General features: G+C 33.5%; 1 protein-coding gene and 1 long non-coding RNA gene across 3 annotated transcripts; one reads left to right on the forward strand and one right to left on the reverse strand.

The window, feature by feature from the left end:
- Nucleotides 1–31,079: 31,079 nt before the first annotated feature.
- LOC149564765 (uncharacterized) lies at nucleotides 31,080–39,323 on the reverse strand. The gene is made up of 2 exons (XR_016361931.1): nucleotides 39,212–39,323; nucleotides 31,080–31,295 (listed from the first exon to the last, which is right to left on the reverse strand). It is a non-coding gene; the product is annotated as an uncharacterized LOC149564765 (long non-coding RNA).
- On the forward strand, nucleotides 32,522–41,257 carry LOC149564766 ((R)-mandelonitrile lyase-like). 2 transcript variants are annotated; one of them, XM_089818356.1, is made up of 4 exons: nucleotides 32,522–32,678; nucleotides 32,899–33,552; nucleotides 40,217–41,027; nucleotides 41,116–41,257. In XM_089818356.1, exons 1-4 carry the CDS (start codon nucleotides 32,597–32,599, stop codon nucleotides 41,165–41,167), a joined length of 1,599 nt encoding a protein of 532 aa, XP_089674482.1. In that variant the 5' UTR covers nucleotides 32,522–32,596; the 3' UTR covers nucleotides 41,168–41,257. The 2 variants fall into 2 exon arrangements, with proteins under 2 accessions (XP_089674482.1, XP_089674483.1); XM_089818357.1 differs by having other exon boundaries at nucleotides 32,902–33,552.
- Nucleotides 41,258–72,089: the final 30,832 nt, after the last annotated feature.

Below are 72,089 nucleotides of genomic sequence, written 5' to 3' on the forward strand. Positions count from 1 at the left end.
CCTACAACAAGCTGAAAATGAAGAAATTTGGCCCCTGCAAAATTTTGAAGAAACATAACTCAGGAAATGCATATGAGGTGGAGCTGCCAGATGGTATTCACATTTCTCCCATTTTCAACATTGCAGATTTGACAGAGTATCATGATGATGGTGCAGATGAGGAGCTGGTTTTAGAGCCGTGTCCAATTCCTACTTCTAAGAAGGAGGAGATAGAAGACATTCTAGATCATCGTGTGGGTAGGAGTACCAGAAATAGGCAGTATGAAGAGTATTTGGTCAAATGGAAAGGATGGCCAATTGAGGACTCGACTTGGATTTCAGCAGCTGAGGTTTCCCATTTGGGATTTCCTCTACCATCCATAAAGTGACAGGGTCACTTTTCAATCTACCCTGGGTGTCTGATGCAGGAGCATCCAGAGGTATAAGGGCAATCCTGTGTCACCCAAAAAAAATGTACTTAGACTTAGTTTCTATTTTATGTCTTTACATTTTTGGATACCCATGTGGCTCAAATAAAGGTTCCAACTCTCATAGTTCAACTATCAGTGCATTTGAAAATCCCAAAAAAATAGGAGCATGCAATTTGACCATCATTTTGGTGACCTAGAAGGTGTGACTTGGCCAGATGAATGTAATTGAGATTTAGAGCATTCCAGAAAAAGAATCAGGTCAAAAGGCCCCACGGTTTGAAAGTTATTGCAGTTTTTCGGGTTTTGGAGACCTCCTAAGAATGCTTTGAAGTCAGGTTTGGGGCATTAAATGACCTCAAAAAGGGTCAAAAAATGGGGGACGAGAAAAGCTTGTCCATAGGGCTATAGAGCGCTTCGAGAGCTTTCCGAAAATGTAAACAGTTCATCAATCGGAGCTACGGTTCAAAAGTTATGCCTCCCGAAAGTTCGGCTACCGTTTCTGGATTCTTCTAGATTTGCACCAACTTCTAACGCGGCTTCTGGAACCTTCTGTTTTGTCGGTGGATGCCTACTAGCACTTTCTAGAATGTACTCCTAGTCCTTAACACTCCGGGGTCTATTTAAGGAGATTTTTGGCATTGTAAAAGGCAATTTGGATTGGAGCTTGAGAGGAGGTGCTAAAAGGAGAAATATTCTCCAGAGTTATGCTATTGTAAGCCCGTAGGGCATGTTTTGAAGTTTATTTTCTCTGCACTTTTTGTACTAGCTTATTTTCTCAATGAATATAATTCCCCTTTTCTATTGTGTCCATTCTATTGTTGGGTTGTGTCACCATCAGTCATCCTTGGCCCAACAAGGTTGACCTTGACCCACAAAGGTCGACCATGACCTAGTAAGGTTGACCTTGACCTAGTAAGGTCGACCTTGACCTAGTAAGGTTGATCTTGACCCATGAAGGTTGACCTTGACCTAAACAAGTTTAGTTTACAAATTTGATGATACAGAAGATTGATATTCTATCTATTTGTGCTTGTAGGACATGGTTCATCTCTGAGAGCATCCCTTTGGATAGTTTCTTATTACCATCAGAGAGAGATTTTCTAAGATAGATGAGTATGATATACAATTATTGAGGGATGTAGGAATATATTGGGTAGTAGTCCTACCACATATCAGACTACATCAAGCCATATTATCGATTCTTATAGAGAGGTGGGATGAGGATACATGATCATTTCATCTTCCCTTAGGAGAGATCACAATTACATTAGAGGATGTCTAAAAGATCTTGTGACTTCCAATTTGAGGTGAGACCATCAAACCTAGAGTACAAGTAGTATAAGAGGAGATCCTTACAAATAAGAAGTATTTCTTCGGACATGTTCCATAGATGCAGATATGATCAGATTATGTCCTTCTATCATCCATACTATCAAGGCCTACTCCTCTAGTATGGAGAGTGATGCTTGGTATAGTATCCTTAGTTGTGTTGCCCAACTTAGAGGGTACCATATTTTTGGCATTTCTTACCCATTTTATATAGAGAATGGAGAGTGAGAGGATTGTATTCTCATGGGGTCGCAACATGCTAGCCCATCTATATTATGAGCTATGTTAACTAGTGAGATGTCAGAGAGAGAGTCTGTCGATATTCACTCTCTTACACATTTGTCTATTTGAGCATTTTACATGTACATATCTACAAGGTATCCAAGTGATGGTAGATGTGAGCACAATGAGAGTATTTACCTATCCACTAAAGAATGTCTGGTAGTTTGGAGATATCTTGTATTAGAGAGTATCTCTAGACTGCATCCTGAGTGTAGGTGTGATATGGAGACACTACTATCGGATCACAAAGTAACCTGATACATGATTTTAAATGAGATACTCACAACAATGAAATCTACTAGAGTTTCATCTGAATCATATAGTGGTTCCATACTATTATGATCAAGCGATGAGACAATTTGGGCTAGTGTAGTGAGTCCCTAGACTAGTACCTCACTATGTACATCCGATGAGGTATTATTAGGGACCCAGTGCCATATGTTGACCATTGGTAATAGATATAGAAGTTGGTGATACCGATAGTATAGAGGATATAGAGGTACCATTAGATGTGACCTATTCAGGCATAAGCCATGATTACATCAGGTACTAGAGTCTGCAGGGGTCCTGTCCCATCTTCCCTAAGGATTATCCTACATGCGATCTAGGTGCTTTAGAGAGGAAACACTAGGATGATGGTATAGTAGAGGAGGATGAGGATATCAGAGATGACAAGGAGCACATCTCCAAGGGAGATCTCATGGAGGAGTAGAGAGAGGAGGAAAGAGTAGAGGAGAGAAGAGGAGAGAGCTGAGCAGATGCCCCCAACTAGTGATATTGGTGTAGATGTACACATTTATCACATATCACCACTAAGATCATGATGACCCCCACGCACCCACACAGAGACACCACTAGTAAGACCTAGACTCAGTGAGCAAAGATAGAGCATTCACTCTATGCCCCCACCATCTAGACTTTTTAGTGATGTCCAAGAGGGAGACCTAGATATGAAATAATAAAATGTGATTAAATATGTAATTTGATTTGAAAAAGTATGAAATTAATAAATGTAACTTTTATTCTAGAGCTAACATAGAAAAGTGGAGGAGTTTTATATCCAAGATTCTAAAGGATGCATGCATATCCTACCAACTACCAGTGAGTAAGAGAGAGTCCTCTCTTGTCTACAGAGATCCCAATAGGCATGTTGATATATTTTTTGTTGTCCAATGACAGTTAAGGATGTGCAAGGAAAGGGAGGAGAAACAAATAGTTGAGATACAGAGTGCCTAAGAGTGCTCACTTGGTATGTGCATATCTAAGAGCCATACATAGACATATAGGTCTATCGCTTCCTATTATAGGCTAGAGAGATCCAATAGCCATCGACCATCAGAGCATAGTGATAAGCATAGTGATAGATAGGGTCATTGGCCACATATGTATCAAAACTGAAATAACTTTTTGATGAATGAAAAAGTTTAGTTTCTATATAGTTCTATGTTTAATATAAAACTTAATAGAAAGAAAGAAGGTACATAAATATGTTCAATATGAAATTTTGATAAAACTACATAACCTATAAAATAAATTCTATAAGGAATGTATAAATGCAAAAAGAAAATAAAGAATAAAATAAAGGATAATAACATTTAAGATGCATAATATTAATATGTTCCTTAAAAGAAACACCATCCATATTAGCAAGTTTATAAGCACCTAAACCAAAGTCTTCAATAACAACAAAAGGTCCAAGCCAAATTGGGCTAAACTTTCCTATTTCACTAGGTAAAATATTCACATTTCATTGATTCTCATATAAAAATAAATCACCAACCAAAAATGTTCATTCAATTACCTTGTGATTATATTTCTTTTGTAGAGATTTATGATAAGCTTTTATGTGTTCTAATGCATGTATTCGTTGTTCATCCAACATGTCTAACTCTTGTAAACATTGTTCTCAAAAAGTATCATTGTCAATTATCCCTTGAAATAAAACATGTAAGAAGGTATTTCTAATTCGAAAGGCATAATAGAGTCAATACCATAAACAACATTGTAGGGATAAGTACCTATGGTAGTACGAACACTCATCATATAAACACATAAAGCATATGTTAATTGGGTATGTCAATCTTTTGCATGATTGTTAAATGTTTTTCTTGAAATCTACTCAATGATTTTATTTGATGCTTCATCTTGACCATTAGATTGAGGATAACAAGGAGTTGAAAATTTATGTTGAATTCAATATTTCTCCAGGAATTTCGCGACTTCCTTGTTTTTAAAAGAAGTACCATTATTTGAAACTATCACTAAAGGTATACCAAATCCTATTATGATATTATTAAGGATGAAATCGCAAATAACATCTACAGTTGTTGAATGAAGAGGAATAGCTTCCACCCACTTCGTGAAATGATTTGTAGTAGTTAGAATGTAAGTATGCCCTTGAAAAGAAAGTGGTGAGATTTTTCCAATAAGATAAAAACCCCAAATACTAAAAGGCCATGGAAAAACTTTATTACAAAGCTTACAAGCAGGAGCATGAATCAAATTACTATGTTGTTGACATTGAGGACATTTCTTAACAAACATAAAAGAATTTTGTTCCATCATTTGCCAATAATATCCCATTCTAAGTAATTTATTAACGAAAGATTTTCCACCAAAATGCCCTCCACAAGAACTAGAATGAGCTTCTTCCAAAGCTACCAAAATTTTAGTTATAGTGAGATATCTCAATAACAAGCCTTCATAAGAGTGTTTGTAAAGCGTATCTCCTAAAATGATGTAACACATTGCAAGCTTCCTAATACAATTACATGTGTTTCTTGTTGTTGATTATGGAAAAGTACCATCTTTCAAAAAATGAAAAATGTGGGAATACCATCCATCCAAATGAAAATTAAAACAATCAGAGGTAATCTTTTTAGAATTTGTACGGTTTCTAAGAGTTTGTATAGTAAATTGAAGATTTTCAACATTATTTTCAAAACACACCAAATAAGTTGTTCTTGCTATGTTATCTACATGTTGATTATCTTTTATAGGTAAGATTTGAATCGTATAAGAAGAGAATTGTGAAAGCACATCAAGAGCCAAATCCCTATATTGTGTCATTTTATCATTCTGATTTTGATAGCCTCCTTTAATTTGTTCAACAATCAATTGTGAATCTCCATATATTTGCAAGTGTTTGATGTTAAGGGATGAAACTGCTTATAAACTAGCTAGAAGAGTTTCATACTTTGCCATGTTATTAGTACAAGGAAAAGTTTATTTGTATGATAAAAGAATTGGTTTTTTTGTAGGAGAAATTAAGATAATACCAACACTAGAACCTATTGCACATTTAGATCCATTAAAATACAATTCCCAAATATCATCCTGTTGAATAGTTAGAATAGTATCATCAAGAAATTCCATTGAAGTGGAACATGTTTATGAATAAGGATAAGGAGCTTAAGATAAATAATTTTTTAAAGCTTTTCCCATTGTAGAGTTTTGAGAAATGAAATTAAGATCAAATTTTGCAAGTAACATCACCCACTTTGCCAAATGGCCAGAGAGATCAGGTTGTGAAAAAAGATGTTTCAAAGGATAAAACTTGATAATCACATTGACTTCAACATTTTATAAGATAATGCCTCAATTTTTGACATGCATAAACTATAGAAAGACATTGTCTTTCCAAATATGTGTACCTTGGTTCATAATCAAGTAATGTTCAACCAATGTAATACACAAGTTTTTCCTTACCATCATCATCATTTTGAGCTAACAAAGCACTCACAGCCTTCGAAGTTTCTGAAGTGTACAAATGAAATGGCTTATCAAATTTTGTTGGTTGTAAGATAGGAGGATTTGCAAGGTACTCCTTAAACTGCTCAAAATTTTGTTTACATTCATTATTCCAAGAGAAAGTGGTATCCTTTCTAAGCAAGGAAGTAAAAGGAATTGTTCAATCAACTAACTTAGAGACAAAGTGACAAATAGCTTGTATATTTCCTTATAAACTACGTAGCTAAGAAATATTCTTAGGAGGGGGCATATTAACAAAGCATCAATCTTTTTAGTATCAACTTCTATGCCTCTCTTAGAGATTATAAATCCTACGATTTATGAGAGTCTACTCCAAAAGAAAACTTCTTAGGATTCAATCTCATGTTGTAACTTCTAACTCTTTCAAATATTTGTCATAAAATAGTAACATGATATTCTCTTCATAGACTTTTCTAAGATATCATCCACATAATCATCAAGGATCTTATGGATGTAATCATGAAAAATTAAAGTCATAGTGTGTTGATAAGTTGCTCCTGCATAATTTTTTAATCCAAAAGGCATCATGACCCGACAAAATGATCCCTGAGGTGTTATAAATGTAATTTTAAATTGATCTTTAGGAGGAATAAAGATTTTATTATATCCAAAAAAAAACATCAATAAAAGATAAAAAAGAATGACCCGTCATTGAATCCACAATCATATCAATATTGGGTAATGGGAAATCATCCTTTAAGGAAGCCAAATTTTAATCTGTAAAATCAATACACATCCTTATCTTATTTTCTCCTTTTGAAATAGACACAATGTTTGAAATCTAATCAGAGTAATCAATAGAATGAATAATTCCATAATCCAATAATTTTTCAATATCACTTTTTACTAATAAAGCAATTTGTGAATTCATCTTTCAAATTTTCTGCTTCATAGGTTTCATATTTGGTTTTAAAACAATATTATGAGTAACAATCTTAGAATCAATACCCAGCATATCCAAATATCTCCAAGAAAAAATATCCTTAAATTCAAGTAAAAGGGAACTCAATTTATCACGCTCATCCGGATTCAAACATTTTGCAATCTTTATTATCTTCTCAGAATTATTCTCATCTGTTTGAATATTAGTAGTCTCAGTTATTAACAAATCACTTCGTATCAGAGAATCCATCCATAGAGGAATAATATTATGATTATCATGTTCTCCAAAATGAGCATTTTTATTATAGTAATAAGACTTCTAGCATTTGTGATGGAATTTAGGTAAATCATCATAAATCCCAAAAAAATCCATTAAATTTTCATTTTTAGGAAAAATATCCAAAGTAGGTGCCTGATTCATGTTAATAAGTAATGAGTTATCTAATTTTAAGTGACCACCACATATATGATTAACATTAAGAGGAAAATTTGATGGTTGTTTATACAAATTAAACCTTAATCCATACATATGATCATAAATTTCATTATCTAAAGGTACTTATACACCTTGCTCATATTTACCACAACTTTGCCCACTAAATCTTGATTTCTTAAGAAAATGATAACCAAAACTATTGGAATTATAGATGAAGTAACTGAGAGGGGGGGTGAATCAATTACCTCAAAAACAAATCCAGATCCCTTAGATGTCTTAAATAACTAGGTACTACTGATACTCGGTAAATACTTCACAAAAATGTTGTAACTCAGTAGATTAGCTTGTTACTAATCTTTAAGCATTCATAATTATTAACATGCATGCAAAAGTAAATAACATGAACACAAGAGACACCAGATTTAATGTGGAAACCCAATATGGAAAAAAACACCAAGTAATGAGCTACCAATTTTCACTCTTCTAAAGTTAGCCCTGTTAGGAGCCAACCCTATTAAAAGTTACAAAACACACTGTCAGGTGTGACCCTGTTAGAGGATTTAATCATCTTGTTAAGAGTGGCCTTGCTAGAGGTCTTTAGAAAAATTCAACTAAACTATCACCTTATTAGAGGATTTAAAAAATGGCTGCTAAACCAACTCTGTTAAAAGATTTTGGAATCATTGCTACAATGGTTAGAAAGTAACAATGAATTGACCTAAATAAGATGCAACTAAATTTTTTGATTACAGATCTCTATTCTACACCATTAGATCCTTCTTGATCAATTATAGCTTTGTTGCTCCTCAATGATCTCTGATCATCCTTCAAAATTCACTCTCACAATAATCAAGCATCCTTCACATTCATATCACATCAAATCCATCACACGCTTAGAATTCGCAACTTGAGCTCTTATATATACCATTCAAATTATCAAGTTGGCTCATTCACAAGTTATATTTACCAATAAACCATACATCAGTCGATAACAAATATTATATTAAACAAATAAACTTTATTTCCCAAAAAATAAAATCCTTCAATGGCCAACCCTACTCAGTAAACACTGCTTCAAAAAAAATTTCTTGAGTTAACCATCTCAACTCGATTAACACTACAAATTCTGTGAAATCCTTTTGTTGCTGAGTGAACTCAGTAAGAACTAAATTTCCTTCACTGTCATGAGAGCTCGATAAGAACTATTCTTTACCATATTTTTCTTTGATGACCGAGTAAGCTTGGTAACAACTGAATTTCCTTTGTCAACCTTGGAAGCTCGATAACAATTGTCTGCACAAGGTAAAGTCTAAGAATGCTCGGTAGACACTGTAAACCTTCTTGCAAATATTCTAAGCTCAGTAGACCCTGACTAATAACTGAGATGACATTTGTGTAACATCAAAGACAACACACAATTGAACAATTGTATCCAACAATCTCCCTCTTTGGCATTGATGGCAACACAACATGTCATAGCAGAATAAAATTTGAAAACAAGTATTTTCTAACAAAATGCTTCTCCCTCTTACATTTTATTCCACAAAACTCCCTCTTTCATAGAAATCTCTCCCTCTTGCATAAAATCTCTTTTTCTTGCAAATTTCAGAAAGATATGATAGTAAACTCTCCCTCTTTGACAACACATGCCAAAGACAACACAACTCAAATGAAATTCAATGTACCTTAAGTACTGATTCATATGCAATGTCTTTATTACTTTGCTACATCAACTGATAGATCTTCAATTCTATTCATATTGATGCATCACTAAAACTATATTTTAGTGAGCTTTAGATAGGGGAATGATCCCTAACTTACCTTTTAGATATAAGAATGCATCTTTAGGTAAAGGCTTTGTGAATATGTTAGCAATTTGTTCCTTTGTATGGACATATTCCAATCTGATTTCCTTATCCTGCACCAATTCTCTAACAAAGTGATACTTTATAAAAATATGCTTGGTTTTTTAATGCATCATTAGATTCTTGAATATGTTAATTGCACTTGTATTGTCACAAAACATAACAACAGGTTCTTTGATTTCTTCCTTCATACCTTCCAATAATTGTTTGAACCAAACAATGTTTGAACAATTTAGTGCTACTGCAACATATTCTACCTCTGCTGTAGACTAGGATGTACAATTTTTCTTTTTACTTGTCCAAAAAACCAACCTTTTTCCAAGAAAGAAAACTCCTCCACTTGTACTTTTTTTTGTCATCAACGTTCCTTACCCAATCTACATCAGTAAACACTTTTAAATCCATATTTCCTCCAAGTTTATACCATAGTCCATAATCTTCAATTCCTTTCAAATATCTCATGATCCTTTTGATTTCCATCATGTGATTTTCTTTTGGTTTTGTTGAAAATCTTGCTACAATACCAACTACAAGGGTAATGTCTAGTCTTGTATACACTACATACTGCAACTTTCCAATCATAGATCTATACAATGTTTGATCCACTTCTTTGGATTCATCATCCTTGGTAAGTTTCAATCCAGTACACATAGAAGCCCCAACTAGTTTGCAATTTTGCATACCAAAATTTTTCATTATCTCCTTGATGTATTTAGATTGAGTAATGCAGATGTCATTCTTATTCTGCTGAATTTGAAGACCAACAAAGAATTTGATCTCACCAAACATTGACAGTTCAAATTCCTTGTTCATTTGTTCTAAAAAAATTTTGCACAGATCATTATTTCCTATGAATAAAGTATCATCTACAAATATTTTTGCTAAAACAATCTTATGATCTAGTCCTTCTTGATATACAAGCTACTATTATTATTAGTTCTTTGAAAACCAATTTGAATAAGATAGTTATGCAGTCTTTCATACTATGCTCTAGGGGCTTGCTTCAGACCATATAATGCTTTATGTAACTTGCAAACCATATCCTTCTTGTTTGAATCAACAAAACCTTTAGGTTGTTCAATGTAAACCTCTTCATCCAGTATGTCATTGAGAAATGCTGACTTGACATCCATCTGATAAACTTTGAATCCTTTATATCCAACATATGCAAGTAAGGTTCTGACAACTTTTAATCTTGCAATAGGAGCAAAAGTCTATCCATAGTCTACACCTTCTTGTTGAGAGTATCCTTTGCATACCAATCTAGCTTTGTTCCTTGGCACCTTGCCATCTTCATTTAACTTCTTTCTGAATACCCACTTAGTTCCAATCATATTTTTATCTTTAGGCCTAGGTACAAGAGTCCATGTTTTGTTTTTCTCTATATGCTCTATCTCTTCATTCATAGCTTCAATCCAACTTTCATTTTCTAATGCATCTTTGACATTTCTTGGTTCAAAATCAGCAAGTAAACAAGTGGCTTTCAACTTACTTCTTGTCATTGTTCCTTCAAATTTATCTCCAATGATCTAATATGGTGCATGATGCCTCTTGACATACTTAGCTAATACATATTCCTTGCCTTTTGAATGCTTTTCTTTTCATCCTCTTGCACTTCAGCTTTAGGTTTTGACTATCTTGTCTGTAGCTCAGGTCCTTCAGACTTAGTAGGCATTGGCTCAGTAGTATCAAAATCTGACTCAGGTTCTTATAGCTCAGTTTGAACTTATTGCAACTTGGTTACCGAAGACTCGAGAGTGGAAGATTCTTGATTGACAGGTGTATCTGGCACTATATCAAGTTCAATGTAGACAAATATCCTGTAGTCTTCTAGTTCCCTTTTGCTTTCTTCTTCAATTATTTCTGCAAACTCATCAACTTTCACATGTGCACTTTCTATGACTTTGTGAGTAGACAAATTCAAACATCTATATGCTTTACTTTTGCAAGAATATCTCAAAAATATTCTTTCATCACCTTTCACATCAAATTTACCTTTTCTAGATTCTTTCAAAATGTAACATTTGCTTCCAAATACTTTTAGGTAACTTACATTTGGTTTGTAGCCATACTATAACTCATAGGGAGTTTTGAATGAGTCCTTCTTTAGCTGTACTTGGTTCAAGGTATGAACTACAATGTTGATAGCTTCCTTCCAATATTTGATAGCAATGTTCTTTTCAATCATTAAGGTTCTTGCATAGTCCATGATAGATCTGTTCCTTCTTTCAGCTATTCCATTTTGTTCAGGTGTTCCAGGAGCTGAAACATGTCTCTTTATTCCCCTTTCAATGCAAAAGTTATTGAATTCATGTGAAATGAATTCACCACCTCTGTATGACCTCAAGAATTTAAATCTTTTGCCTATTACCTTCTCTACTCTGGTCAAATAGCATTTGAACTTTTCAAATGCTTCTAATTTCTCTCTTACATACATGACAGTCATCATTCTTGAGTAATCATCAACAAAAAGAATGAAGAACTTTTCACCAGTTTAACTTTCAATTCCAATAGGTCCACACAAATCAGTATGCACAATTTCTAAACCTTTTTCAAACTGATAGTTTTTACTTTTAAAGCAAGTCTTTCCCATCTTGCCAATTTGACAATTCTTGCATAGACCAACTTCAGGTTTCTTTATGTTAGGAATGCCTCTTACTTTCTTGAGTTTGCTTATTTTCACCAAGCTATCAAAGTTCACATGACACAACCTCCTATGCCATAACCAAATTTCTTCAACTTGAGCAATAAAGCATGAACATTCATCAAGTTCAAGATAAAACAAGTTACCTTTTTTTTGAGTGCTTAATCCAATCAGCTTTCCTTTTCCATCTAGTAGTCTTGTTTTTCCATGCATGAATTCCACTTTGAATCCATTATTGAGTAGCTGTGCCACACTCAATAGATTGTGTTTTAGTCCTTCTACCCAATATGCATTATCACATACAAACTCTTTGGTTAATGAGATTCTTCCTTTTCTTTTTATGCAACAAGGTTCATTATTGCCAAACCTCACACTGCCATCATCATAGTCTTCAAAATGTTCAAACTTAGTTTTATAACCAATCATTTGATGAGAACAACCACTATCTACAATCCATGTATCATTTTTTCTCACTTGAGAAATAAGTGTCATTTCCTCATCATTATCAGACTCATCCTTTACAGTAATGTAAACAATTTCATCTTTTTCTTCATCATCAAAATCATTAGAATCTTTAGCTATGAAACATGTTTTCTTACTTTTATCCTTGGCTGATTTCTTGCACTTGTGACCTTGCATCCCATCCTTGTTCTACTTATTTGGACACTTAACAACAATATGTCTAATTTCTTCACAAGAAAAATAGATTAGAGGAACCTTACCTTTGTATTTCCCTTTGCCTCTTGAATATTTCCTTGCTAGCAAAGCTTCAACCACCTCAAGATCACTGTCTAAACTCTATTCTGATTCTTCATCACTATTTGACTAAGAATCCTTTATCTTCTTGCCTTTCTCCTTAAGTAAAAGCTTGGCTTCAAATGTTGATTCAATGATCTTGGCAGCTGGAACATAATTATCATAGTTGTTTAGCTTGAATGCAATCAATCTTCCAACTATGGCCTCTAAATTTATCTTATGATTTGCTTCACATCTTCTTTCTTGAATTGCAGAAACTCTAATTGCATAAATGGGAAATAGTGTTCTAAGAACTTTAGTTATAACTATTTCCTCCTTGATATCTCCTCTAGATGCTTTGATTGCACTAATACATGCTTTAACTCTTTCAACATATTTTGCAATGTTTTCATCTTCTCTCATCCTCATTTGATCAAATTGACCTCTCAAACTTACTACTTTAGTTCTTCTCACATTATCATCACCTCCATAGATCTCTTTCAGCTTGTTCTACATTTCAAAGGTGGTTTTGCAATCCTTTATGTCGTCAAATTCTTCATAACTTAGGGCAGATGCAATATCTATCATCATGTTATTGTGAGTCTTCTTTTCAGTGATATCATTAACAGATAATGTGCCAGTATGTTCTGCATTTTTTCGTCAAGGTACTTTAGCCTTAAATCACCAATAGAAGCTAGATGAAGTCTCATGAATCCCTATCATGCTGAGAATTTTTCCCTATTAATTCTTGAAATTTCCCTCTTGTAAGACATCCTAATCTTTGGATTAGATCCTTGAAATCTTTTCCTGAAAGCACCAAAAGCTATGATACCAATTGTTGGAATTATAGATGAAGTAACTAGGGGGTGGGGGTGAATTAGTTACCTCAAAAACAAATCCAAATCTCTTAGATGTCTTAAATAACTAGTTACTACTAATACTCGATAAATACTTCACAAAAATGTTGTAACTCAGTAGATTAACTTGTTACTAATATTTAAGCATTCATAATTATTAGCATGCATGCAAAAATAAATAACATGAACACAAGAGACACCAGATTTAATGTGGAAACCCAATATGAGAAAAACCACCAAGTAACTAGCTACCAATTTTCACTCTTCTAAAGTGAGCCTTGTCAAGAGCCAACACTATTAAAGGTTACAAAACACACTGTTAGGTGTGATCCTGTTAGAGGATTTAATCACCCTGTTAAGAGTGGCCTTGCTAGAGGTCTTTAGAAAAATTCAATTGAACTATCACCTTGTTAGAGGATTTACAAAATGGTTGCTAAACCAAATCTATTGAGAGATTTTGGAATCATTTCTACAATGGTTAGAAAGTAACAATGAATTGACCTGAATAAGATGCAACTAAATTTGCTGATTACAGATCTCTATTCTGCACCATTAGATCATTCTTGATCAATTATAGCTTTGTTGCTCCTCAATGATCTCTGATCATCCTTAAAAAATTTCTCTCACAATAATTAGCCCTCCTTCACATTCATATCACATCAAATTTGTCACACACTTATAATTTTCAACTTGACCTCTTATATATACCATTGAAATTATCAAGTCGGCCCATTCACAAGTTATATTTACCAATAAACCATACATCAATCGGCTACAAATATTATATTAAACAAATAAACTTTATTTCCCAAAACAATAAAATCCTTCAATGGCCAACCCTACTCGGTAAACACTACTTTAGAAACAATTTCTTGAGTTAACCATCTCAACTCGGTTAACACTACAAATTTTGTGAAATCTTTTGTCTGCTGAGTGAACTCGGTAAGAACTAAATTTTCTTCCCCATCCATGAGAGCTCGGTAAGAATTGTTCTCTGCCATATTTTCCTTTAATGATCGAGTAAGCTTGGTAACAATTAAATTTCCTTTGCCAACCTTGGAAGCTCAGTAACAACATTTTGCACAAGGTAAAGTTTGAGAATGCTCGGTAGACACTGTAAACCTTCTTACAAATCTTCTAAGCTCGGTAGACTCTGACTAATAACTAATATGAAATTTTTGTAACATCAAAGACAACACACAATTGAACAATTGTATCCAAAAAGAACCATACCAATCGACTATTTCAAATGGAGTCTAAAGAGCGACATATGTCACAATGTCAGAATAATTAGGTTTTATCATTTTAATCATTTCATTAATCAAAGTGGCAAAAAAATTACTTTTTAACTCCTTAGAAAGCAAAGAAGGAATAAAAATTTGTTTCTCAAATTCATTTTTTTGCTTCATGAATTCCAAATTAGAGACCTTATATTCTCCAATGAAAGTAGGATTAAAATCCAATTCCCCCCAATCATCCTTAGTCAAAGAAGAAGATGAAGCTTCTAGCTATTGAATCTCGAGTTGCTTTATCTCAAGTTATTTTTCAATCTCTTTACTTGATTAAAGAGACTCATATATTTTAACATATTCCACATTTAGGAAAGGATTTAGTGCATCATCTGCATGTAATATATACATTAAGTTGTTATAAATAAATCAAACCTTGCAATGAAGAGTAGAGGGAACCACATGCATAGTACATAACCAAGGTCTTCCTAAAATAAGATTATAATTGAGAGGTCCCAATATAACATGAATAGGCGTATTCAGGATGACCAGACCTACTTTAATAGGTAGAGTAATAATGCCCAAAGTTTATTTCACAAAATTATTAAATCCACGTATAGGGACATTATCAGGTTGAATAGTAGTAAGATCAACCTTAATCGCTTTAAGCATCTCCATGCTACAAAAATTAAACCCATATCCATTATCAATTAATTTTCTTCAAATGATACTACAATTAATAGAAATAACAAACATAAGAGCATCATGTTAATTCTACACCTCACAAGAAGGTAAATCATTATCAAAAAACACAATAGGAGGTACAGAAGGCATAGCATGCATGCAATCCAAAATAGAATGAATGTTATCTTGATTAGGAGGTGAAGCAGGAAGAGTAGATAAAGCTTTTTGCAATGCCTCATAATATTTTAGAGAAGTTTCAAGTAACTCCCATAAAGATAGCTTAGTAGGAATAGCATGTAATTGACCAACTAAGTTATACTCGTTTAAGGTAGAAGAAAACTTAGGAGCTTGAGGAAGAATTGGTTGAGAAGGTAGTAAAGGAACTAGAACAATAGCTTGAGGGTTATTCCATGTGCAATAAGAATGTGAAATAGAATCAGTGTTATCAAAAAAATCCAAAGGATCTCTAGGTTTACCCTTAATTGTTAGTCGATGACATCCTCTTACGGCCATCAAAGGTGTAGGGTATATCATCTTAGGTTTATCAATGTTGCATATAGTGGAACATGAAGGTAACCATGCATACACCCTATGGTAAAGGTCAATCAAAGAGGTTGTGGAGGAGAGTGAAATTGGAATAAAATTAATGGATATCCTATCCAGACCATTTTCATCCTCACTGGCATGTACCTCATTAGGGAATCTATCCTCTTTTGCATTGAAAGCCTCATCAAAGTATTCCAAACAAGAATCATACATATTGAAATACTAAAAGCATGAAAATATAAATGTTTTTGTATTTTCAAAAAAATTTTGCAAATTTTTTTGTATTTTTGAAACATAGAAATGAAAGAAATCTAATTAACATGCAAGATCTAACACAAGATGCAAATCTAACACCAAAAACAAAGAGTTGTCTATCACAGGTTCACCAAGATGAATAGGGTAAAAATGGATCTTTAACAATGCTTATAACATTCACCACTATTCATTTATTGTTTTAGAGTTGATATGGAATAAGTAATTGAAATGCTTCAAATTAAACAAGATAAGATACATACCTCAAGATAGCACCAATCTGGAAATACTTGCTTTCTGATGTATATACACAGTTTCTAGAAAATTTGTGACATGTTCCAGACTAGAATTATCGAGATGGAGAAAACCCAAAAAACTTTTATGCTTCTGAATTCAAGTCAACCTTGACCCAATTGGTGAGCCACAATCTTACCATGGGGCACAATTGTGCCCCGAAAAGTTGACCTTGACCTGTACTACTCCAATGAAAATTTCATTTACAAATCTTGGAAGTTTGTTGAAAAGGGTATCCAAATTTGTACTCTAATCTTTGAAACAACACCTGCATATATTTGAAAATGTAGTTCTTGGGGTGGCTATATAGAAAACCATTGTTTTGGTGATTTTCAACTCCATGAATAGCTAGATATAATAGAATGTTTGTGTGTGTATTGAATGTGTAATACCAATATCTAGTCTACAAGATTGAAACCCTAGCATGAATATATATGTATGAGAAAGCAATACATAGACTTGAATAAGACAAGAAAGCATACCAAGCCTCCAAGGCTAAAATACTCCTGCCAAACTCATAATTTGTAATTGCTACCCCATGATTATATCTTTGAATGCCTAAATATCAAAAATGGTAGATCAAGGAAGACTTAATCTCTCTTGCTCCAAATAGATGTTTACAATGGTATAAAAATGCTTGATATCCACAATAGCTTGATCTTCTATATCACTCTCTTGCAATATTGCATTTGCATAGCATCATCTCTTGATTCTAGTTATCCTTATAGTTCTCTTGTAGTTGTCTCCTAGTTGTAGATAGATGCAAATGAGAGTCTTTATATAGAGGCTTCAAGGTGAGGCTCCTAGACTAATATGAGGACCCATAGTTCAAATTTCACCTCGAATTATGGTCCAATCACAATAACCAACTAAGGAGGGAAAATAATTAAATGAATCTCAAATTAAACTCCTTTCGCATTCGAATATGAAAGCTTGACATTGATTTCAGGGCCTTCTGGGACCAAAAATGAAAAGGGGGATCAAATCTTGAAGAAGGTCAAGAATGACCTCAACTATGACCTAGGTCAGGGAAAACCTTGACCCTAGCCTAGGTCGGGGTGGACTTGGTTGACCTTTCCCTAGGTCAGGGTTGACCTAGGGATCAATGCCCAACCATAGTAGAAAACATAAAGTCTTGAGGATATCTGGAAATCTAGAAATGATATCAGAATGGGATTGAATGTCAAGAATAGGCACAAAATCCTATAATGAATATGATGAAGGCTAGGAGGACCTATTCCTAATTCCTACTTAGAAAATAGAGCCAAAGAGGAGGGAAATTAAGGAGGATCTTCTGGATCCTAACCCTAATTTCACCTAGAATGAACGAATCAAGTGTAGAATGCATCCTAAATGAAAATACATCATGATAAATGTACTAAAAGAGGGTGCTAAACCTACCAAGATGAAAGTTCTTCTATTTTAAGATGATATAGAGAGAAATCACTAATTGAAAGAAGAAGAGAGAAAAGGGGTTGTGATTAATTCTCCAATTAGAAATGTACATCTCATTATGAATGATAAAAATATAGAAACAAAGAATGTGCTACTCGTGTATGGGACTTAGCATGTTGTTCTTGAATGTGTTACCTATATATTAGATTTAACAAGACTATATACGTTACCCATATATAAGATTAAACATCTATATCTAGATGTGCTACCCATGTATGGGACTTCATGAGCTCATAAGTGTTACCCACATATGAGATTTAGCATATGTATGTGCAAAGGAAAGAGAGATCCAATATCAATGATGCTTACTTCCTAAATTGAACATGTGCATGGAGAATCTATTCTTTAGGATTGTGCATAATCCATAAAGGGATTCACAAGATGTGTTCAAAAAGAAGGGATGAAGTAGCAATGCATATATTTGAGGATAATGTAGGATCCATATGAAGTGTTCAGGGATAATGTACCCTAAGCCATACTAAGAATCCATATTTACTACCCCATGATTGAAAGCAGAGTGAACAAAGAATATGCCCCCACGTGAAAGTCATTGCTAACACTTTAACAAGAGTAATGACTTTAAAGGAGTATACATACATCCATTCAAAGATATTTCCACTATGAAATTACCCCAAGAGAAGACAAATCAAGTGAAATAAGCACATAAAATATATAGAGAGCACAAAGTGATATACTAATGTTAGGATCAATATGATCATATGATAACATGTAAATATTATATCAAGTATGACATATCATCATCCGCAAAGCAAGTAGAACTACAACATAATAGAAGAAAGACATGTAAGAGATATGAAGAAGAGTCTTTTTTGACTACCATCATGGAGACCAAAAAGAATTGGAGCTACCATGTTGCAAATCCAAGAAGAAGACACAATGATACAAGTCCAAACAAGAACACATGTATGGCATAACATGTAACAACACATAAAAGTTGTTGGAATTCTTTAGAATAATTGAGAAGGGGGGATGAATCAGTTATCCAAGGTCTAGATGTACTATAAAAAATTTGCATATCTTAGTAAACTCATAAAACATTTATCATCATGCATGCATCTATAAGATTGTGCAATCATTTAAAACTCACAGGTTACTATCAAATCAATTTGCAAAAATGTAAACATGAAACATAATAGATTCAATAACACACTTGACACAATGATTTATGTGGAAACCCAATTTGGGAAAAATGACCAATAACAAGAAACTCTTTCTCACTTTTTTAAAGTGATGCACTGTGAAGGGCTAACCCTATTAAAGGTTACAAAACACACTATAAAATGTGACCATGTTAAAGGATTTCAATCACCCTATTAGGAGTGAGCCTTGTGAGAGGACTTTAGACCATTCACTTGGAATGTCACCTAGTTAACAAATTTAAAAATAACTATTATGTCAACCTTAATCCAAAGGATTTACCCTAGATTGATACAATTATTAGAGAGTAACAGTAAGGCATGATATGATAACAACCTACAACTTCATTTGCAGATTACAAATCTTTGTTTCAATCCTCCATTATGCTTGGCTTTCACACACTTCAGCTCTGATAGCTTGTTCAACCTTCAAGAATCCATAGACTTAAGCCTTCTTGCTCAACTTGCCAATGCAAACTCTTCACTTAGGTCACTAAATGAAGCAATACCCTAGACTCCTTGTCTTTGTTAGGTTCTCGCACATGATAACCTTTGCTTCTGACCAACCATCTCTATAAATAGAGAATTAAAATATTTTGTCATTCATTCTCCATCGTACAATTTAGGGTTCGGATAGATTAGGTAGGATTCAATAAATCTACCTCTTATTTCATTTCATTCCCTTCTAGAAACTTCTTCAATCCTCTTTGAATTCGCCTAAAAATGGTTTATTATGAATTTTGTGCCACAAGCTCATCAATATTATCTTTCACATGGTTCACATAATCCAAGAAATCAACTTTAACAATTCAGATCCATCGAATTTATAATCTTTCTAATAATGTTGACACTCGACATTAACTAGCTTTTGATGCTTGGCACATACTACGTTACTCGACTTCCATTGAAAAATCACTCAGCATGAAATAAAGTTTATTGGTACTTGGCATCAACTAAACTTTACTTGGCATCAATTGTTTCTCTTAGCTCCAACTGATTTTATGTTCGACTTTCACTAACTTTTCTCGGCAGCTACTGTCCACTTGGTCAATCTTGGCAGACAAACTTTGTTTAACTTGTTCTTTTGAACTTGCTCAGAGTAATCAACCATTGCAACCATAAGTGGATCATCAATGCACTATGATATCACTATCTTAGTTGATTCTTGTACTCCTTTTCCATATCATAACTCAAACCTTTTTCTCTAGGTGTTGTTGTTGTTGCTTAGTGCCATAGTAGGGGTCGATAGTCATATTCTGATCAAATCCTCTTCATCAATCAAATAAATGGTAGTACTTAAATCATATAAGCAGTTGTCTTGCCACCAAATAGAAGGTTTGACATCAATGAGAAAACAATGATTGAAACACATTTATCATACTTGTTTCAATCTATTTTTAACAATCTCAATCTTTGACATTAATGGCAAACCAAACTAATGAATCAAACTGACTAGGTTTAAATAGTAAGACCAAAAAAATACCAAAAAGAAAATAATTCCTTGTATTGAAATCTCTACCTTTGTTAGCAACTTTCATCTTCTGAATAAGTTACAAAATTATGTTCTGTTCTGATCAATAAACAATCAACTCATCCTTATGACTCCCTCTTAATTACTTCTTATATCTCCCTCTACATTATTTTCCTCTTACTAGGTATATATAATCATCATATACACTTTCTCTCTTAGCAGTCAAAATTTCTCCGTCACACTGTGTGTTAGGATTTCTCCCTCTTTGTTCAGTTCCTTTATGTGTTGTTAACAATGTCTATCTCCTTCATAGGATTCTCCTCATTCTTCAATATATTTTCTAATTAGTTTCATATATCTCCCTATTTGGCAACAATGCTAAAGACTTGTCATCTTAATATGCAGATATGAACATTTTCAAGTTCTCCCTCTGTTACCTTGCTTGTGACTAATTTGCAAATCCAACTCATTGATTACTTTAGGTAGCTCCTAAAGTAAGATCCATTGCATCAACTTGTAACATATTTCAATCAACTTGTTTGATGTAGGTCACCCCTCTTATTTCTTTAGATATCCTTTGATAGAGGTATCACCCATAGTTTACCTCTTAGATACTCATGAGCATCCTTGGGTAATGTTTTTGTGAAGATATCAACAATTTTCTCTTTTGTGTTAATATATTTCATCTTCACCTCTTTATCTTGAACTAATTCTCTCAAGTAATAATACTTGATTGCAATGTGCTTAATCTTTGTATGCATCATAGGATTCTTTGATATATTTATAACACTTGTATTATCACAATAAAGTATCATTGGTTCAGTGATCTTTTCTTTCATACCTTTCAGTAGTTGTTTGATCCATACAATGTTTGTATAATTTACTACAATAGAAACATATTTAGCTTCATCAATAGATTAAGAAATGCAATTTTGTTTCCTCCTAGTCCATGTAACCAGCCTCTTGCCTAAGAAAAATGCTCCTCCACTGGTGCTCTTTCTGTCATCAATATTTCTAGCCCAATTAACATCAATATAGGCACTTAATTCAAATTTCTCATTTTTCTTGTAGTATAGACCATATTCCTCCATTCCTTTTAGATATCTCATTATTCTCTTTACAACCATCAAATGATTCTCCCTAGGATTAGTAGAGAATTTTGCAACTATGCCTATAGATAATGCAATATTAGGTCTGTTGTGTACTGCATATTGTAATTTCCCAATCATAGACCTATATAATGTTTGATTCACTTCAACTAAATCATCATTCTTTGACAATTTATGTCCTATCACCATAGGTGTACTTACTAATTCGGTATCTTCCAATCCAAAAAAATTTAGTATCTCCTTAACATACTTTTACTAAGTAATGTATATACCATATTTCATCTAGTATACTTGCAAACCCACAAGGAATTTGATCTCTCCAAACACAGACATCTCAAATTCTTACTTTATTTGATTTGTAAAAGCCTTACATAAAGTATCTTGACCTCCAAATATGATATCATCAACAAAAATTTTATACCTTTGTCTTTCTCTATCTTCAAGTATAGATTGTTGTTATCAGTAGTCCTTTCAAATCCAGTCTTCAAAAGATAATTATGAAGTCTCTCATACCATGTTCTTGGTGCTTGCTTCAAACTACATAAAGCTTTGTGTAATCTACATACCATGTTTTTATTATTAACATCAACAAATCCTTCAGGTTGTTCTATATAATCTTTTTTCTCTAATATACCATTCAAAAATGCAAACTTAACATCCATTTGATAAACTTTGAAACCTTTGTATGCAGAATAAGCAAATAGAGTTCTTACTCCTTTCAATCTAGCAACAAGGGAAAATGTTTCTCCATAGTCAATCCCTTCTACTTGTGCATATCCTTTGCAAACTAATCTTGTCTTGTTCCTTGTGACTTCACCATTTTCATCTAGCTTATTTCTATATACCCACTTGGTACCAATCACATTTTTTTCTTCTTGTCTAGGAACTAGAATCCAAGTTTTATTTTTCTCAATTTGTTTAATATATTTTTTCGTCAGTTTACTCCAGTCCACATCTTCTAAGGTATCTTTCACTATTTTGGTTTCTTTCATGCTTAGAAAACACGTATCATTTCTCAAGTTGTTCCTTATCATTGGTCTAGCATCTTTATCTCCAATGATTTGTACAACAAGATGATAGCCCTTCACATATTTAGACAATCTTGGTTCAACTCTAGTTTCTTCATTAAGTCTCTCAACTTCTAAATCACTATGTACATCTCTATCAAGGAGTTCAACATCTCTTTCATGTACACTGATTTCAAAATCAAAATGTGCCTCAACTTTATTCTATAACTCGACACCTGAATGTAGCTCAGTTCCTGAATGCAACTCGGCATTCATAGTATGTGATTCGATAATTACTGAAATTTGTTATTGGTTTGTAACTTAATTTGCAACATCTTCTTCAATAAGCATACTTTTGTAAAAATATACAAATGATTTGTATTGTTCTACTTCCTTCATAGGTTTAGCCTCATATACTTCTGTATATTCATCAAATTTCACATTTGTACTTTCCACAACTTTGTTAGTGTTAGTATTTAAACACTTATAAGTTTTACTTCTTGTGGAATAACCTAGAAATATACCTTGTTCCCTTTTTGCATCTAGATGATCATTCTTAAAATCTTTAAGAATATAGCATTTGCTTCCAAATACTTTAAAATATTTTACATTAGGTGAGTATCCATACCATAGTTCAAAAGGTGTTGAATGAGTACCTTTCTTGACTTGCACACGATTCAAGGTATAAACAGTTGAACATAAAGCTTCTCTACAGTATTTTAAAGCAACACTTTTCTCTATCATGGGTGTCCTAGCATAGTTCATTATAGACATGTTCCTCTTTTTAGCAATTCCATTTTGTGGAGGGGTTTTAGGAGCAAATGTTTGTTTTTTAATTCCTTTGTCATTATAGAACATCTTAAACTTATTTGATGTAAATTCTCCTCTTCTGTTAGATCTCAAACATTTCAGACTTATACATATTTCCTTTTCAACTCTTGCTAAATTCCACTTAAACATTTGAAAAGCACCATATTTCTATTTCAAAAACATAAATGTCATCATTCTAGAATAATCATCAACAAGCAACATAATGCACTTATCTCCTTTATAGTTTTGCACTTCAGTTGGTCCACGCAAGTTAGTATGAACAATCTCTAGTATTCCATTAGAGGTGTGAATCTTACTCTTAAAACTTGACTTTCCCATTTTGTCTAACATTGTTTGCAAATTGTATTGTCAGGCTTCTTCAACTTAGGCAAACCTCTAACTTTTCTCATGTTTTTAATACTAACCAATTTATCAGAATTAAAATGACAACCTCTTGTTCCATAGCCATACATCATCAAATTTTACAACTAAACAAGTAGCATCCTTTATATCAAGGTAGAATAGATTACTTCTAGTTCTATCACCATGTCCAATCAATTTTCCATCAGTATCATATATCTTAGCAATCTTGTTTTCAAACTCAACCATACATTCTGAATTATTCAGTTGTGACAGACTCAATAGATTATAATTAAGTCCTTCAACATAGTAAGCATTGTCACATAAAATCTTTTCTATGAGCTTGATAGAACCTTTTTCCATTTATCAAACATGGTGCATCATTACCAAATCTTACACTATTTCCATCATAACAATTCAAGGTAATGAACTTACTTTTATCTCTAGTCATGTGATGTGAACACCCACTATCAATTATCTATTTGTCATTCTTTTTCACACAAGACATAAGTATAGTTGACTCATCTTCATTAGATTCGTCCTTCATTGCAACATACACCACTTCATCATCATGATAATCAAATTCATCTCTTGTTTCCTCTTCAACAATGTAATAAGACTTCTTGTCTTTGTCTTTGTAATCTTTGGTGTCTTCATCTCTTCTACTTTTGTACTTGTCACCACCTCTGTAGTTCTTCTTTGGACATCTAGCGGCAATATGACCAATCTCATTGAAATTGAAACAAATGATAGGCAGTATGCATTTAAACTTGCCTTTACCTCTGTGAAATCTCCTTGCCAACAGTCCTTCAAGTTGATCTACATCCTCCTTATCTATATCATTGTTACTGGACACATATTTTGTCTTTTTCTTCTTCTTCTCATTGTAGACACCTAAATTTGATTACACCGCTTTGGTAATCTAATTTAGCCATCTCTAAAAGCATCATTAATTAAATTCTTATTTAATTAATCCTTTGCCATCCCTAGCTGATTAATTTAATTAATCATCTATAGTCCTAATTGATAAATCAAATAAACCTATTATTTATCAATTAAATCCTATTCTTCTATCTAATTCCAAAAATCCCCATTTATTAAGTAAATCTATTTGATAAATAAAATCCTCAAATCCAAAAACCCCTAACTTATCCCTAATCCTCCATTTAGCCTAATCCACCCCATCCACCCATACTAACCAAGCTTAGCCACTAACTCACCCACCCTCATTAATGTCATCCACTTGCACATCTCTAATATCCCTAATCTAATCCTAAACCCAAGCCTAATCCACCCCCTAATGTTGTCACATTCTCTAAGCAAGTTTAAGACTTTCCTAAACCAAATCAAAGTCTCCCCTCAAAAAACCCAACCACCAAGTCATGAGTGCTCTTACAAACCATAAAAGACTCTTACAAGCCCACTCATGACTCTTACATCCATCTTCCACACTCTTCCCTCTTCCACACTCATTCCTCTTACATCTCTCTTACATACTCAACCCCACTCATCATGCCTTTAACGAACCCTTTACCCTACCCTCTCACACTCATCCTCCTTGTTACAAGTGTCACCTTCCCATTGGTGCTAAACAAGCACAATCCATGTGCTCCCCTTTGAGTGCATCTTAGCCCTCCTTAACCATCTCCCCATCCTTGCATCTAAGCCCTCCATCCCTCTACCCCTTGGCCTATAAATTGAATCCCATCCCAAGCCATTTCAATCACAATTTTTGAGCTAAAGTTACCATGCTATTTTGAGAACCAAAGTCATCAATCTTAAATTTATAATGCCAAATTGAGAGCTCACAAGGCTACCAATTTGCCATTACCCATCTCCACCATTGAAGCAATTGAGAAAGCAATTGAGCATACATCCACATCAAAAGACACATCTACAAAATCAAGGAAGCATGGAGTGTTTTCTCTTTTGAGGTTTGCATTTCTTGTTTGTTTTCTTTGTCTAAGCATATATGTGAATTTAGTTTTAGTTTGTAAATGTTTCTCTTATTGTTAATGTTCTTTGCATACTAAATCTTGTTCTACAATCATTAGGTTCCTTCAATGATAGCTTAGCTTTGAAAGCAGATTCAATATTTTAGGTTTGTAATTATCAAAATTAGATAACTCAAAAGTAGTGAGCCTACTTACTAGACCTTCAAGAGTTAGATCATTCCCTAGTACACATCTTAGTTCTTATATTGCAGAAACTCTAATAGCATAGATGGGTAATAGTGTTCTCAAAACATTGTTTAATACAGTATCATCATATATTTTACTAGTAGCTCCTCTTATTGCATTAACATCTTTTATCCTAGAGCAATATTGAGCAATATTTTGGCCTTCTTGCATTCTCATATCATCAAACTTACCTCTGAGACTTTCAGCTTTGGCTCTTAGAACATTCTTGCCACCTCTATAAATGGTGTGTAAAGCATTCCACATTTTCTTTGCACTGTCACATCCTTTGATATCATCAAACTCAACATAGCTTAGAGTAGAAACAATCTCCAACATTGCCTAGTTGTGTTCTTTCTTCTTTTTTAGATCTTCAATAGTTAAGGCTCCAACAAGATCAACATGCTCAACAATAATGGTAGATTGTGCATGATCTTCAAATCCTCTAAGGTGTAGCTTCATCAAACTTTTTCATGCAGGAAAGTTATCTCTATTAAGCTTGGGTACTTCTCTTTTTGACATCTTGATCTTTGTGCTTCTAGTACCTTCAAACTAGTCCTATTTTCTTTGATACCAATTGTTGGAATTCTTTAGAATAACCAAGAGGGGGGTGAATCAATTATCCAAGGTTCAAATGTACTATAAAAACTTTTCACAACTTAGTTAACCCATAAAACATTTATCATCATGCATGCATCCATAAGATTTTGCAATCACGTAAAACTTGTAAGTTACTGTCAAATCAATTTGCAAAAATGTAAATATGAAACAAAACAGATTCAATAACACACTTGAAACAATCATTTACATGGAAACACAATTTGGGAAAAACCACCAGTAACATGTTACTCTTTCTCACTCTTATGAAGTGATTACCTGTGAAAGTCCAACCTTGTTAAAGGTTAGAATACACATTGTTAAATGTGACCTTGTTAAAGGATTTCAATCACCCTATTAGGAGTGAGCCTTGTTAGAGGACTTTAGACCATTCACTTGAATGTCACCCAAATAAAAGATTTACAAACGACTGTTAGGTCAATCTTAATTCAAAGGATTTACCCTAGATTGATACAATTAGTAGAGAGTAACAGTAAGGCTTAATCTGATAACAACTTACAACTCCATTTAGTGAAGCCATAAAATATTTATCATCATGAATGCATCCATAAGATTATGCAATCAGTTAAAACATTTAAGTTAATGTCAAATCAATTTGCAAAAATTTAAACTTGAAACATAACATATTCAATAACACACTTGACACAATGATTTACATGGAAACCCAATTTGGCAAAACCACTAGTAACATGCTACTCTTTCTCACTCTCCTAAAGTGATTCCATGTGAAAGGCCAACACTGTTAAAGATTACAATACACACTATTAAATGTGACCATGTTAATTGATTTCAATCACCCTATTAGGAGTGAGCCTTGTTAGAGCACTTTAGACCATTCACTTGAAATGCAACCTAGTTAAAGGATTTACAACTGACTATTAGGTCAACCTTAATCTAAAGATTTTACTCTAGACTAATATAATTATTAGAGAATAACAATAAGACTTGATCTAATAACAAATTACAACTCCATTTGCATATAACATATCTCTATTTCAATCCTCAATTCTGCTTGGTTTTCATACACTTTAGCTCTGATAGCTTGTTCATCCTTCAAACATCCATACCCTTAAGCCTTATTACTTAACTCACTTAGGTCATTGAATGAAGCAATACACTAGACTCCATGTCTTCCTTAGGTTCTCGCACATGACAACTTTTGCTTCTGACCATCCATCTCTATAGAGAATTAAGATATTTTGTCATTCATTCTCCATCGTCCAATTTAGGGTTAGGACAAATTAGGTAGAATTCAATAAATCTTACCCTTATTTCATTTCATTCCCTTCTAGAAACTTCTCCTTCAATCCTCTTTGAATTCACCTAAAAATAGTTTATCATGAATTCTATACCACTAACCCATCAATCTTATCTTCCACATGGTTCACATAATCCAAAAAATCAACTTTGACAACTCGGATCCATCGAACTCATGATCTTTCTAATAATGCTGACACTCAACATTAACTAGCTTCTAATGCTTGACACATACTGCATTGTTCGACATCCATTGAAGAATCACTTGACACGAACTAAAATTTACTAGTGCCTAACATCAACTATTTCACTCGACTTACATTAAAATAGACTTTTACTTGGCTCCAACTAATTTTCTACTCAACTTGCACTAATGTTGCTTGGCACCTATTATCGACTCAATCAAGCTTGGCAGACAAACTTTGTTTAACTTGTTTTTTTGAACTTGCTCAGTTTAACCAACCTTTGCAACCATAAGTAGATTATCAATGCACTATAATATAACTCTCTTAGCTGATTCTTGTACTCCTTTTCCATATCATAACTCAACCTTTCCTCTAGATGCTATTGCTACATCATTTTGATTAAATCCTTTTCATCAATCAAATAAATGATAGTACTTAAATCCTATAAGAAATTGTCTTACCAACAAATAGTAGGTCTAACATTAATGACAAAACAATGATTGAAACACATTTATCATACTTGTGTTAATTTGTTTTCAACAAGTAACATATAAATAGAATGATGATACAACAATTTGATTCCTTTATCACCTTGTGCCAATAGAATAATAAGAGTTGTTTAAATAAATCATAAAAAAACATATAGAAAACATTGTACAAGGGAAGCACATGTCACAATAGGGAATCACATAAAAAAGCTAATATGCCAAAGCACCCACTTCAAGCACATTTCCCTCCTCCCCTATCTCAATCAGTAGCATGCAAAGGTGGACAGCTTACTAGAGGAGCAACATTCAACACAATAGTTATAATAGCTAAATGTAAAGAAGGACCATCTTGAGAGTTGCTATGCTCTAGATCAAATGTAAGTGTAAGCTACATAGAAAACATGATAGGAAAATCAACATCAAGATCAATAATCTCATGCTCATCATCATCTAAAGTATCCCCTTCATCAAGATTAATAGAAACAGAATTTAGAATATTAATATCACATTTATCTATCTCATTAGTATGATTATCTTCCTCTATAGACATGGGCTGATGAGAAGTATGCATACGAGCTTTAGCATGAGCCTAGTGATTCTTTCAACATTCATGAGCATGTTAGTTATGCTTAGTCTTACCAAAAATTTGTTGAGAAGAAGTAGGGTAAACAACCATAGGTTCCTTACTATCAATAGATGTGTTAATAGGAGGAACAAGTTGAGAACTAGAAGGAAGAACCACGCTAGGAGGAGGAACCACACTAGTAGAAGGGACCACACTAGAAGGGTCAATAGAAGCAAGAGGTGGTTGAAAATTAGAAATAGAAGAATCAGAAGAAATATGCACTAACCAACCTTCCTACAATAGAAAGTAAAGATTCAAAGAGAGGAGTAAACATATAATTCATCTGAGAAACTAAAGAAGCAATAACACCTCAAGATGCAAAAGCTACTTGTTCATCTATTGTATTTGTGGCTTTGTTAATCTTGACATAGTTGTTAGGTTTCTAGAATTTGTTATGATTAAGTATGACATCACCCTTATCAATAGGTACAAGAACCATTGAAGTGGTGCTCTCAAACTGACTCACTTGTAGTTGATAATGATGAAATGTTGCAAAAAGTTTTAAAAGGAAGTAAACTCAGTAAGTAGAATCTTATCTCTAATGTTTTTTGTAAATTTGCAATCAACATATGTTGAATATCAAGATTAGGCACTAGATAAGAAATTTAAGCATGAAAAACCTTAAATCTACCAATGAAATCAATTACATTTTCCTTAGAGCCTAGTTTACAATGCATCAAATCAGTCAAAGACACTAAAGGACCAATGTTATCATGAAATTCTTGGATAAAGACATTAGCAAGTTTATGAAAGGAATCAATAAAATAAGGTGTCAAAGACAAATGCCATTGCAAATCTTTGTCACAAATGGTACAAGCAAACAACTTAGGTAAAAACCTATGATCATAAGTGTAATCACTACATAGAACTTGAAAAGTTTTAAGATAAGTCACAAGGTCACATTTACCATTATAAGTATCAAGGCGAGGCATATAAACTTGTTGAGGAGTAGTTGTACAGATAATGTCAAAAAACAAAAGGCCTACCCATATCACATGTAGGCACATTAAACTTAGATTGAGTAAAGGAAGCAAGTTGTTGCTGCAAAGAAGAAACAATTTGAGAAAGGCTAATGATGGTGGAATCATTAGAGGACATAGGTAGCCCAAACACATTAAATATACTAAGAAGAGTGTATGAATTAGCTGAAATAGTAGGTGTTGCTGGTGGGACACTAGGAACTATAGTAGAAGGATTAGGATAAGTGAAAGGAACACTGTTGTATAAAGGTTGTGAAGTAGGCACTTAAGCAAGTGGAACACTTACAAGAAAAGAAGGAATATGAAGACTACTAATAGGAGGATTAGACAACTCAACAGTAGTCACAATAGAAGAAACATAATTAGAAATGCTAGAGATAAGTGCGAAAATAAGCAACACAAGTTCAAAAGTAGTGATAGGTGGAAATATCCCTATTTCAAATGTGGCTTAAGCCAAAGGTTTAACATTAGAATGGACAATGTGACTAAGACTATGCAAAGCATTAAAACCATATTCATCATTACTGATCACTTTATTAAGAGCATCAAGAGAAACAATAGTATCAATATAATAATTCCCTTGAAGAAGCCAATAATGCATTTTATCAATCTCAATAGAAATCTTATCAACTTATTTAGAAGGAAACCTTAAAGCCTCATTCTCATCATGAGATGAGTGAGAAGAGGCATGCTCCTTAGATATTAATTATAATTTTTATCTTTTATTTTGTATCTCCTAATCATTTAGTTATAATGTTTTGTATACAAATTGTTTAGTTTGCTAGTTAGAAAGGTAACTAATACTTATGTTTTTCACCTCCTTTTCAATGTTCACCAATATGTTTATTTTTTAAGGATTATTATTTTTTACTAATTGGCTCTTTAAATTTTTGCCACATGTTTTTTATTTTTATACAAAAGAGAAAAAATATTGTGTGGCCAATAAAAAATAAGCATTAAGAAATACTTTTGTTGAGATTTCTAAAATTGTAAAAAGGGAGAAAAAAACTCTTGCATTCATCTTAATTGTTTCGTTTCTTTTTTAATATTTTGGGAAAAGACCTAAGCAAGAGCTTATAGCATAATAGTAATTTGTGAACCTTTCATGCAAGAGGCCTTGGGTTCAAGTCTAGTCAAGTTTAACCCATAATCATACTTAACAAATACTTAATAAATGTCAAATCTATTATATAATTTTGAAAACTAAAAATAAATAAAATTACAGTTGTGCATATTATTTCCTATAATTAAAAAAATAAACATTTATAAAATAATTATGATGTTACTATTATGATAAAATTTAAAAATCAATCTTTCCATGACTCAAAAATCACACCACACATAATAACAATATTGAACATTTGGAAAGAGGCTCCACACCTGTCAATTTATAAAAGGAGTAAAATAAAACACTCATAAAAGAAATATGATGTTGCTATAGATATTATTCAAAATTTATTCATCTAGAAAGTATTGATTCTTTGACTTAGAAATGTTACATGATAGATAATCTTGACATCTTAAAAAAATCTTTATAAATACAATTTTATAAAGAAGAATTAAATAAGTATTATAATATCACTATCTTGATGAACAACTTATTGACATTAGAACAATGCATTCTTTGACTTAAAATCCATATACATGATCACAATATTTGTTATTATAAAAAACTATTCTATACTAGTCAAATCATAGAAGAATTTATAATGTGCTATCGTATTAGATCTATAGACAACAAAATATAAAATCTTAATAGATATATTTACTTAAAAACCCTCTTTTTAAAGTCCTATTAGATCAATTCAAAATATAATATGATACTCCTAAAGAATTATTATATTGATACTCTATCATAAATTCAATTTATAGATATAAACCTTTTCCTCATTCAAATAGTATAATCAATAACAATTCCTAATGAATTGAATTATGTTTGTAAAAACTTATGCTTTGGTGAATAATATTTTGGCATCTTGAAAAAAATATATATATTTTATATTCAAAAAGAGCATTTGATTTGGACTGTACAATTGACCAAATTTCAAAAAATCGAAAACATCATAAATTTTTCCGAAAATTTCATGTGATTTTTTCATGATCTACATAATTTGCAATTGAAAACAACAAAAAAAAATCACTACATTGTCATGAATCTTGAAAAAAAAAAGTCTGACTTTATTTTTTCTTATAGTACATTTTATTTGGTCCCTTTTTTATTTTGTAGGAGTCGCCATAATAAAATGAGTACATTTTATCTAGTCCCTTTTTGATTTTGTAGGAGTCGCCATAATAAAATGAGTTCATACGATGGAAGCCGGCATATTAGACTTCCGCTACTGAGGAGTCTTGTTTGGACTCGTATTGGATATCGCTGATATGGTAACACATATTTTCTTATTTCCACATACTCTTTAGGTTTCTTACGTTGGAATGAATGACATGGCAGCCAATGAGAATAAGTTTACCTTGAAGTCAAAATTGGCGACTGAAACAACAGTCTTACATTGAAGTTAGTCGCGGCATGGGAGACTGCTAGCCATTTAAAATTTTAAAATAATCAAGGTCCCTGATCATTTATAACATTGGAAGTACACTGATTAGAAGTGAAGCTATTTCACAGACACTAGAGTGATTCCAATTTCAGGTCTATCGGAGGGTTTAAATTGAGTAGAGGGAACATGGAGATCCTCTTCTTTCTCATTTCATGCGTGCTGCTGTTTACAAATCATGACCAGCTCCCCTGTTCAGCACATGATTTGGGTGAGTTGAGAATTTCGGTATTTTTTTTTGTTTCAAATCTCTACGTTTTCTGACGGATGCTTACAAAAATTTCAATCTTTTACCTTCGTTGTATTACATTAAAGGGGGATAAAATTTCAATCTTTTACCTTTGTTGTATTACGTTAATTGGGGGATAAACTTTCAATCTTTTAGCTTTGTTGTATTACATTAATGGGGGATGTTTTGTGGTTGGTGTTAGCAGAATACCCATTTCCTTTCATGACATTTGATGTTGAAAAGGCAGCTGCAAGAACATATGATTACATTGTTGTTGGAGGAGGTACAGCAGGGTGTCCTCTGGCTGCAACTCTCTCACAGCATTACTCTGTTTTGCTGTTGGAAAGGGGAGATTCTCCCTATGGAAATCCCGATACTGCAGACATAAAGGGTGTTTTCAAGGTTCTTGGGGATCCCAAAGATTTGCCTTATGTGATGCAGCCATTTGAGTCAGAAGAGGGAGTGCAGTTGGTAAGGGGAAGAGTTCTGGGAGGTGGAACGGCCATTAATGGCGGCTTCTACAGCAGGGCAAGCTCGGAATTCATTAGAGAGATGGAGTGGGATGAGAAACTTGTGAATAAGTCGTATGAATGGGTGGAGAAGTTGATGGCCTTCAAACCAGACAAGCTTTTTCGTTGGAATTCTGCTTTCAAGGATGCACTTTTAGAAGCTGGAGTGGGTCCTTATCATGGATATAGTCTGGATCATTTGGAGGGCACAAAGTTTAGTGCTTCTACAATTGACAACGATGGAAAGAGACACACGGCCGCAGATCTACTGCAGTACGCAAATCCAGATAACATTGTGGTTCTTTTGAATGCTACAGCCACCAGAATCCTGTTTGATTCCTCTTCAGGTACGCTTCCTTTTTCCATCTTCCCAAATCTTTTAGATAATCGGCTTTATATTTGGTAAATTTGAGTTTGTAGATTATTGGCTTTATATTAGGTAAATTTGAGTTTGTAGATTATTATAGAGACTGTCTGTTGTCTCTTTGAATGTTTCAAGGGTTAGGCCTACTCTTTGGGGAGGTAAAAGTTGCTCTGACACGAGTAAAAGGCCACCTACTGATCAGAATAACCCTTTTCTACTTATCAGAATACACCCTTTCTACTGATCAGAATAAACCCTTTTCCTGGGTCTGTTTATGAACAAATTTTGTCTGAGTTCAAGAAAACACCCTCTGCCTCCCACTGTCAAGAGTGAAGACAATACAGCTTTATGTCCGTTCCCTGGGTTTGATATCAGCCTTTCGAGCTATTGAATCTATGTAATTATGTTTTCAATTACTTGTCATTTTGTCTAGGATTTTGTATTTTTCTTTTGTATATATATTATTTAAAAAGTTTTTGTATTGCTTGCAATAACTTTTTGGATAGGCTCTGCATCTTTCGAGTTGTTAAGAACAGATATTAGTCTAGGAGAAAAATGGTTTTACGGTGTCTGATAGCATAGATTTCAATAGATCAAACTATATATTTATCTCTAAATTCAATTATAGTATTTTGCATATCAATATTCTATGATCTATTTTTTGGACTCTTTTGAATGACTACTTTTCATCGAATTGAATTTTTTTCTAATTATCAAGAAAGTTTGTCTGACTTAAATATGTGACTTTTTATTTTTATTTTTAAATTAAAAAATGCTGAGTACTATGCAAATAAGGGCTGCACTCAGCTGGAGTCCCTACCTAAGCTACGTGAATAGGAGAAAATCTGTGTGATATATTGATTTAACATGTAACCCTTACCCCTTAGCCCTTACTTGATCTTATATCATACTTTCAAATTTTTAACCCTTATTTGTGATGATCAGATCTGAATTGTACTTCTCAAACTACGTTAAGAAAACAGATCTGAATTGTACTTGTCAAACTACATTTAAGAAAAAAACTAATCTACAGCAGTATAACAACTTCCGATAAATTATAACCATGGGATTTCCAAAGTCTGTGCTAATGAGTAAAACATTTCTGGTAAAACTGTATCAGCTTTTGGTCATTACGACAGAATCACAAGATTATTACGACATGAAGTTGTTCTGACTATGTGTTGTACACATTGCAAATCCTAGGAACAATATAACAATTAAATAATTGTAATACGTTGCATTTAGGGACCCTCACAGAAGGGGTTGTCAAACTTGTAGGGAAATCCACGAAATTCCTTGGATGACACACTATTGCCAGTTTATGAGAATGTAATAGAACATTTAACATAAGGGTCACGCAGTGGACTGGGAAAAGCATCTGTGGCCAGTTATTTATAGCCGTACATAACAGGGTTGTAAACTTGTAAGAGTAATTAGTGCTCCAATATGGAGTACTTGGGAGTTGGATATGACCCTCTTTGATCATACAAGTCAAAAGTGGTTATGCTAAGGGAAAAACTGCCGTAGTTTAGAGCCCATAGGTTTGGAAAACCATAAATGGTTTTTTTTTTTGTTATCTCTGTGGTCCAATATGTTTGAGGCCAGGAGAGACAGTTGTATGAGAAATTTATAGTAAGGACGTGTCCAATCTAACGCAAAGGAGATACTGAGGATCCTGATCAATAGCAATGATATTCATTGAAGTGTAACCTAGTTAATTTGATTAAATATTATTTGATTGTGTCCACTGTTATTAATGCTGGGTTTTTTTCAGTGAGGATTTCGGGGAGTACAATTGTCTCTGTAACTGAAATTTGTCTACATCCTGTAATTCTTTGTTTTTTAATATCATAGAATTGGTGTAGTTACCTTTTGTTGGTTAGCTTTTGTTTGATATAAGAGCTAGAATAAATTCTTCAGATTTAAGGAAAGAGAGGGTATTTTGACCCTATTATCAATCTTTGTTTAAGTACGAACCTTACCTACTAGATGGATCTTATTGCAACTATAGATTTAAGAAATGGTTGACACTTCCAAAATGTAAAGTGCACAAACTTTGAGCGCTGGAAGCTAAATTCAGAGGACCTATTGGTGGAGCAAAATCAATGGATTTCAGTTACTGCTTTAAGTCCTAATGATGTGGATGAAGATGAGCATGCAACTTAACAGAATGGCCAAATCCACCATGAGATGGTGCCTTTTAGACTCAATGCTCGTGAATGTCTTGAGTGACGAATCAACTAAGTAGTTGTGGGACAATATTCATGCTATTCATCAAACGAAATCTCTTGTCAGTAAATTGTTCCTGCAGAAGTAGACTTTGAGAATATAAGATAGAGAGAACTTGAATGCATTTGACACTATTATCAGTCTGTTAACATGCATGGATGTAAAAATGAACCAGGAAGATTATTATAATACTTTATCATGTTTCCTACCAGATTCGTGGGACAACTTTCTGATGATCATAAGTAGCACTACATCTAAATTGAGCATTGAGAAGATACTTGGATTGTTATTATGTTTTTAGATTTGGTTGTGTAAGTAATTTTTATCATCAATGTTTCAGTTCACGTTATGTGATCTATCAACAGGATGCCAGTGCAAAAGAATATTCAGTGTGATCCTCCTTTCTTTTGCATTGACATCTTGATAATGGATCATGTAGTGTGATACAAAATATTGACGATAAAAATTGATCACACGATTAAATCTAGAAAACAGTAATAATACTAATAGATTGTTGAAATCTGATAGCTCTAATAAGATACTTAGAGCCTTGCTGACTAAATATGTAGAAGAGATCGTAGGAATCTACTAAAGACCTTGTTGTTAACAGTCGTTCAAGGAAGGCAAAGAATAATAGGGCAAAAAAAACCCAGTCAAAGGCAAGACCCAAGACACTCGGAAGGTCAAAGGTTAAATACTGAAATTGAAATAGAACCAATCACATCAGGAAGAAGAAAGCAGAGAGTTGAATGATGAATCAGATTTAAGATACTCAAATGAGGTTACCAGAGACGCTTTTTCTGCAGCTCCTGCTACACACGCATGTGGATATACATGAATGATTGACTTTAGAGCATCATTTCATGTGAACCCCACAAGAAGTGATTTCCTAATTATCAGAGCAATGCCGGTGGATAAATCCTTTTGAAAGACAATTCATTTCTCAAATTGTTGGCCATCAAAGAGTCAATCTTGTGTTTAGAGATACATAGGTCATGTCTTTCCTTGCACATCCCTAGTTTGACAAGCAACTTCTTGTCTATATCTATGATGAATGATTTAGGTTTTCAAGTTTCAATAAGGATGGTCATAGAATGGTTAGAAGATCCTTATTAGCTAATAGATTCCATATTGGTCCTCTATTTCAACTTGATGTATTTACTTTTGCTGAGGGTAATAGAATTAAGGATCGCGTTACTGAGAACCATAAGTACCTACTGACGCAACTATGCTGTGAAACAAACGCATTGGCCACATTGGTGAGAAAGGTCTGAGGACCTTAAAAACTTAGAATATGGCTAAGGAGCTCGTTGATTGTTCCTTGGATTTTAACTATTGTGAGTGTGCATATAGAAAGCAAATCGTGTTGTGTTTATCCAATCTTCACTAGAATGAAAAGAATTTAGATATAATTGGCCCTTGGCCTATAAATGAACCTTCGCTAGGATTTTGTTCAAGGGATGTATAACCGTACCCATGCAAAAACAATTCAGGGGAAGAATTTGTATCGAAACTTTGAAAAGTGCATGGAAGTACTTGTGTAATTTGGCAGTAGTAATCAATTAAGGTGAAAATGGTGAGACAAAAATCGTACGGGGCAGTTGATAGGATAACTTTGAGAAGCTATGAAATATCAAAAAACATAGCATTAATATAGGGCTTCACTTACTTTACACAAGGGGCAACGTCTCTCTTTAATTGCTAAGTGGCCTACACACAGTGTGTTAACATATAGCTTCACTTGCTTTACACAGGCTGCTTCGTCTTTATCTATGCTACAACTACAAGGGATATGGACCCTCCAAATGACTATGCAGCTCTTATATGCACGCTATTCTTGATATTCCTCAAACCTGGAATTTATATTTTGCTGGTAATTTTCGTCTTTGCACTCTTAATCCTCTGGGCCGGCTTCAATGCTTTAGTATTTCGCAGCTCTCTCCATATCAGGTTTCATCATTCATTATTTTTGTGCATCAACCTCTAAATTATCTCGAAACAAGCCTTACATCAAACAGGCTGCTCAAAATGCATTGCTATGGAAGCATCCAAACGCTTGCACTGGATTCCATATTAACTAGTTGCATTAGGGACTCTTATTTGTTTGGCTTACTTTAAACATAACACCCACGCAATATTGGACATGGGCCTCAAACTTGATACGTTGTGCATCTGAGACACAGTACTTTCTGAATTGACATTAGATTCTTTCCTATTGTGAACCTTGACAGAAAAGAGATTGCAACTATTAAAGCCGGCCAAGTAGGCATGTAACTGATATTTCTAATATTCTGAAAAGTTTGAGGGATACTAGTGAAGGATTGAAAGGGATGACCACAAGAGAAGGTAGAAAATTAAAACTTTAAAAGACAAAGCTGGGGAGAAATGTAAAAAGAATACAGAGTTGGCCAGCATATGGGCAGAAGTTTTTATTACTTTATAAGTCTTCTAGAGCGATGAGCTTTGAGAAAGTTGGCCATGCCTAGAATCTCCCAGCTCATGAATGATGAGGAATGACTCCGCCAAAGGCGAAGTTTTGGACTCCAGAAACATCAAACTATTGGAGAGGCTTATGATTCTGGCATAGGCAAAATTCCCCATCCAAGGGAAAAAATCAAAGCAGCAGCAGCTGCCGTCCTAAAACAGAACTAAATAAAGCTGTCAAAAAGAATCGGCAATGCCAGAGAACAGAGATTGATTAATAGAAAACTCTGAATCACAACTACCAATTTCAATTCTGTTAAACGTGCAGAAAACTGAATAATCATTCAATGTCAAATCAGACTTCTCCAGGATTGATCAGAAATAAAAAGGTCAAAGGAAGATATAATGTCCAGGGATATTAAGCAATCTGTATATATCCAGATGCAGAGTTTCGTTTAAACCTTGGAATGAAAATGACAAGGTACGATAAATTAAAAAGCACGCCGACAAATCTTTAATGATTCTTCCTAAAGAAATATGATAAATTGGAACCTGAAACTCCGATTAATAAGGTAAGTGTTACAGAATCAGAAAGAAAGAAAGGACTATAAAAAGTTACTTTTGGCATTGCAACATAGGAATTTGCAAAAGCCAATATTTCCATCAACGAATCAAACATTCGAGCAAATCTTCGTAACAGAAACTAATAGAATGAACTTGTATTAGGTTTTAAATCCAATACCCTAAATTTGGTTTAGGGTTCTTGCTAGTTGAAATTTAGCTGCACCACATACAAATCAGTAAACACTACAAGAAATGGAGTAAAATATTCCCACTTTCTCTCAAGACAGTTTCTTAGAAATCCATATAAAATCTTATAAACTTGTGTATGTATCTTCCTAAAGTATAATACTATGAAAAAAATTAAATCTTCTACAAAAGGATGAATCTTAGCTTTTAACTTGTAGAAACCATGGCATGCTACTTACCCAAGATTCTGAACAAATTGTCTCAAGTCCAGTTGCAAGTAAATCGAAGTGATTAGGAAAATGCAACTAATTTAACAGTGCCTGAGGCCGGAGAGGGGAAAAAGAAAAGAGCAAGGAAGAAAGTACCCAGGCCGCTCAAATATATTTAAAAATAAAATAATAATTATTCAAATTTTATTGAATAATTGTTTACTTAATTTTTTTCCCACTAGTGAAGTACTTTTTATGGTTGTGTTGTTGAGGAGTCGTAATTAAATTCTATTCATTTTAAATTTAGAAACAATTTATTAAAAAAACGAATATATATATATATATTCAAATATTTCTATTATTATATTCTAATCTATAAGTTGTGTTTTTTTTTTTTTTTTTTTTAAATTTAAATAATCACACTTTTTTATTCATCTCTTTAATTTTTGAATTTCTATGTATTGAATTTTACTTATCATTTTTTAAGTTACTAATAGATTGTTAAGTCTCTAATTTAAAATAAAATAATTTAGTAGTAAACTAATTTTTTGATGTTGGGTTTTCTTGAAGTAGTCAAGATTTAAAATTTATTCTAATATGACAAGTATATATTCTATTTTGGGAGTAAGTTGTGAGCCTCTCATTTGAAAGGTCTTGAGTTTGAGTCTATTCAAGTCACATGTGTGTGTGTGTGTGTGTGTGTGCAACGCATGCATGCACATGCACATGCGCACACGCGCATGCACGCACTCACACACATACAGTCACACCCACACATATACATGCACATGCACCTGCACCTACACATGCATATGCACATGTGCGTGCATGCACGCACACACGCACACGCACGGACGCACACCCACCCACATACACACTCTCAGAATAATAATTCTCTTTACATAAAGAATATTTTGTTTTTTTATTTATCTTTATCCTTATTAGAAATCAAACTTGATGTATGTATACCATTCTTATAATATTTTAAGCTACAATATAAAAGTTTCTAATAATTGATATAAAATGATGTTGCAGGAATATTGAAGGCTAATGGTATTGAGTTGATGAGTAATGATGATGATTTATTTTATCAAGTATTTGTCAACCAATTGTCACATTGGAGTGAAGTAATTTTGTCTGCGGGATGTATAGGTAGCCCTCAACTCCTTTTATTAAGTGGAATTGGCCCCTCTAAACAACTTGATGAATTGAACATTAATGTATTATTAGACCTAAACTCAGTGGGAAAAAGGATTCAAGATCCACCAAAAATAGCCTTTGCTCTGGAATCCCCTAAACCACTTCAATTTGAACAAGGACAAGTTGTGGGTATAATAGACCATTCCCAAGTCTACATTGAAGCTCTTAGCCTTTTCCAACAACAAAATTCCACAAACAATTTATATATTGGAGGTATTTTTAGTAAGGTGGCTTTTCCCTTATCAAGGGGTGAGCTTCGACTCCAAAGTAAAAATCCCCAAGATAACCCACTTGTAAGATATAACTACTTTTCTCACCCATTTGATATAGAGAAATGTATTCTTGCTATGAAGCTATTGTCAAATCTTACCATGACAACTTCTATTCAAGAATTTGCATTTGATGGCACCCTTCAATTCATAGGACCAAAATTACCAGAAAATAAACTAGAAAATATTGCCTTGGAAATTTTTTGCAAAGATACTATAACAACATTTTGGCATTACCATGGAGGGTGTGAAATTAATCATGTGGTTGACAAAACATTACATGTGAAAGGTGTTGATAGTCTCAGGGTTGTTGATAATTCAATTTTCCAAGATAGTCCTGGGACGAATCCACAAGCCATTACCATGATGCTTGGAAGGTATGTTTTTTGTTTTGTTTTTGTTTTGTCCATTTTTTTAAATAATAAAAAGATAATATTAATGACATGTTTATGTTTTTTTATATAGGTATATAGGAGTTAGTATCCTCCAAGAGCGAATGAACATTTGTGAATACTAGAGAATTTGCAAATCTCTTTAATTGAAGTGTTACAAACTTCTATTGTGCAATTTGAGAAAAATATCTAATGGAATGATTTCACTTTTATTATTTTTACTCGTATAATGTATAGTTGATTTGTTGAGCTTACTATATATTAGCCATAAAATAAAGTTTAAACAAAGAAAAAGTGAGGGAAAAATGACAACAATGCTTAGAACAAATATATGTAATTCCTTCAAAGAAATGGGAAGTAAATAAATATAATTTACAACCTTGAAAATTTCAGTGATTTCTAATAATCATATATTTGAGTGGCAACTGTAAAGTAAACAATTTCTTTTCCTATGGGTGATAGAGGAGGCAATATTTGGAAGATAAATACTATTATTGGTGTCATTTAATTAATCTTGTTTTTAGATTATGGTATTGTTTTTGTGTAAAATAATTAGCATACTAATTGGTAAAAATATATGTGAAGAGTTGAGGATTCATAATATAAAAAAATTGTTGTCTCTATATAGTGACATTGCTTTTGTTTCACACGCGCGCCTGAGCGTGCACACACACATTATTAAATTTAAAATTAATCTTGTGACATGTATTATTAAGTTTAAAATTAATCTTGCATATGCATAAAGTAGGCAAACAAGAGGGATAACCCTTACAAAGCCACAACCATAGGTTTGTTAAGAAATCATCAACACAAGCTAGTGTCCAGGTTTTTATAGTGATCCATCTAATGGCACATAGTTAGCAACAAAATTTTATCGATATGCTACTAGTAGAAGACTAGGCCAAAAGAGCCCCCATTCAATACATAGGCCAAGAAAGAGCACCAATAATACTCAACCAATAGTCCACCTATTGCAACATTCCCAAAAAGAGTAGAGGAAAGGGTCCCCAAATCATCGTATTGGGATACATAGAGATGACCACAATCATTCTATGACAAATGAAAACACCTTGATTGTAGATCCACCCCCTAGTTGTCAAACCTCTTTCCACCTTGATAGTAAAGGAGCTTGCCCCTATAGGGGCAACTAAAAGATAGACTAGGAAGATAGGAGGCATACTATTACACCACCTTTCATCTAATCACACACAAAAGGGAACCTGTATAGAGTTATACACCTCCTTAAGTGACATGTTAGTTGAGTTAGTTATGTTGTTTTGTCATTCTTATTTTAGTAATTAATTAGAAATCTATTATTACATTACTATAATAAGTCATATTGAATGCAATGATTGGGATATACATAATATGTTAATTACTAGACTTGGTTATGCCTTTACTATTATTATGTATTGGGACAAAATGTCCCTTTCGCCTCAAGATTTATAGGGATCCAAAATGGATTGAGCAATCACACTACTTCTAGGACCAACATAAAACTCAAAATTTCTAACCTTAAATTTGTATTCTTAATTAGTTAGACTATTAAATAAATTCCTTATCATCATTAAAATATTAAAATATATTAAAAACAATCTTTATGCTAATTTATCTAATATCAACATTGTAGCTAGATAAAATAGAACTTTTGAATGCTAGTGTCGTGGAAAGTTATAATGATGTGTTGAAACTGTCAAACATATCAAGCACCATCATTACATCCATGTCTCCACATTTACTAATTCATAAAATTCAATAGCATCTTGACTAATTGATGAAGCATGACTTCGCTATGATACTAGATGATTTAACAATATGCAAATCACTCGATTCTTTTTTGTTTTTACAAAATTACCTCCCAAGAAAATCTTGTAGAATGTATTGTCTTTCCTCTATAGCATTTCATAATATATTCATTACATGCGAAGACAACACAATTAATTGCATATCATATATAATTGGTGTGAAACTATTATCCCAAAACCACAAAACTAAGAATTTGAAAGATTTAAACTAGGGGAAAGCCCTAGTTATTGGAAACTACAATTGGAAAATATATTATGTTGTCATTGATGTCAAGCCTTATTGGTAAGACAATTTTCTATCTAAGTAGAGTGGCATATCAATATGATTGATGAAGAGGATTTGAAGACATAACAAAAGGACCTAGAAGAAAGGTTGAGTTATGAGGACATGCAATGGGCACTTGATCAGTTGGACTTTGACAAGATAATATAATTGTTTAATCATAATACAAGTGAAGAAGATAGTTGTATTGAATCCTAGAAGAAGTGATCAAAGAATGACCAAATGCATGGGCTTGACCAAGAAAAAGAGCTAAAGATTAAGGAACTTGAAGTTCAAGTTGAGTGATGCTAGAGTTCACTGAGCAATATTATAAGTCAAGAAAAATATAGTGTCAACTAAGCATCAGTATTGATTGAGTATCGGTAAATGTGTTGAATAGAATAATTAGTAGTGCATGAGTAATTCAATGATGAATGAGTGCCAAAAAATAGTATTGACCAAGGGACAATATTTGATAGATTATGAGGAAATTGTTATTTCCAATCGACACAATTGATTTCTTGGAATATGGAAAATGTATTGAAGATAAGGATGGATGATCTAGAGTATTTAATTCAAGGGAAACTATGTTTGAGTGTTCCTATGCAAGAATTCAAGTAGAAGATTGGAGAAGTTTCTAGAAGAGAAAAGAGGAGAAAAAATGATAGAAGGATTCGGTGAATCTGACCAAACCCTAAGATCTATAGTAATATTTAAGCAGAAAAAGATTAGAATTACCTATTTAAGTAGGTATAAGGGCTAAACTTGAAGAGGTTAGCAAAACTAGTGACAACCTTAACAAGGTTGAAGCAGTTGTTGATTTTATTGATTGGTGAACTTGTGTAGAAGGTTGAACTGTGTAGAGTTCGAGTTCGAGTGATTGCTTGAATGGATGCCAAGAAAATTAGTGATGAAGATATTAATGGAGGCTAGTCAATGAGTCAATTTTTGAACCGAACTATAATTTGTATTTGTAAAGTGAGTTGTATTTGTCAGATCAACCTACAATTACTTTCTAACCATTGTATTGATTATGAAATCCTTCAATCAAGGTTGATTTAACAATCATATGTAAATCCTTTAATCAAGGTGACATTCTAATGGAATGTTCTTAAGCCCTCTAACAAAGCCACTCTTAATAGGGTGATTAAATCCTTTAACAAGGTCACATTTAATAGTGTGTTTTATAATCTTTAACAGGGTTGGCTCCTAACAGAGCTCACTTCAGAAGAGTGAAAAATAGTGACATGTTACTAGTGGCTTTTCCCAAATTGGGTTTCCACATCAAATCCTAATGTCATACTTGTGTGGATGTTATTTGAGATGTTTTAGTGTTAATGTTTTACATTATGCAAGTTTGTTACTATTAGGATAGTGGACTACAAGTTTATGTTACTGATTATTTGCTATCAAGACTAGGTTATTGAATGTTTAGATTTGAGTTATTGAAGTAATTAAAATTTAAATTGGTACAATTATATGAAGACACCTGATTCTCGCCCCCCGCCCCCCGCTTTAGTTATTATAAATCATGCTAACAATAGCCACCTAACCTAACTTCATACAACTAGATCTCCTAAACTGTAAGTCTAATTTTTCTTTTTCTTGGTGAACCTTCACAAAGGAGAGAAGATCTTAAGCTAAGGTTTTATCTTTTGGTATTCATGGATCTCTCTATAGGGATTATGGAGCACAAAGTGGTCTAAAAATGTCATTTCAAAATACTTGTCTGATACCCACTATGTTCTATACCACTAGTTGCTCATGTTGGCAATATGGTCAAATAGATGTCTTGATAGTTGTCATTTATGGAAACATATATTCAACATTTCATTTATGCATTTAGAGATAGAAAATTATCTAAGTGTTAGAAAGTTTGTAGTAGACAGAGAGAAGATGTGATGTTTGCGAGCAACTCATTAAGAGTTAGCTTACATGTAGTTGAGGAAAGCTCTATGACAGTGTCATGATGATGTGTACTAGTGCATAGGTGTGTATAGATAGTATGATGTGAGATATGATTAAAATACTAGTATGAGTATTTAATAGTGTAGAACAGAGCATAATAGAGAATTGAATTGTACGACTTGAGAAATTATTTTGGTAACAAAATAATTACTAAGTCATGATGAGCTGACTATGTGGATATTATTCCATAAGTTATTTTATATTATGCCAAGCATGTGAAAGCATGAAGGTCTACTAAGTAGTGAATTATGAAAATGTGAGGTATAAGTAAAGATCTTATCTTGTGAAGATAAGTGTTCAACATATGTATGATCTATGCAATATTTGTGATTGATGTGAAGTCAATGAGATGATATGCGAACTACATTTGATGTATGATCATAGCAAGTGTAAAATATAGTAGACAAAAAGTATTGTATGCATATCTATTTTTGTGAAGAATTGAATTGTATAATTGCATGTTAGGGCAGTGGGCTCTTCTTGCATACATAGTATTTGATCACCAACTCCTAACAGGGTTGAAGAAACTTCTAAGAAGGTTGAGGCTTCTAACAATGTCTAGTCCTCTAACAAGGACTTGAGACAGTATACATACTTCATAGACTCATAACAAGGTCAATATTCTTAACAGGATCCTATTTTTTAGTGGACCAACTTGTGGGTATCATCCCCACCGAGGTTTTCCATTGGCTAGGGTTTCCCTAGTTAACAAATAATTGTGTTATGAGTCTCTATGTGTATGGTTATATTTACTGTTCAACATTTTTGCTTTACTTTTATATGCAAGTTATAAAGTAATTAACAATATTCAGTTGTGGGCAAAAGTTTGTAGAATACTGATTCACTCCCCCTCTCAGTATTATCTATTTCTATCAATTGGTATCAGAGCCCAGTTTCTTTGAAGAAGTTTAATGGCTTGAATAAGATCCCTATAGATATGGAATAGTTGAAGAAAAAACTTGAAGAAGCTCTTGAGAAGATTGACCTTCTTACTGAAGAAAGAGACAACCTGAAAGAAAGATATGAAGATGCAAAATTTTTCATTAGTAAACTGAAAGGCAAGATTGATGATTTGAAATCTAGAAAGGAATCAATTGCATAGATTAGTGACAATGATGAAGTAGGAAATCTCTAGAAAGAAAATGAGATTTTGAAACATGAATTGAAAATTGTTAAACTTAAGTTGAATCTTAAGAAAAATGGTGGAAAGAATGAATCTAAATTGAAAAATGAGAATGCAGACCTTAAATCCCTGCTAAGTCAAGTTACATCTGAGCTAGATACTATCAAAATTAAGCATGCAAAATTAAAAAAATACAATATCATTGTAAAAGGTGAATTGATACAAGCTAAGCAACACTTAGAGAAACTTTATTCCAGTAGTGAGAAGATAGATGAATAGATATTTCACTAGAGAACTTCTTATGACAAGATAGGACTTGGATATCTGATTGGAGAGAAATCAACAAAGAAAGTTGAAATCAGAAGAGGACCAAATCTAGTTATTAAATCCCCTATTAAATCTAATCTAAGTAAGGTAGAATCAAGCACATCTATTGAAGTATCAAAATAAGTTGAATTAATTGATCTATTAGTGAAACATGATGAACCTAAGAAAACAAAGCAAGCTGATAAACCTAAGCAAGATGAACCACCTAAGGAAGTAAGATGTGAGTTCAAAAGAAGATGTTTCATATGCAATGAAGTTGAACATATGAAAAGAGATTGCATAGGTAAGTATTTTAAACCTATCACTAATCTCTATTGTTATAATTGTCATGGTTATGGACATAAAGCAGTAGAATGTAAGAAAACTAAGTTTGATGGTAATAATACAAATAGTAGAATGTTTAGTAATACTAATCCTATAGGTAATGCAAGAGGGAGATCATAGAATAGATCCAATGATGGAGAGAAATATAATGGATAAAAGAACCATTTTATGTGTTACAAGTGTAATAATCATGGACACATTGCAAGGAAATGTAGAGCACCTGAAAGTTAGAATGGAACAAATCAGAGGTGAAATGCACCTATATGTCAGTTATGTAATAACTTTGGGCACACAAAAAAATATTGCAGAATGGATAGAAGGAAATTTAATAGGAATCCCAACTATAGAAGGAGCAACAATAAAAATGATATAAGGAATGATAGTGGTGTTGATATATGATTGAAAAGATCATTTGAGTAAGAGAACTATTGAAGAAGTGTTTTTAATCATTGTTTGTCATTGATGTCAAACCTGCTACATGCTGGTAAGACAATTGCTTATATGTTTCAAGCACTGTCACTTAGTTGATTGATGAGGGGGATTTGATTAACAAGATGTAACAAAAGTACCTAGAGGAAAGGTTGAGTTATGATTATGTATTGAAGTGTAAGAATCAGTTAAGACAGTGATAACATAATGTATTGATGATTGACTTGAGGTTGCAAAATGATTGGCTACATTTAGAAAGTTCAAAAGAAAAAGGTTGGACAAAGTTCATTTGAAGTTTGACGAAGTTGATAGAAGGTGCCAAGAAAAGTTAGTACAAGTCGAGAAAAAAGTCAGTTGGAGCCAAGTGAAAGTAATTTCTAGTGCATGTCGAGCAAGTTAATAGGTGTTGAGCAAGATAGTTGAAGCCGAATGATTTTCAATTGATGTCAAGCACCAATAAAATCTAGTTGATGCCAAGTGATTTTATAGTAGATGTCAAGTAACACAGTATGTGCCGAGCATTAGTAAATTGATAATGTCAAGTTGCTGCATTATGAAGAAGATCAAAGATTCACCAAATAAAAGCCAACAAGTTTGTTTTCTTGGAACTTGTGAATCAAGAGGAAGATAAGATTGATGAGTTGGAGGCACAAAATCATATGTAAATCATTTTGGAGGTGAATTCAAATGGATTCTATGAGAATTATTTAGAGAAGACAAGATATGGAGTAGATACATTATATCCTACCTAATCCATCAAAAACCCTAATTTTTGGGATGGTTAATGAGCAAGAAAAGAGTTCTAATTTCCTATACGTAGGGATGTCTGGTCATGAAGCAAAAAGGTTAGAGAGTTTTAGAAGTAAAAATATGACAAGGAGAAGGAAGAGAGCTTGCTTCATCAAGTGACCCAAGAGAAGAAGTTTGCAATGGCATACTAAGTAAGAAGGCTTAATGATGATGAATGCTTGAAGGGTGAACAAGATGTTAGAGCTACAGAGATTGGAAGCCAAGTAGAGTTGAGGATTGAATAGTGATTTGTAATCTACAAGTAAGGTTGTAAGTTGTATCAAATCAAAGCTCTCTTGTTACTTTCTAACAATTGTATCAAATTAGGGTCAATCTTTTGGAGAAAGGTTGACATAACAATAATTAGAAAATCCTTTAATAGGGTGGCATTCCAAGTGAATGGCCTAAAGTCCTTTAACAAGGCTCACTTTTAACAGGGTGAATGAAATCCCTTAACCGGGTCACATTTAACAGTGTGTGTTGTAACCTTTAACAAGGTTGGCCTTTAACAGGACATCACTTCAGAAGAGTAAAAAAGGAGTAGCATGTTACTGGTGGTTTTTTCCAAATTGGGTTTTCACGTTAAATCATTGTGTCAAGTGTACTAATGGATGTGTTATGTTTTATGCTTTATACTTCTGCATGTTAATGTTATAGTAACATATTAGTTTTGGTTAACACACAATGAATGCATGCATGGTTAAGAATGTTATATGGGTTCACTGAATTGTGAAAAGTTTTATTTGTGCATCTAGACCTTGAATAATTGATTCACCCCCCCTCTCATTTATTCTAAAAGAATTCCAATATTTGTTATTAGATTTCAGTTGCTTAAGAAGATTAGTTTTAAGGTACTAAAAGCATAAAGATTAGAATGTCAAAAAGAGAGGTACCCAAGCTGAACAGAGATATCTTTTTTGCATGGCAAAGTTTGATGAAGCTACACCTTGGAGGACTTGGAGATTATACATAATCTTGCATTTCAGTAGAACATGTTTATCCAAAAAGAGCCTTAACTACTGAAGATTTGAAGAAAAAGAAAGAACACAATCAGGCAATGTTGGAGATTTCCTCTGCTCTAAGCTATGTTGAGTTTGATGATATCAAAGACCTTAAAAGTGCAAAGCAGATGTGGGATGCCTTAGACACCATCTATGGGGGAGACAAAAATTTTCAAAGAGCTAAGTCAAAGAGCCTCAAAGGTAAGTTTGATGACATGAGAATGAAAGAAAGTGAGAACATTGCTCAATATGTTGCTAAAATAAAAGAAGTTGTTAGTGCAATAGAAGATGCTACTGGTAAAATAGATGATAATATTGTGCTAAGTAAAGTCTTGAGAACATTGTTGCCTGTGTATGCCATTTGAGTATCTACAATCCAAGAGTTAAGATGTATTCCAGGAAATGATCTAACCCTTGAAGGACTAGTAGGAAGACTCACTGCTTTTGAGTTATCTAATTTTGACAACTACAGACTAGAAAGTATTGAATCAGCTTTCAAATAAAAATTGTTACTGAAGGATTCTGAGAAGGTAAAACCAAAGAACAAGAAAAGAAAGATAAAGTATGCATCCAATGACAGTAGTACAAATGAGAAAGACATTGAACATTTGGAAGCATTGTTGGCTAGAAGATTCCGCAAAGAAAAAAGTAAATTCAAAGGTAAGTTGCCTATCATTTTTTTTAATTGCAATGAAGTTGGTCATCTTGTAGCAAGATGTACATAGAAGAAGAACTTCAAAGAAGGAAACAAGCATAAAAATAGAAGAGAAGACGATGGAAGAGTCTATAGAGACAAAGGCAAGAAGTCATGCTACATTGCTAATGAATAGAACTCTAATTAGAATGATGATGAAGTGGTATATGTTGCAATGAAGGATGAATTAGATGAGAATGAGGCTACCACACTTATGACTTGTGTGAACAAGAACGAAAAATGGATCATTGATAGTGGAGAATCGCATCACATGATTGGAGACAAAAGTAAGTTCATTACCTTAACCTGTTATGATGGAAATAGTGTAAGATTTGGTAATGATGCACCATGTTTGATAAAAGGAAAAGGGTCCATCATGTGATAATGCTTATTATGTTGATGGATTGAATTATAACCTGTTAAGTGTATCACAATTGAACAATTTGGGGTGCAAAGTTGAGTTTGAGAACAAATCAACCAAGATATATGATACAAATGGAAACTTGATTGGAAAAGGTGATCAAACTAGGAGTAATATATTTTATTTGGATATAGAAGATGCTACTTGTCTTATTTCAAAATTTGATGATGTATGGCTTTGGCACAAGAGATTATGTCATGTTAACTTTGATAATCTGATTAATATCAACAACATGAAAAGAGTTAGAGGTTTGCCTAAATTGAAGAAATCAAAAAATATAATGTCAAACAATGTCAACTAGGCAAGATGACAAAGTCAAGCTTTAAAAATAAAGCTTATACCTCTAAGGAAATACTTGAAATTGTTCATACTAACTTGTGTGGACCTATTGAAGGGTAAAGCTACAAAGGAGATAGGTATATAATGCTACTTGTTGATGATTACTCTAGGATGATGACAGTCATATTTCTAAAACAAAAATCAAATACTTTTCAAATGTTTAAATGGTACTTGGCAAGAGTTGAGAAAGAAATAGGTAAGAACTTGAAATGTTTGAGATCAGATAGAGGAGGTGAATTCACTTCACATGAGTTTGAGATGTTTTGCAATGATAGAGGAATCAAAAGATAGACATTAGCACTTAGGACCCCTCCACAAAATGAAATTGTTGAAAGAAGAAATAGGTCAATAATGGATTGTGCCAAAACACTCATAATGGAGAAAAATGTTGCTCTAAAATATTGGAGAGAAGCTGTAAGTACTATAGTATACACCTTGAACTGTGTACAAGTAAAGAAAGGTACTCACTCAACACCTTTTGAACTATCGTATCGCCATCCACCTAATGTGAAATTAAGGTATTTGGAAGCAAATGTTATATTCTTAAATATGTTAGGAGTGGAAAGTTTGATGCAAAGAGTGAAGAAAGTATATTCCTTGGTTACTCCACAAGAAGTAAAGCTTATAAGTGTTTAATTACTAACACTAACAAAATTATGGAAAGTGCAAATGTGAGTTTATAGAAGCACATGAGGTTGAAACTACAAAAGAACTAGAAGATAACAAGACATTTGCATACTATTATGAAGGAATGCCTACTAAAGAAGATGCTACAAATCATACAGCAAACCAACAACAAGTTTCAACAACTGCCGAGTCACATCCTGTGAATGCCAAGTTGCATTTAGATACTGAGTTGTAGAATGAGGAGGATGCACAATTTGAATATGAGATTAGCACATATGAAAGAGATGCTGAAACACCTAATAGAGATGCATATAGTGATACTAAAGCTGAGAGATATAATGCAACCACAAGAACTGAGCCAAGACTATCCAAATATGTCAAAAGATACCATCTTGCAGATCAAATCATTAGAGACAAAGATGCAAGGCCAATGAAAAGAAATAGGTTGAGAAGTGAATTGTGTTTGTTAAGCATGAACAAACCCAAGATAGTGAGAGATGCATTGGAAAATGATGATTGGTACAAGGCTATGGAAGAGGAAATTTAGCAAATAGAAAAGAACAAGACTTGGAGCCTAGTTCTTAGACTAGAAGACAAGAATGTGATTGGCACAAAATGGGTATTCAGGAACAAGCTAGATGAGAATGGTGAAGTGACAAGAAACAAAGCAAGAATATTTTGCAAAGGATATGCACAAGAAGAAGGAATTGTCTATGGTGAAACATTTGTTCCTATTGTAAGAATGGAAGAAGTAAGAATTCTTCTTGCTTATACTGCATACAAAGGTTTTTAAGTTTATCAGATGGATGTTAAATTTTCATTTTTGAATGGTGTATTAGAAGAAGAAGTCTACATAGAACAACCAAAAGGATTTGTAGATAAAAATAATAAGAACATGGTGTGTAGACTACATAAAGCCCTATATGAATTGAAACAAGCACCAAGAGCATGGTATGAGAGACTTCATACTTATCTTGTTAAGATTGGATTTGAAAGAATAGATGATAACAACAATTTATACATGAAGAAAATAAAGAAAAAGGTATATTGTTAGCTGAAATATTTGTTGATGACATCATATTTGGAGGACAAAATGCTTTGTGTAAAGATTTTGCAAATCAGATGAAGCAGGAGTTTAAAATGTCAATGTTTGGTGAGATCAAATTCTTTATGGGATTACAAGTCTATCAAATGAAGTATGGTGTATATATCACTCAGTCAAAATATGTCAAGGAGATATTGAAGACATTTGGACTTGAGGATTCAAAACTAGTAAGTGCACCTATGGTAACAACACTAAAGTTATCAAAGAATGATGATTCAACTGAGGTTAGTCAAACATTATATAGATCCATGATTGGCAAATTGCAATACATAATACATAGCCGACCTGATATTGCATTAGCTATGGTGATAGTTGCTATATTCTCTGCTAATCCTAGAGAGAATCATTTGATGGCTATGAAAAGAATAATGAGATACTTGAAAGGAATAGAAGAGTATGATTTATACTATAAGAAGAATAAAAAGTTTGAATTGAAAGCCGACACTAATGTTGATTGGGTTGGAAATATTGATGACATAAAAAGTACCAATGGAGGAGCATTTTTCTTAGGTAGAAGACTTGTTACATGGACAAGAAAGAAGTAGAGATGTACTTTCCAATCTACTTCTGAAGAAGAGTATGTTGTTGCTGCTATTAATTGCACAAACATTATATGGATCAAACAGCTACTAAAAGGAATTAAGGAATAGATGATTGAACCAGTGACACTTTATTGTAATGATACAAGTGCTATAAATATATCAAAGAATCTTGTAATGCATACAAAGACAAAGCACATTGCAATAAAGTATCATTATGCAAGGGAGTTGGTTCAAGGCAAAGAGGCGAAGATGGAATATATTAACACAAAGGAGAAAATTGCTTATATCTTCCCCAAAGCATTACCTAAGGATGCTTATGAGTATCTGAGAGGTAAATTAGAGTTGATACCCCTATCAAAGGCTATGTAAAAGATAGAGGGAGTATCCTGCATCAAACAAGTTGACATTCATTTCATACAAATTGATGTAGTGGATCTTATTTTAGAAAATTTCCTAAAGTAATCATAGAGCTGAGATTTTAAATCAGTCGCAAGCAAGGTGACAGAGGGAGAAAATTGAAGAGCTTGCAAAAGCCTATGTTTGCATATAAAAAAGATGCCAAGTGTTGAGTATTTTTCCTTGGCATTGTTGTCAAAGAGGGAGAAAGTACAGTAAACTAATCAAGTGCATACTAATCAAGATGGAGATGATCAGATGATCAAAGTAGAAAATCAAGGGAGAAAATACAAGTACAAAAGAGGGAGATATTCAAATATTTTGTTGATCCATGATAGAAGAGAATCAGATAAGAAGGATATTTTGTAACCTAAGGAGTTGTTGATAAAGGGAGAAGTTTTATTCACAAGCTTTCTTTTTGGTATTGTCTTATTGTTTTAACCTAGTTAGTTTGATCAAACAAGGTGTTCATCATTTGTTTGACTAGTTGATCAGTTTGGTTAGCCATCAATGCTAAAGAGGAAGATTGTTGATATATGATTGAAAAGATCGTTTGAGTAAGAGAACTGTTGAAGAAGTGTTTTCAATCATTATTTTGTAACTAATGTCAAACCTGCTATGTGCTAGTAAGACAATTGCTTATATGTTTCAAACACTATCACTTAGTTGATGTCATGCCCAAACTATGAGGACAAGAACACAACAAATTTTTTTTTTTTGATTTAAAAATTCAACATACTCTAAGTTTGATATGATTGAAATAGAAGCTTTAGTACAGGTTCTTTACATTACATCCTAAGATTTTAAACATGAGGATGATAACATCGTTAAAATTTTGAAACTTTCATTATCAGATTAATATCGATAAAATTATGATATTACATTAACTTATAATGATATGCAATAAAAATTACTTAAATAACAATGTACATGAATTCAGATTTAAAATTACTTGCAATATCAAATCAATCAAACCTACATTAAAACTTATTTAAATAGCTAGTTAATCGATAAATTTAATTTACTTAATGGTAAAATAAAACAATTAGATTATATTTAAATTAAAACTAACTAAATTAGTATAAACAACTAAATTAATTAAAACTATACTATCTAAATCGAAATTCAATTAAATTCATGACCAACTAACCCTTAATAACAAAACTACTATCAAAGCTTAATACCAAAAATAAATGTAATAAAATTACTATAACTAATATACTAAATTAAATTAGATTACATTTAACTTACTAATAAACTTAACATTACTCATATTAAACAAACTAAATATCTAATTCAAATCTAAATTTAATATTAAAAAAAAAACTCACTAAAAACTAAAATTACTAACCAAACTTAAATTTTAAAAAGAAACAAAATTTAATACCCTAACCAACACCTAAACCCTACTCTATTCCCAACTCCCATTGGTCACATCGGCCTCCCCTTTCCCCAAACCCCTTCACAAAACAAGCGCTGCATATGTACAACGCTCTACCCAAGGATGGGGGCAAGCGCAGGCCTAGGGCCTTAACACAAGCGCAGGCCCACACAAAAAGGTGGCGCCCAAACCGGTTGGTGAGAAGAATAAAAACAAAACTTTTAACACAATTTTTCTTAAACTTTACCAAGGCCTGCGAATTTGGAGATGTGATAGGGTGACGTCATCACTATGATGACTAATGATATTGACTTCAACAAAAATTAAAAAAAAACATTTTTTTAAATTTCCTCTCCCATGCTGACGGCTAAGGAAGGAGATAGTCCATTAATGCAATAAAGTTTTATAGGTAACAATAAGATATTTATTATATTAGTTTAAAATTATATTTACACCATTTCTAAATATCATTATTATTCTAATTTAATTTTACAAGATTTAACATATGTTTTAAAAGAGGATATTTAAAATAATATTCTCTGTTCCAAAAATTCTAAATGTCAAGCCCATACAAAAGGCAGAGAGTTTTCTTACTCTCTTGGGCCTTTTTTTTTTGAAAATTTTCTAAGTATAGGATTACAAGCAATGCATGAATATTTTTTTTTTGTCTATAAAATTTGAATAGAATTAAAACATTGATTTAACCATTTACTCAATAATGCAAGTTTGATTAATATCCAATAATCATAAAACTATTTTTACATGAATGAACATAAATTTCCATTTCCAACATATATGAACAACTTGATATAATGCCAAACTGAGCATCATCAATTCCATCCAAATTTTAAAATTCATCCATCTAAATTTAAAATTTACAATTAAATCACATGACAAGCAATTTATACCCAACACCAATTTTATTGGCCAACCTGATTCAAAGGCTCAGCCGGGAAAGAATCAGGAAGAAAACTCGGCTTCGTTGCCATTTACAATAAGGTTTAAAATACAATTTCATAGGATATCAATCCCAATTTCAACAATTTAAAAAGGAATTTTTCTTCATGATCAAAGTCAAGGAATTTGTAATGTTTTCTGAATCTCATTTCAAGTATCATGGAGGAAACCAATATCTGATCGGGTGACAACCAAGCAGAACCAAAAGAAAACCAAACATGCATAACCATACATGATTTACACAATAGGATTCACAATGAATCAAGACTAGGGAAAGGTGGATTCTTCCAACAGGAGAAGTCAAGCACAACACCCATTCAGATGCCCAATCGAGGCTAATAACCAAGAACTTCTGTTCTTCCATTTAAACTTGCCATACTCATACTAGGTTTGTGCTGACGGGTAGGGGCCCATAACACCCTACCCTTTATCCCTCTTCTCATCCTGAGAAGACACTCTACACAGGTTGGAGTCCAACTAAATAGACCTTTCCCAAAATTGGTCACTTCTGCCCTCTCCAAGGGTGAGTAATACCAAAACACCCATGTAAGGAAAACTCAAAATTTCAAACATAAAAAAGAAAGGAAAACAACCAAAAAAGACATGGTTTTCAAATCTTCCCACATACCCACAACCATACAATAGTGAAACAACAACAAGGTAACATGAACATGAAACCAAACATAAAAACTGAATAAGGGAGATGAGAATTTCCTACCTTCACAAAGAGGTAATGGCAATGAACAAGTTTGAGTAGAGTATCCCTTTCCTTCCTTCAAGCTTCAAGAAATCTTCTCTAAATGTAGAGATTGGGTAACAACCAACTAGTCCAAGCAGGGCCTCTAAATAAGCCTCCAACTCAACCACCCAAAAGGAGCAATAACTATCTCCACCTACTAACAAATCTAGAAACTCCTAACTCAACCTACACCATGGTTAAACCCTAAGTGGAGATGAGGTGAGGTAACTCAAGATAGCCATGGTCAATTTTCGCACAAAAGCAAAAAGGGACTTTTTGAGTGACCTCAAAAGTCAAAAAAAGGGGCTTAGGGGTTGGAAAAGACCCCTAACCCATACCCATACCCATACCCTTAGGTTAGAATAATAACATGTTTTAAAGCCTTAGGAAAGAGGTTAGAGTCAAATAAAAACTAGAAATAAAATAGGTCCAACTTACTACTCTAACTTTGCAAATAAGCACTAATCCGGATTAAGGGATGACTAACCTTGATTAAGAACCCAATAGAAAACTGATACTAACTTAAACCAACTTGGTCCAAAGGTTAAACAATTAACCCTAAATAGCCACTAAAGCACATAACCATTTTACGAGTGTCAAGCGACACTGAAAGAATATAATTACGAACATTTAACATTCACTAAGCAAGGAAGATGCATACATACGTCTCACCATATAAATACGTGAATTACGAACAACAAGATTTTCAAATTTAGCACATGGAGATCAGTTCTGTTCCTCTGTAGGGTTTCTTGGCTAAATATCTTCACACTCATTGCACACATCAGTAGTCCCGTAAAATCATATGTACATAAATGTATACGTATTCAGAAATTCACATAAATTAAAACATACATCAATAAGGGTTTCTTTATCCTACTTAATTCTTAACCATTTAAAATATCTTAAATCAAAGTCTTGATCCTACCTTTACTGATTTCATCAACATACATATACATGAAACATTAAATGACAATCATCAAATATATCTGAAAATAACATCACACAACATGAAATAATAAAATATGTTCTAAGCATCAGATAATGTCTCGACATTTTGAGTCGTGAATAAAAAAAAAGGGTAATGTATCACTATGCTACGATGGGTCGGGGCGAGGCCTCATAGTTGATTGATGAGGGGGATTTGATCAACAAGATGTAACAAAAGTACCTAGAGGAAAGGTTGAGTTATGATTATGTATTGAAGTGTAAGAATCCCTTAAGACAGTGATAACATAATGTATTGATGATCTACTTGAGGTTGCAAGATGATTGGCTACACTTAGAAAGCTCAAAAGAAAAAGGTTGGACAAAGTTCATTTGCTAAGCTTGACCAAGTTGATAGAAGGTGCCAAGAAAAGTTTGTACAAACCAAGAAAAAAATCAGTTAGAGCTGATTGAAAGCAATTTCTAGTGGATCTTGGGCAAGTTAATAGGTACCAAGAAAGATAGTTGAAGATGAGTGATTTTTAGTTGATGTCGAGCACCAATAAAATCCAATTGATGCCGAGTGATTTTACAATAGATGCCGAGTAACACAATATGTGTCGAGCATTAGTAAATTGATAATGCTAAGCTGTTGCATTATGAAAAAGATCAAAGATTCACCAAAAAAAAATTACAAGTTTGTCTTCTTGGAACTTGTGAATCAGGAGGAAGATAAGATTGATGAGTTGGAGGGACAAAATCTTATGTAAATCATTTTGGAGGCGAATTCAAATGGATTCTAGGAGAAGTTTCTAGAGAAGATAGATATGGGGTAGATATATTGTATTCTACCTAATCCATTGAAAGCCCTAATTTTTGAGATGGATAATGAGTGGGAAAAGAGTTCTAATTTCCTATATGCGGGGATGTCTAGTCATGAACCAAAAAGGTTAGAGAGTTTTGGAAGTGAAAATTTAACAATGAGAAGGAAGAGGATTTGCTTCATCAAGTGACCCAAGAGAAGAAGTCTGTAATGGCAAACTAAGCAAGAATTCTTAATGAGGATGAATGCTTGAAGGGTGAACAAGTTGTCAGAGCTATAAAGGTTGCAAGCCAAACAGAGTTGAGGACTGAATAGTGATCTATAGTCTACAAGTAAAGTTGTAAGTTGTATCAGATCAAAGCTCTATTGTTACTTTCTAACAATTGTATTTGATTAGGGTAAATCCTTTGGAGAAAGTTTGATGTAATAGTCACTAAAAAATCCTTTAACAAGGTGGCATTCCAAGTGAATGGCCTAAAGTTATCTAACAAGGCTCACTTTTAACAGGGTGAATGAAATCCCTTAACTAGGTCACATTTAACAGTGTGTGTTGTAACCTTTAATAGGGTTGGCTTTTAACAGGGCATCACTTTAGAAGAGTAAAAAAGGAGTAGCATGTTACTGGTGGTTTTTCCCAAAATGGGTTTCCATGTTAAATCATTGTGTCAAGTGTACTGATGCATGTGTTATGTTTTATGCTTTATACTTCTGCATGTTAATGTTATAGTAACATATTAGTTTTTGTTAAGACACAATGAATGCATGCATGGTTAAGAATGTTATATGGGTTCACTGAATTGTGAAATGTTTTATTTATACACCTGGACCTTGAATAGCTGATTCACCCCCCCAGTTATTCTAAAAGAATTCCAACAAATAGCAGTGAGAATAGTCAGAAGGAAGCAATTAAGGAACACGTTGTTGAATTCAAAGAAGCATTTGTGATAGCTAATGACCTAGAAAGCTCTTATACAATTTTGGAGGAATAATATTTTGATGCACCTAATAAGACATTGAAGTCACATATTGTTTGTGACTCATCCTACCTGAATTAAGTAGTTTCAGAAGAGGTAGTGCATCAGTTGGTCAGAATTGATGTTAGAGAGTGAGTTGGAAGTTGCATTGTTAACAAAAGGTAAATGACATAGAGAGAAAGATATGGTTAAGTGTGAAAGTCTAGATATGATCTCAATGAGTAGGAGTTTAGAAAATAAGCTTACTAGTAAACAAAGACAATATTTAAATTTGTGGTAGATACACATTTAATGTACAGTGCGATTTGAAATGATTTAAGGATCGAAAACAAGATTGTGTGTACCATTTATTCATGTGAAGTGTCTTGAGTGAATTGAAGAGTGATTTGATAGTGAATTGAAGTGTGAAGAGAAGTTTATGAAACACAAAGTTGCAAAAGCCCTAAAATGTGATTTTAATGTATTCTATGGAGCTAAAGCTAAGTTTTTCAATGAATATAGTAGAATTGCAATGTCTAGTCAAACCGTCCATGACGTGAGTGATAGACCATGGTATCTATTCAAGAAGCATCTGTTTGTTTCACTTTTGGATGACCCATTGGGTGCATTTTTGTAAGTTCCAGAGAATGTGCATCATGTTGAGGATATTAGAAGTTATATCCACTATAAGATTGAAAGCATAGGATATGAAGATATTCACAAAGATTTGGGAACTATGTAATAGTGACCTATCCTTAAAATTTGAGTATGCACAACTGAGTGAGTTGAATTTAGTAAAGTATATGTTTTATACGAAATTTGATAATCATGATTAGACCCAAATTATTTTGAGTAGGATACACAATGATTTGTTATGGCTATGTACAAAGAGTTATTGATAATGACCTAATTCAGAAAGTCACATGATTGAGTAATGAGGGATGCAATCTATTAAATGAGAAGAATGTAAGGAAAATGGTTGAGACAAACCTGAACACTAGGTTTGATGGAAGAAACATGAAGGTAGACTTCATTCAAGACAAAGGAGTAAAGCTATTAAGAAAGATATTAGGATACAAGTTCAACCATGGATCAAGGGTTAACTCAGTACTAGTTGGAATTTTACATGCAGCTTATGTAATGGTAGTTGAAGTAAGAAAAGTTAATCTGTGTGAGATTATTAGGCTACAATTATTGGATAACATTGCTAAAGTGAAGAAAATGAAGAGCACACTTTTTAGATTTGACTCCCTATTGACTCATTTGTTTTTCTATGCTACAAGGAAGTTTCTAGGAGTAAAAAATTGGGATAGCAGCAAGTGCACAATGAAGATGGTGACTCAATGATACAAATCAAAGTTGGAGAATGTCAAGATGGTGACATTGATAGAATGATGAAAAATTTCTAGTCAGAAATGAAACAGAGGTATATAATACCTCCATCCATGGAAGAAAATTATAAGGATGAGATATGCATCATGGTGGAGATGGATAACACCTGTATGGAAGCTATGGTACCAAGGGTAAAATTAATTGAACCCATGGGATATGAGATGACAACAGAGCTCATAAAAGGGTCACTACAATATTTGGGTCAAATTGTGATGACAATTTGCGACGATAGTGTAACTTGTGGTGATTTTCATTTTTTTTGCAATTGTCCCTAATGATATCACAATACTGATGTTGGTATCATAATTGCAATGACCTCATGAGCATCAAAAAGATATAACAATTATTTTCTATTTGATTTTGATTGTGGAGAGTTGCGTGCAAAAGAGGTGGAGTGAGCTGGGCATGAAAGAGGTGTAGTGTTGAGAACTTGTCGTGGTCCTTGTGTTCAGTGCATTTGGTTGTTTTTCCCTCATAATCTCTGCATTTCATTTCCATGCCCTTGCTATGCAATTTCATTTTCGTGTCATGCCCTTTCTCTACCATTTCATTTTCATGTCGTTCCCTTTCTCTACGATTTCATTGTCATGTTGTGCTCTTGTGATCTATGTGCCCTTGTTCTATGATTCTCTTCTAGGGTGAGAAGAGGTACGTATGTAAATGTTCTTTTCCTTTTCTTCTAAACATGTATGTCTTTATATTTTCTTCTAAACATGTATCTCTTTATATATTCAAAGAGAGATAATTTTTAAGGTGCCTATTACATACACAATAGAAAAAATGATCCAGTTGCATACATATTCCAAAATCCAAATAATAAAATAATAAAACTCACTCAACCCGTGCTAAGTGATGTACCTCAAGATCGTGCACAAAAATAATGCAAACTAGGAAAAATGGGTAGAGTTCACAAGAAATTTTACAAAAACATATCATAGTAGATATCTTTATATATTCAGAGAGAACCTTTTTAAGGTACTTATTACATATTATCTGCACAATAGAAAAAAAGATCCAACTACGTACATATTCCAAAATTCAAATAATAAAACAATAAAACTCAATCAACCCATGCTAAGTGACTTACCAAAGATCCTATACAAAATTAATGTAGACTAGGAAAAATGGGCAGAGTTTGCAAGAAATTTTACAAAAAATATCATAGCAGATATCTTTATATATTTAGAGAGAACTTTTAAAAGGTTCTTATGTTGCAAATATTATGATAGGCTAAGTTACTTAGAGGGGAGGGGTTAATTAGTAAATTATAAAATTTAATCCTTCATATGTACTTTGATCTAATTGCATGCATCAAAAACTTAAGATATCAAAGCATACATAACACCTTTTGACACACAATTTTGGTGACCTAGAAACCTTCCAAATAAAAAGTAAAATTGTACTATAATATAAAGTTGGCCTATTAAGGCTTACAATGATCATTTCTGATGATCCGTCCTGTTAGGAGCAATAAGGACTGCTAGGTCCACCTTGCAAAAGGATTTACAAACATACGATGAAGTATTCACTTGGTAAAGAGATTTACACATGACTATTAGGTCTATCTTGTTAAAATATTTGACTGATCCACCTATTAGGATGAAACAATAGCTAATCTTTGATCTACAACTTGATTTGTTGAATGAGATTCATTTGAGTGTAGAAATCACCTTGTTGTGATAGATAAATCTTTGTTGCTCCTTATACTATTGTAGCCTTTGTAACTCACTCTTCTCTCTTTTCTACTTGTTACATTACATCATGTCATCATACTCCATGCATTGGATGTGATACAATACATTATATATATACCAATTCAATTTACAAATTACAAAGTCAACTACAATACAAGTTTACACAAAAATACACAAAGTCAGCCCGAATGAAGAAACTAGGGTTCTAAAGACTAGTTTGGTGAGGTTCTAATACTCAACATCCAGTATCAATGCTCGACATCATCATGCACTAGGTAGACATTGAAGCTCAGTCCATACTGAGCACTTTCAAGTAGTCTTGAACTCAGTCTACACTGGTGACTCGGTGAATACTGTGAAACTCGGCATATAAATTGAATCACTTGATTTGTACTACATAGCTTGGTCAATTGTGAGGCCTCGCCCCGACCCATCGTAGCATAGTGATACATTACTCTTATTTTTGTTATCCGCGACTCGAGATGTCGAGACATTATCTAATGCTTAGAACATATTTTATTATTTCATGTTGTGTGATGTTATTTCTAGATATATTTGATGATTGTCATTTAATGTTCATGTATATGTATGTTGACGAAATCAGTAGATGTAGGATTGAGATTTGATTTATGATATTTCAAATGGTTAAGAATTATGAAGGGAGAAGAAACTTTATTAATGTATGTTTTAAATTATGAAAATTTCTGATACATATACGTTTATATACATGTGATTTTATGAGACTACTGATGTGTGCAATGAGTGTGCAGATATTTAGTCGAGAAACCCTATAGAGGAACAAAACTGATCTCCATGTGCTAAAATTTGGAAACCCTATTGTTCGTAATTATGCTCTTTTAGTGTCGCTTGACACTCATAAAATGTTTATGTGCTTAATTTGCTAGTTAGAGTTGTTAGATGGACCTATTTTATTCCTAGATTTTATTTTGTCTCTAAACCTCTTTCCTAAGGCTTTTAACATGTTTTTTATTCTAACCAAAGGGTATGGGTATGGGTTAGGGGTCTTTTCCAACCCCTAAGCCCCTAGCTTTGACTTTTGAGGGCACTCAAAAAGTCCCTTTTTGCCTTTGTGCGAAAATTGCAAGTGGTTGTCATGAGTTGTCTTACCCCACCTCCTTTTAGGGTTTAACCATGGTGTAGGTTGAGTTAGGAGTTTCTAGAGTGGCTAGTGGGTGGAAATAGTTATTGCTCCTTTTGGGTGGTTGAGTTGGAGGCTTATTTAGAGGCCTTCCTTGGTCTAGTTGGGGGGGTTACCCAATCTCTACATTTAGAGAGGTTTTCTTGAAGCTTGAAGGAAGGAGGGATACTCTACTCAAACTGGTTCATTGCCATTACCTCTTTGTGAAGGTAGGAAACTCCCATCACCCTTATTCAGTTTTTATGTTTTGTTTCATGTTCTTGTTACCTTGTTGTTTTACTGTTGTATGGTTGTGGGTATGTTGGGAAGATTTGTAAACCATGTCTTTTTGGTTGTTTTCCTTCTTGTTATGTTTGAAATTTTGAGTTTTCCTTGCATGGGTGTTTTGGTATTACTCACCCTAGGAGAGGGCAGAAGTGACCAATTCTGGGAGAGGTCTATTTAGTTGGACTCCAACCTGTGTAGAGTCTCTTCACAAGATGAGAAGAGGGATAAAGGGTAGGGTGTTATGGGCCCCTACCCGTCAGCACAAACCTGGTATGAGTATGGAAAGTTAAATGGAAGAATGGAAGTTCTTGGTTATTGGCCCCGATTGGGCATCTGAAAATTGGTGTTGTGCTTGACTTCTCCAGTTGGAAGAATCCACCTCTCCCTAGTCTTGATTCATTGTGAATCCTATTGTGTAAACCATGTATGATTATGCATGCTTGATGTTCTTTTGGCTCTGCTTGGTTGTCACCCGATCAGTTATTGATTTCCTCCATGGTTCTTGAAATGAGATTCAAAAAATATTACAAACTCCTTGATTATGATCATGAAGAAAATTGGATAAAATTTTTGTAAATGGGGATTGATATCCTATGAAATTGTTTTAAAAAAAAACCTCATTGTATATGGCAACGAAGCCGGGTTTTCTTCCTAGTTCTTTCCCGGCTGAGCCTTGAATTAGGATTACCAATAAAATTGGTGTTTGAGCATACTTGGTTATCATGTGATTCAATTATGATTTAAATTTAGATATATGCACATCAAAATAGGATGGAATTGATGTTGATTAAAATTGGCAAAAATCTTAAGGTTTCTTGTATGATTGAAAATGAAAGTTACGATCTTGCATGTAGATTCAGTTTTCATGATGATTTAAATCAAATAATTATTGCATGATTGAACAAAACGAATAATTCAAATCTTTTAGTATATTAAGTTGTAACAAATCCTTATGAATTTGCTTTGAAAAGAAAAATAAAAAAATCCCCTCTTGATTAATAAATCAATTTCAAAGTTTATACTTAGAAAAATAAAGCAAAAAAAAACAAGTATTCCAAGAGAGTGAAAACTCTCTAGATTTTGTATGAAGGAGCAATTTAATCCCACCTCTTTGCAACAGAGAATCTAAAGATTCCCTCATTATACCTTTTGTTTTTTTTAAATTAAGTTTTAAAATTAAAAAAAACAATATTGAAATATCCTATTCTACCTAATAATCTTTGTCTTAATTTCTTCCCATCTTCCCATGGGCGTTACTTTTGGGCAATGCAAAAAAAAAAAAATATAAACAAAATGATATCTTTAAAGTTTTAGTGGCAAGTCAAGATGTACTGGGGGGATGTGACGTCACCCTGCCCCCCCCCCCCCCCCCCCCCCCCCCCCACATGTCCCATCACCTCCTTCACTGTCTGTTTGGGGGTTCATCTTTTTGTGGGGGTAAAGAATTAAGTTTTGTTAGCAAGCAAGTTTCTTGCTTTTTCCTTCACCTACCGCCTGGGTCGCATGAGAGGACTGGGAGGGGAGTGCTATGTCAGCGCCTCCCTTGGGCAGAGCGTTGTCCCAAGGACAGCGCTTGGGAAGCGCTTGCCCAAGGGTAGGGTAGGCATAGGGGTGCAGGGGAAGACAGTTAGTAGGGTAGGATTAATGTTAGAGTTAAGTTTAGTTAAGATATTTTAGTGTTAAGTTGGTTTAGTTTAGTTTAAGTATGTTTGTTAGTTTATGTAATTTATTTTGTTTTGGGTAATTATTAGTATATTAGTTTCTTGAATTTATATTTTAGTTAAATTAAGTTAGTAGAAGTTAAGAATTAGTTTAAAATGATAGTTGTTTCTTTTAGTTAATTCTAGTATTAGATTTATTGGTATTAATATTAAGTTTTAGATTTAGTTAGCGTTAGTTTTAATTATTTAGTTGTTTTATTAGGGTTGTTTAAATTTTAATTTTTATATAAATATATTTTATGTAGTTATATTAGTATTAACATGTTTTATTACTTATCATTATACTAATTGTGGAGTGAGTCAAGCTAGATGTTGAATAATTTAGTTGATTAACTTAGTTTTAATTATTAAGTAATAGTTTTAATTAGTAGTTTTAAATTCGTGTTAGTGTAGGATAAGATTAGTATATGTTTAAGTTACTTATCAATTATGTTTGTTTAATTGTTAATTGTTTTAAAATTTAATATAAATTTAGTAGTAATTTTATACATTTAAAGTTTTAGAAACTTATTGTGATCTATTATCTTGCTTTATTACGTTAGTATATGTTAGACAAAGAGAAAATGATAAATCATTTTTATTTATCAACTAGTCATATTTAAGTGTAATTTATATTGTTAATATCTTTAGAAATGTTTAATTCTTAATAGTATTATGGGTTTAAATAAAATTGAGATTTGAGTGAAGTTCATTAAAGTATATACATATATGTATAGGTAGACACAATATTCCTTTTAATAAGTCCTTGTTTAGATATTTCAATTTATTTTAACCGTACTCATTTAGATTGTTATTTAAATAATTTTAGAATGTTGTTGTGAAGTTAACACAATAATGTGACTATGATCGATATCGATCTTATAACAAAAGATTAAAAATCTTAATGATGTAATCATCCTCATGTTTACAATCTTAAGACGTAATGTAGAGAACCTGTACTAAAACTATTATCAATCATTTCAAACCTAGGGCATGTTTAATTATTAATTCAAAATTGTGTGTGTGTGTTTTTGCCTTCAAGTTTTGGGCATGACATCAATGCTATCACTATGAGCTTGGTATAAACTGAGTAACTTGGTTAACATTGAGTAGCTTAGTTAATAGTAGACTCTTATCATAGTAACTATGAACTTGGTAAGCATTGGACAACTTGGTTTGCATTGATAAACTCAAAATACACTGTGATGCTTAGTTTACACTACTGATCAACAACTTTGTAGTAATTGCTCAGTGCAAACTAAATACCATCCAAGGGACTCGGTAGCAACTATAGAACTTGGTAGCATCTAAAATGCTTTGTTAACATTGTTAATTATACAATATGCTTGGTAGATACTTACAATCTTAATAAGTGTATGTCACTAATAAAAAAGGTGACTAAAATGTCAACAATCTCCCCCTTTGGCATTAGTAACAAACACTTATCAATCAAAACCAAATTCAAAATATTCAAGAACATCTTTATCCATCACCTTATGTCTCCAACATAGGTAGAGTATATTATTTTTGAGATTTTTCAAAATTGGTTTTATGAGAGATGTATTTTTGTACATGAATAATATAGTAATGCTCCCTCACACATAATTCATAGTATACTTTACATCTTTTCACATCTGATATATACATCTATATACATCTTCTCTCCCTTTATATAGTATGCATTTTCTTTACAATCTTCAATCTTCTCCCCCTTTTCAACATTAATGAAAAATATTTATGCTATATATACTATATAGTAATGTCAAAATGTGACAAGAAATCTGAATGTATCTTTAAGATAAGTGCCAAAGTCTTGTCCCAGTTCTCTTGCAACACCTTGCATGTGTACAATGCAATCTACACTTTTTCTGACAATTCTATCATATGGTCTACAATGGAGAAGTTGTTGTCATGGATGAGCATTTTTGCATGTCCAATGTTTTCCTACAATGCATCCCTGTTTGGGAGAATCATATTCTATATATCTATTAATGTAGCTCTTATTCTTGCCTCTTCTCTCAACAATTCTACTTGCATATTAGTCATAAATCTAATTTTGGTGTAATGGGTAGAGCTGTAGCTTGGGTCAAGTTGCAACTACTATGCACTTGCCTTCATATCCTCATTAATCTTTAATAGTTTATCTTTCATTTCCTTAGTGAAAATTATATATCACATAATTTATTGAATATTAAAGACACATTGTTGCAAGAGGTCTCTAGATAGCTTAGAATAGTAGATAATTCTACTTGATAGATAGCAATTTGTTGAGCAATAAGTTCTAAAAATTTGTTCTCAAACTTATTTTCAGCTTTCAACAACAATTTTTCTTGTCCATTCAAATTATTATTGAACTTTTGGACTACCTCTGCTAACTAGTTCAAAATTGGTTGAGAAGTATCAACCTCTACATTTAATGCTTCTACAAGGATATTCTTTGCATCCTTAATTATCTACAATTCCTTATTCCTTTCTTCTCTAAGGCTTTGCTGCTTGGCTTTCTTTTGATGAATTTCTCTAAAAACATGCATCTGATCAGGATTGAGGTTTGAAATGTCCCAATGAGGAATAACAATCTCCTCATCAAGATCTATTTCTTCTTCCTTCTCTTGACCTTTACCCAAAAAATATTGTGCTTGGTTGAGGCTTGGTCTCAATTATCTTTGCACTTATTAATTGCATCCTAGGAATGGAAGCAATTGTAGAAGTGGTAGGACTCACTGAAAATGTAGATACTGCACTTATTGTTGAAATATTAATAGCAGAAATACATGGAGTTATCAAAACTGATGTAGAGGGACGTGCTAGCTACTCAGTAGATTGAAGTGCTTGTCACTTCTGTCAATGGGGTGTTGAGCTAGGTGGGTGCAGAAACTGATTGAGTGCTTGTGCTAACTATCTTTTTCATAATCAATCTTGCTAAATATTTCTTTGGGCTTGAAGAGAAATATGGTCGGTTCCTTGTCGCTATGTCACTATAGTTAAAGATCAATCATTTCCTCATAGCGACATAATGACAAACGTCGATCTGCCACCATCTGACGACCCTAAAGGTACACCCAACTTGTCAGTGTACCAACCAATAGGAACCTAGCCTTTTTCAACCTATCTGGTAAGTCTTTTCTTTTGCAGCCCGCCAAGGGAAAAAAGGACCCGCAATCCACGTGGCAAGTGCTCGATACCTTTCTATACATAAATTTTGAGCACCTTTCCATAGCGAGTTAGCGAGTACTATTGATTTTGCTTGATCTGACAATCATGAAAGACTTTCCATATTACTGCACTTCGCCCTTAATACTTCTGGCTCCACAAACCTACTTAGCACAACCTGGCATCCAACTGGCACCACTTTCTTTGACTCTACCGTGTTTGTCATTTTCAGGTATGTCGCTACCTCACTATTGGAAAAAATCACAAACTTCCAGGTAGCAATATAGCGAGCTCCGACAGAGTCAAAAATTTTGACTTACAAATGCTAAGCAGGATGCCACCATGTCTTGCATTTCATGGAACCTTGTTATGTCACTAACAGTGAGATGCCTAAATTTTTCGATAGCGAGATAGCGAGTGCCAAAAAAATTTTAATTTCGGTGACGTCTCCTGGCTGTTTCCACTGGGTCCTTCTTCTATTCTAAGAGTACTTGCACATGGCTAGAAAGTTAGCTGAAAAATAAATCCTAACTACTGCCCCTTCACATTATGGTCCCTCTTTCCATAATTCCCAATACTCGCTATGTCGTTATTGGAAACAACCTTGCAACTTTTCATAGCGAGGTAGCGACATCTGTTGATCTCACAAGATCTGACGGTGGGGAGAGTTACGGCCAGCAGAAACAAATCATAAGGTTTTAATCATTTTATTTGGTATTTCCTAGGCATTAAAATAATATAAAAGATGGAAGGTGACTATTGGGTGGGGCAAGCATTTAAATTCAAATTTTGGTAGGGGGCAAAAATGGTAACATTTCTAGTGACTTAGAGGGGATGCAAGCCTGCTATGCATGTGACCAGTGGCCTTCTACATCCATTGGGCTATGGAGTCGCAAAAAAATTGGATCTATGCACTACAAAACCCTATCCCTACCTCTACGGCAGCAAAACATTTGGAAAACCTTATCTCTGCAACCTTCAAAACTTCAAAAAATTGGCTACCTCACAAAGAGACAGCCTGTGCTCATGCACTTCTTGGCAAATAGGAAACATGAAACTTCAATCCTTATTAGAGACATGGCTTGAGATGGACCCCATTGACTGGGATAGGCAAAATTTGACCACTAGGCTTTCTTAATTGAAAAGCATTGTCCTACTTGCAATTGACAATCAAATAGGGACCACTCCATAGTGCATCAAATTTTGAGTGTCTCCCTGGTTTTTCCCTATTTGCATCCCACTTTAAAACAAAGTCACCCTCCCTGAAGGTTTTGACCCTAGCCTTCTTGTCAAAACTCTTTTTTACCTGCTGCTACTATGTTTCTAGGGTCTGTATGGCCTGACTTCTTTTCTCTTCCAACTCCATCAACTTTGCCATTCTTACTGTCATGGCATGATCTTCAATTAGCTCCAGCTGATGAGCTAGTTCTAGGGATGGGAATTCTAATAAAATTAAAAGCCTTGCCTCTCTGCCATATACCAACATAAATGATAAGTTTCCTATTGACCTCTTAGGTGTTATTCTGTCATCCCATAGTGCAGTCCTCAACTTTTGATGCCAACACCTCTAGTTATCCTCTATAGTTCTTTTCATAATCCTAATCAAGTTTTTGTTAGAGGACTCAGCCAAACCATTACCTTGAGGATAGTAGTTTGAGGATGTGCTCAAGTAGATATTATGGTCAACTGCACATGCACAAATCTGAGCTCCCACAAAATATTTTGCATTATCTAAAATAATGGTTAAAGGGGCACCAAACCTGGTCACAATTTTGTCAAGGAACTCAACAACTGAAGGTTTTGTGGCGTCCTTCAATGCAACTACCTCTGTCCATCTGGTAAAGTAATTTGTAGTAGCTAAAATCCATTTGTGATTAGAACTAGAAGGAGGATTGATGGGGCCTTTGAAATCCAATCCCCATTGAGCAAAAGGATGGTCCACCTAAATGGGATAAAGAGGAAGAGCTGCAAGCTTTTGCTTACCAAGAAAGAAAGCATATTTTTCACATTTCTTCACATACCTATGATAATCATGGAACAAGGATGACCAGTAGTAACTAGCCCTCATGACCTTCATTGTAGTTTTCCTTGCTGAGAAGTGACCACCATCAAGACCGTCATGAAGTTCTCTAATCATTCTTTCAGCTTGGTCTATGCCAATGCATCTTAATAGGGCTCCATTAAAATCTCTCCTGAAAAGGATACCATCAATTATGACATAAGGGATTGACTACAATCTATACTCTCTTCTTATAGTTCTATCTAACCCTTGAGGATATCCATTGCCTAATAAGAAATTCTTCATATCATCCATCTAGTTCCTTAGGCCATCATTTCTTGCCTCTTGTTGCTCTATTAGTATCATAGCAACTTCCTCATCTAGTTCCTGAGATGATAACATATGTTTACACAACCCTTTTCCTCTTACCAGCTTGGTGATCTGGATGTCAACATCATATTCCATTACTTTAGTAATCTTGCCAACTCTCTTCTCACTAATATCTTTGCTCAAAAGGAAATCTTTCAAACTGGCATGGGGTACTAATAGATGAATTTTATTATGAGATAGGAGGTGTCTAAATTTCTTTAAAGCTTTGATGATTGCAAGGGTTTTCTTTTCTACATAGCCATATTTGTCTTCATACTCCTTAAGCCCTTCACTAAAGAAGGCTATGGGCTGCTCTTCATCTTTATCATTTTCTTGAGTCAAGACAGTAGGAATACTTGACTCACCACCTAGGGTATAAAGGATGAATTCCTTTTCAAAGTTTGGATTAATGAGAGTGGGGGCCAAGGCTATGGCTACCTTGATCTCTTCAAAACTTTTCTTTCCCTCCTTGGTCCATGAGAAGACCATACTTTTCTTAAGCATAGCTGTAAGGGGTTTTACCATGGTAGCAAGATTAGGGATAAATCTTCTCACAAAATTTATCCTACCAAGGAAACTTTGCAACCCTTTCTTATGTTTAGGAAAAGGGAGAGAAAGTATTGCTTTTGTTCTTTTTGAATCAATGGTTAAACCATCCTCAGATACAATGTGTCCCAATAGTTTTCCTTGATTGGTAGCAAAGACACACTTGCTCGGGTTAAGGGATACCCCAAACTCTCTACACCTTGAGAACACCTATCTTAAATGATCAAAATGATCTTCTACACTCTTTGAATATACTGTGATATCATCAAGGTAAACTAATACAAACTTTTCAATCATGTTTTTGAAGGCCATCTCCATTGCCTTCTGAAATGTAGCACTTGCATTGGTTAGCCCAAATGGCATCTTACAATAAGCATAGGTACCCCACTTGGTGGTAAATGCAATCTTGTATCTATCAGACTCTTTGACCAGTACTTGATTGTAGCCTGAAAATCCATCAACAAATGAAAACCTCTTCGAACCATTGACCTTGGACAAAATCTGCTCCATGGAAGGGAGGGGATGGTGATCTTTAAGGGAAGCTTAGTTAAGGTTCAATGAGTTTGATGTTTCAAAGATTCAGCAGTTTGAACTTCAAGTGTAGAGTCTTGAACCACTTTGAACTGAAGTTTGAATCGGTTCAAACTAGTTCAAAATAGTTCAATCTACTCATGCAGGTTTAATGATCTATTCTGAGAGGTTCACATGTATGATTTAGTGGCTTGGTTTCAATGATTCATTTCCTAGGTTAGAATTGCAGTTTATTATCCCACAAAATTAGAGACTCCATGATACAAAGTTCATATTAAGGTCAAGTTTAGAGGTTCATTTAGTTTACT

This window comes from Cupressus sempervirens, chromosome 3 (genome assembly GCF_028749045.1).
Source record: "Cupressus sempervirens isolate cs-2001-9-10 chromosome 3, ASM2874904v1, whole genome shotgun sequence".
Lineage (NCBI taxonomy): Eukaryota > Viridiplantae > Streptophyta > Pinopsida > Cupressales > Cupressaceae > Cupressus > Cupressus sempervirens.

Bases quoted from the DNA above. Each gene is read 5' to 3' on its own strand.
- LOC149564766 (XM_089818356.1), top strand. From the start codon at position 32,597: ATGGAGATCCTCTTCTTTCTCATTTCATGCGTGCTGCTGTTTACAAAT. The intron at 32,679-32,898 runs GTGAGTTGAGAA...GGTTGGTGTTAG, and splicing joins CTGTTCAGCACATGATTTGG to CAGAATACCCATTTCCTTTC. The intron at 41,028-41,115 runs GTATGTTTTTTG...TTTTTTATATAG, and splicing joins ATTACCATGATGCTTGGAAG to GTATATAGGAGTTAGTATCC.